Raw genomic sequence first — 72,089 nt, forward strand, 5'->3', positions numbered from 1 at the left:
GGGAGCAGTGTACCGGCTACCTACAGCAAGGGTACATTTACATTGGGGAGCGGGGGCAGGGGAAGTGGAGGTGGGGTTGATGCCGCGGAGGTTTTATTGGGGAACGATCTGGGGAGGCTCACTTCTGCTTTTGAGCCCCAGTCGCCCACCACAGGGGAGGTCAACCCTGTAGTCACCCGACAACAGGCCCGCATCCAGGACCACAACACACTGCCGGAGGTCCAGGTAAGCAACCCTACCCCCCCTCTAGAATGTGTCCCCTGGGCCCCCCCTAATGAATTTGTAGATGAAGTTGCAACAGACCCCACGCTTCAGGTGTATAGGGACAAGGTTGTCACGGGTCTCCCCGGGGCGGAGGGAGAGAGGTTTATCTGGGATAAACAACTTTTGTACAGGGAAACAAGCAAGCAGATTACGGGGTCAGACCCGATAGCGACGAGACAATTAGTGGTACCGCAGCGGTACCGGGCTGAATTACTCCGGATAGCGCATGATATTCCGCTATCCGGACATCTAGGGGTTAGTCGCACCAGGTACAGACTAACCCAGAGTTTCTTCTGGCCAGGGATTAGCCAAGAAGTACGCAGGTATTGCACGACCTGCGATACCTGCCAGAGGGTGGGAAAAAGGGGAGATCGCAGGAAAGCTAAACTTCACCCCTTACCCATAATAGAGGAACCTTTTAGCCGAATAGCGGTGGATCTGATAGGCCCCCTCAATAAAGCTAGCCCATCAGGAAAAAGGTATATTTTAACGGTAGTAGATTATGCCACCAGGTATCCAGAGGCAGTGGCTCTGACCAACATCCACGCTGAAACGGTCGCGGATGCCCTCATGCGGATATTCTCCCGGATGGGATTACCCAGGGAGATTATCTCGGATCAGGGTACCCAGTTTACCGCAGAATTCACCCAACACCTCTGGAGGATCTGTGGCATTAAGCCTATTATCAGTGCCCCTTACCACCCCCAGACGAACGGGCTCTGCGAACGATTCAATGGTACCTTGAAGCAGATGCTCCGAACCTTCGCAGAGACCCACAAGGACTGGGAACGATTCCTGCCGCACCTCCTATTCGCATACCGGGAGGTGCCGCAGGAATCCACAGGGTTCTCCCCGTTTGAATTATTGTTTGGGAGGAGGGTCCGAGGCCCATTAGATCTTATTAGAGAGCATTGGGAGGGAGACCGGAGCACAGATGGCACCCCCATCATACCATATGTGTTGGCCTTTCGGGACCGCCTAGAGGCGCTGACCAAGACGGTAAGGGAAAACCTTCAGGAGGCCCAGACCCGCCAGCGCACATGGTATGATCGGGGGGCCAGGGACCGTAGCTTTCAGGTCGGGCAGAAAGTACTAATTTTAAAACCCGTCCGACATGATAAGTTACAGGCCGCTTGGCAGGGCCCATATAAGGTGGTGGAGCAAAGATGTGACACCACCTATATTATCGGCCCCTGCACAGGGACTGGGGGGCGACGCATGCTCCATGTGAACATGCTGAATCCCTACCACGAGCGTACTGAGGAGGTAACCGCCATCTGTGCCCCTAACACGGAAGAGTTTGACAGCTTACCCCTCCCCGATTTGCTGGGGGATGGGCAGTTGTCCGGGGATTTAGGGGAGGTTGCGCTGGGAGATCGGCTGAGCCCACAGGAGCGGATCGAGGTACAGCAACTATTAGAAGAGAAACGCGACACGTTCTCTAATGTACCTGGATACACGCCTCTGGCAACTCACCGGGTCGAGACCCCAGGGCAACTACCCATGCGCCAGACGCCATACCGCATCCCAGAAGTGGTACGGGCAAACATGCGTAAGGAGATCGACGAAATGCTCCAACTGGGGGTGATTGAACCCTCAGACAGTCCTTGGGCATCTCCTGTAGTCCTCGTACCAAAGCGAGACGGTACGACCCGCTTCTGCGTGGACTATAGGAGATTGAACGAGAAGACTGTATCCGACGCCTATCCGATGCCCCGGATAGACGAGTTACTGGACAGAATGGCCAGGGGCCAATACCTCACCACTATTGACTTGTGTAAAGGGTATTGGCAAATCCCCCTGGCCCCAGACGCCATCCCGAAGTCGGCCTTTGTCACCCCATTTGGCTTGTACCAGTTTAAAGTCATGCCATTTGGGATGACCTTGAAGCCGGCCAAGTGTAGTATCGGAATGGCTGAGGTACAGTACCTGGGACATAGAGTAGGGTGCGGTAAACAAAAACCCGAACCCGCCAAAGTAGAGGCTGTAGCCCAGTGGCCCACCCCTAGGACTAAGACCCAGGTTTTAGCGTTTCTAGGGACAGCAGGGTATTACAGGAAGTTTGTTCCCAATTATAGCGCCCTGGCCAAACCCCTCACTGACCTGACCCGTAAGAACCTTCCCCGCCAAGTAAACTGGACCCCGGAGTGTGAGCAGGCATTCCAACAATTGAAAAATGCACTGATAAATGCCCCTGTCTTGGCAGCTCCCAATCCAACTAAACATTTTCTTGTTCACACAGACGCTTCTATGTTTGGATTGGGGGCAGTACTGAGTCAAGTCGGGGCCGATGGCGGCGAACATCCAGTGGCTTACATCAGTCGCAAACTGTTACCTCGAGAAGTAAGCTACGCCGCCATCGAAAAGGAGTGCCTGGCTGTGGTGTGGGCCCTAAAGAAACTGCAGCCCTATTTATATGGACAGCCCTTTTCCTTGCTCACGGATCACAACCCGTTAGTCTGGCTGAACCGGGTGGCTGGGGACAACGCCAGGCTGCTGCGCTGGAGTTTGGCGCTACAGCCTTTTGACTTTAATATCCAGTACCGGCCGGGTAAGCAGAATGGAAATGCTGACGGGTTGTCAAGACAAACTGACTTAGAGAAATGATCCGTGAGACCCCGGACATCCCCAAGCCGATCCGTGTTGGATCAGACTGTGTATGCCGGCTTGTGGGCAAGGGGGAGCAGTGTAGCGGATTGGTACCGGGCTGTCCCACAACATGTATGAGAATAATTGTATTTGGTCATACTGCTGGTTTAATGTGTGTGATTATGTATAGAAATCATGGTATCCGGTTATATTGACAGTTGAATGTATGTAAAGAACTGTATTCCTCTAGTTGTTCGGTAGAATCATTCAAATAAAACAAGGGAATGAAACTACCGAACAACCAGACCACCCTGTGTAAAGTGTGCCTTCAATTACCGTTTGCAACAATGTTGCAAACGGGTAATTACCTATTCGTGCAGTGTGGTCTTTGTCCTCTGGGTGGCCGCCATTCGGGATGCGAACACGTGGCGGCGGCCATCTTGGACTGCCGAACAGCGGTGTTTTGCCGTCGAGTGTCTGGAACCGAAATCGGACACTTGACTAGGCAACCACCGCTGAGACCTCCAGACTCCTAATACTTCGTGGGGAAACTACCGAACGGCCCGCCGTTCGGTAGAAAGAACCCCACGAACTAGGGGATTCATCCGAATCCCCGTCAGGCCACTTAACAGCAATATTTCACCCGTTTGTATTCGCCTGTTTGTGACCGACCGCAGGGCCAGAATGCATGGAACTGTTTTCGGATACTTTACCTCTGCGGTCGGTCCAAACTTCAAAGTCCCATAACTCCCGAACGCTTTATCCGAATGGGCTGATTTTAAAGTATGTTGGTCCTCCAGAATAGAGCTATCTGGGGATATTAGATTTGTGGATGTACCCCAAGTATTTAGGGTACATCCAAAACTCGGGGAAAACTATGTACATGATAAGGGGATTATGATGCTAGAGGAGGGGAGGAGATCTGTGGGAGGTTACTGCTTGTAGATTGGATAATGTCTTAAGTGATAGAACCTCCTCCCTTGCATGGGAGAGGGCTTTATAAGGAACTGTGAAATAAAGCTTGTCAGTTCTACTCCTGAAACTGTGTGTCGTCCAGTTATTGGGATTGCGATGGGGATATTGCTGTATTACTCTACCTGCTAGAAACCTTGCCTGCGGACTTATCATCACCTTGTTCCTGAGCCTCACTAGGATCTCTAGTGGAGAATAGCTGTGCAAGATCGGCTCTCCGCTACATTGGTTGGCAGCGCTGGGATCCAAACTCACAGAGGAACAAGCGTAAATGGAGTACGGATGGAGATTGATTTTTCTGCGCTAAAACGCTCCACGCTAAAGGACCTCCTAGAGGCAAGGGGTATACAAGCCAGCAATAAGAAGAAAGCGGTACTTGTTACAGAACTCATGGCAGAGTACAGAATGGAGGGCGATTCAGCTCCGGCACAGAGGGAGCCGGGAAGAACACCACAAGGATCGGAATTCCAGAGGCAGGTTCAGTTCAGGCTATCCCTTTATGGGGAAAACCCCCCAGCAGAAGTTATTACCAGGACAATGTCCGAAGTACAAGAATTCGTCCTAAGGACACAGGCGACAACCGTTCCAGACCAAAGCTCTGCAAGTAGTGTGCCACAGGAAGGTAAGCCTAAAATACCGTACCAGGCTTTTAAAACATATGTGGAGGCAGAGGAAGATATAGACGCTTTCCTGCAAGACTTTGAGAGACTGTGCGCACTGCAGGACTGGGTACCTATTTTGGCCGGAAGGTTAACCGGGAGGGCAGCAGAGGCATATCGGACTGTACCTAATGACGAAATAAGGAATTACAGTAAAGTAAAAGAAATTATACTCGCCAGGTATGCTATAACACCCGAGGCATACCGGCGGAGATACCGGGATCTAAAGAAAGCAGAGAAGGACTCGCACGCAGAGTGGGCATGCCGATTACAGGGGGCAGCACTCGGGTGGGTGCAAGCTAGCAAGGCACGTTCTATGGAGGATGTAATACAGATGTTGCTGATGGAGCAGTTCTATGAGGGAGTACCCAGTGAGGTCCAGGAATGGGTAAGGGACAGAAACCCTACTTCCCTCACCGAGGCTGCTAGAAAAGCGGATGACTACCTGGATGCACGCAGGCCACAAAAACCTGCAGCTCCAAAAGCAACCCTTAAAACATTCGGGGGAACCACCTACACCCCAGCTCCACCGAGACCACTACCACCACCACCACCACCCGCTGCACAGCCCCGGTTCCGACAACCCACCGCTGGCCCCTGTCATCACTGCCAGAAGTGGGGACATTATAAAAGGGAATGCCCACAGCTGCGGGACCGTTCCACCTGGATTCGTCCAGGCCCACCTCCACCCAGGGCGGCCGCAGCCCACCACTACCAGGACCTAGTTGCCACCCCGTATGGTTCCGCAGTCCCCATTACCACTGTGGAACAATGGGAGGTACTGCACGAGGCAGATCCTGTCCAGGCCAATGTGGACAATCTACGGCACCATCGACAGACCGTATATCTGAATGGTACAGCAGTCCGGGGGTTACGAGATTCGGGAGCCACCATCACTTTGGTACAAAGCCACCTGATTTCAGATCAGGCAAAACTGAACAAAACTGTTGCCGTCCGGGTAGCTGGGGGAGCAGTGTACCGGCTACCTACAGCAAGGGTACATTTACATTGGGGAGCGGGGGCAGGGGAAGTGGAGGTGGGGTTGATGCCGCGGAGGTTTTATTGGGGAACGATCTGGGGAGGCTCACTTCTGCTTTTGAGCCCCAGTCGCCCACCACAGGGGAGGTCAACCCTGTAGTCACCCGACAACAGGCCCGCATCCAGGACCACAACACACTGCCGGAGGTCCAGGTAAGCAACCCTACCCCCCCTCTAGAATGTGTCCCCTGGGCCCCCCCTAATGAATTTGTAGATGAAGTTGCAACAGACCCCACGCTTCAGGTGTATAGGGACAAGGTTGTCACGGGTCTCCCCGGGGCGGAGGGAGAGAGGTTTATCTGGGATAAACAACTTTTGTACAGGGAAACAAGCAAGCAGATTACGGGGTCAGACCCGATAGCGAGGAGACAATTAGTGGTACCGCAGCGGTACCGGGCTGAATTACTCCGGATAGCGCATGATATTCCGCTATCCGGACATCTAGGGGTTAGTCGCACCAGGTACAGACTAACCCAGAGTTTCTTCTGGCCAGGGATTAGCCAAGAAGTACGCAGGTATTGCACGACCTGCGATACCTGCCAGAGGGTGGGAAAAAGGGGAGATCGCAGGAAAGCTAAACTTCACCCCTTACCCATAATAGAGGAACCTTTTAGCCGAATAGCGGTGGATCTGATAGGCCCCCTCAATAAAGCTAGCCCATCAGGAAAAAGGTATATTTTAACGGTAGTAGATTATGCCACCAGGTATCCAGAGGCAGTGGCTCTGACCAACATCCACGCTGAAACGGTCGCGGATGCCCTCATGCGGATATTCTCCCGGATGGGATTACCCAGGGAGATTATCTCGGATCAGGGTACCCAGTTTACCGCAGAATTCACCCAACACCTCTGGAGGATCTGTGGCATTAAGCCTATTATCAGTGCCCCTTACCACCCCCAGACGAACGGGCTCTGCGAACGATTCAATGGTACCTTGAAGCAGATGCTCCGAACCTTCGCAGAGACCCACAAGGACTGGGAACGATTCCTGCCGCACCTCCTATTCGCATACCGGGAGGTGCCGCAGGAATCCACAGGGTTCTCCCCGTTTGAATTATTGTTTGGGAGGAGGGTCCGAGGCCCATTAGATCTTATTAGAGAGCATTGGGAGGGAGACCGGAGCACAGATGGCACCCCCATCATACCATATGTGTTGGCCTTTCGGGACCGCCTAGAGGCGCTGACCAAGACGGTAAGGGAAAACCTTCAGGAGGCCCAGACCCGCCAGCGCACATGGTATGATCGGGGGGCCATGGACCGTAGCTTTCAGGTCGGGCAGAAAGTACTAATTTTAAAACCCGTCCGACATGATAAGTTACAGGCCGCTTGGCAGGGCCCATATAAGGTGGTGGAGCAAAGATGTGACACCACCTATATTATCGGCCCCTGCACAGGGACTGGGGGGCGACGCATGCTCCATGTGAACATGCTGAAGCCCTACCACGAGCGTACTGAGGAGGTAACCGCCATCTGTGCCCCTAACACGGAAGAGTTTGACAGCTTACCCCTCCCCGATTTGCTGGGGGATGGGCAGTTGTCCGGGGATTTAGGGGAGGTTGCGCTGGGAGATCGGCTGAGCCCACAGGAGCGGATCGAGGTACAGCAACTATTAGAAGAGAAACGCGACACGTTCTCTAATGTACCTGGATACACGCCTCTGGCAACTCACCGGGTCGAGACCCCAGGGCAACTACCCATGCGCCAGACGCCATACCGCATCCCAGAAGTGGTACGGGCAAACATGCGTAAGGAGATCGACGAAATGCTCCAACTGGGGGTGATTGAACCCTCAGACAGTCCTTGGGCATCTCCTGTAGTCCTCGTACCAAAGCGAGACGGTACGACCCGCTTCTGCGTGGACTATAGGAGATTGAACGAGAAGACTGTATCCGACGCCTATCCGATGCCCCGGATAGACGAGTTACTGGACAGAATGGCCAGGGGCCAATACCTCACCACTATTGACTTGTGTAAAGGGTATTGGCAAATCCCCCTGGCCCCAGACGCCATCCCGAAGTCGGCCTTTGTCACCCCATTTGGCTTGTACCAGTTTAAAGTCATGCCATTTGGGATGACCTTGAAGCCGGCCAAGTGTAGTATCGGAATGGCTGAGGTACAGTACCTGGGACATAGAGTAGGGTGCGGTAAACAAAAACCCGAACCCGCCAAAGTAGAGGCTGTAGCCCAGTGGCCCACCCCTAGGACTAAGACCCAGGTTTTAGCGTTTCTAGGGACAGCAGGGTATTACAGGAAGTTTGTTCCCAATTATAGCGCCCTGGCCAAACCCCTCACTGACCTGACCCGTAAGAACCTTCCCCGCCAAGTAAACTGGACCCCGGAGTGTGAGCAGGCATTCCAACAATTGAAAAATGCACTGATAAATGCCCCTGTCTTGGCAGCTCCCAATCCAACTAAACGTTTTCTTGTTCACACAGACGCTTCTATGTTTGGATTGGGGGCAGTACTGAGTCAAGTCGGGGCCGATGGCGGCGAACATCCAGTGGCTTACATCAGTCGCAAACTGTTACCTCGAGAAGTAAGCTACGCCGCCATCGAAAAGGAGTGCCTGGCTGTGGTGTGGGCCCTAAAGAAACTGCAGCCCTATTTATATGGACAGCCCTTTTCCTTGCTCACGGATCACAACCCGTTAGTCTGGCTGAACCGGGTGGCTGGGGACAACGCCAGGCTGCTGCGCTGGAGTTTGGCGCTACAGCCTTTTGACTTTAATATCCAGTACCGGCCGGGTAAGCAGAATGGAAATGCTGACGGGTTGTCAAGACAAACTGACTTAGAGAAATGATCCGTGAGCCCCCGGACATCCCCAAGCCGATCCGTGTTGGATCAGACTGTGTATGCCGGCTTGTGGGCAAGGGGGAGCAGTGTAGCGGATTGGTACCGGGCTGTCCCACAACATGTATGAGAATAATTGTATTTGGTCATACTGCTGGTTTAATGTGTGTGATTATGTATAGAAATCATGGTATCCGGTTATATTGACAGTTGAATGTATGTAAAGAACTGTATTCCTCTAGTTGTTCGGTAGAATCATTCAAATAAAACAAGGGAATGAAACTACCGAACAACCAGACCACCCTGTGTAAAGTGTGCCTTCAATTACCGTTTGCAACAATGTTGCAAACGGGTAATTACCTATTCGTGCAGTGTGGTCTTTGTCCTCTGGGTGGCCGCCATTCGGGATGCGAACACGTGGCGGCGGCCATCTTGGACTGCCGAACAGCGGTGTTTTGCCGTCGAGTGTCTGGAACCGAAATCGGACACTTGACTAGGCAACCACCGCTGAGACCTCCAGACTCCTAATACTTCGTGGGGAAACTACCGAACGGCCCGCCGTTCGGTAGAAAGAACCCCACGAACTAGGGGTTCATCCGAATCCCCGTCAGGCCACTTAACAGCAATATTTCACCCGTTTGTATTCGCCTGTTTGTGACCGACCGCAGGGCCAGAATGCATGGAACTGTTTTCGGATACTTTACCTCTGCGGTCGGTCCAAACTTCAAAGTCCCATAACTCCCGAACGCTTTATCCGAATGGGCTGATTTTAAAGTATGTTGGTCCTCCAGAATAGAGCTATCTGGGGATATTAGATTTGTGGATGTACCCCAAGTATTTAGGGTACATCCAAAACTCGGGGAAAACTATGTACATGATAAGGGGATTATGATGCTAGAGGAGGGGAGGAGATCTGTGGGAGGTTACTGCTTGTAGATTGGATAATGTCTTAAGTGATAGAACCTCCTCCCTTGCATGGGAGAGGGCTTTATAAGGAACTGTGAAATAAAGCTTGTCAGTTCTACTCCTGAAACTGTGTGTCGTCCAGTTATTGGGATTGCGATGGGGATATTGCTGTATTACTTTACCTGCTAGAAACCTTGCCTGCGGACTTATCATCACCTTGTTCCTGAGCCTCACTAGGATCTCTAGTGGAGAATAGCTGTGCAAGATCGGCTCTCCGCTACAGTTCCTATCTTTCCATTATAGTCTCCTCCTCTCCAATATTTTATGTCTGCTTTAGTGGGCAGAGAAAGAGACTTTCTGGGCTCTGATTATGAAAGAGTTTAACTGTTGGGAAACATTATGTGTCTTTTAGTCCCTTCCTGATATTCCTCACATGTTTAGCCACCCTGACACCCTAACATTAAGGCACCTTATGGTTCTTCTAACATGTAGTAAGATGCATGTGCACGTAAGCACATAAATTACTCAATTTGAAAACATGTGAGATCATCTCTCATCTTAAAATCTCTATTTATAGATTGATTTACATCTGTTATACGTATCTTCTCGTCTGTTGTGCCTTTGCAAGACATAAGCCACATCCGTAAAATCCGGCACGTTGATTCAAAAAAATATTTAGGCACAGTCCTCTGAGCTAAGACGTTTTCAGCTGAACCCTGTATCTGAATATTGAGAGAAAAAAAAATGATTTCTTTAGAGCTAGGGTTGGATGTGGAGATAATGAAAGAATTGGGAGATCCTGTCCAGATAAAATAATAATAAATAATAGTAATGCAATAACAAAATGAAGGAACCATAATCGCTATATACATCAATATATAAAATATCTCTCACACTGAGTTAATTCTATGTTTCTATCTGTTTAATTCTGAGATCATTATTTATTGGTTTCCATCATTCCATGTTATCCCACATTAGACATTACTGAGAACACATATGACGTCAGTGAGAACACACAGTGAACGAGGGGGGGTGGGGGGGGAGGAGCCAGAGGACCGAGAAAACAAGCAAGAAAATCCCCGATTGAAAAAAGGAAGTGACGTCACGGAGAGCGATCCGCCCGGCGCCATGATGGATGAGGGCAATTGGCAGCTATTAGTACCATGATTTCAGTCAGGTTGGGCACATTGCGCTGTAGGAGAATTCCCAGTTGCAATTCCTAATGGTTGCCTACTGCTTATACTGCTTTCAGTGATTAGTTAGATCAATGTTCTCTTTCATCATGGCGCCGCCGCCGGTGACGTCACTTCTTCAATCGACTTTCAGTACTTTATGCTTCGCCCCCTCACAGCATGGGTCCGAGTGACGTATTCAGTGCGGGCCGTGCAGAGCTGGCTGAGTGAGCGGAGGGTGAGTCCGGGGTTCATTGTGTTTATTGGGTTATTCCTGGATCCAGAGCAATAATATCACTAATCAGTCAATTACACTAACATGGGGAGAGGGGGGAACATGGAGAGAGAGAGAGAGAGAGAGAGAGAAGGAGAGGGGGGGGCATGGAGAGAGAGAGAGAAGGAGAGGGGGGACATGGAGAGAGAGAGAAGGAGAGGGGGGACATAGAGAGAGAGGGGGGGACATGGAGAGAGAGGGGGGGGACACGGGGAGAGAGGGGGGACATGGGGAGAGAGAAAAAGAAGGAGAGGGGGGAACATGGAGAGAGAGAGAGAGAGAGAAGGAGAAGGAGAGGGGGGACATGGAGAGAGAAAGAAGGAGAGGGGGGAACATAGAGAGATGGAGAGAGAGAGAGAGGGGGGACATGGAGAGAGAGAGAGGGGGGACACGGAGAGAGAGAGAGAGGGGGGACACGGAGAGAGAGGGGGGACACGGAGAGAGAGGGGGGACACGGGGAGAGAGGGGGGACACGGGGAGAGAGGGGGGACACGGGGAGAGAGGGGGGACACGGGGAGAGAGGGGGGACACGGGGAGAGAGGGGGGACACGGGGAGAGAGGGGGGACACGGGGGGACACGGAGAGAGAGGGGGGACACGGAGAGAGAGGGGGGACACGGAGAGAGAGGGGGGACACGGAGAGAGAGGGGGGGACACGGAGAGAGAGAGGGGGGACACGGAGAGAGAGGGGGGGACACGGAGAGAGAGGGGGGGACACGGAGAGAGAGGGGGGACACGGAGAGAGAGGGGGGACACGGAGAGAGAAGGGGGGACACGGAGAGAGAAGGGGGGGACACGGAGAGAGAAGGGGGGACATGGAGAGAGAGAGGGGGGGACATGGAGAGAGAGAGGGGGGGACATGGAGAGAGAGAGGGGGGGACATAGAGAGAGAGGGGGGGACATGGAGAGAGAGGGGGACATGGAGAGAGAGGGGGACATGGAGAGAGAGGGGGACATGGAGAGAGAGAGGGGGGGGACATGGAGAGAGAGTGGGGGGGACATGGAGAGAGAGTGGGGGGGACATGGAGAGAGAGTGGGGGGGACATGGAGAGAGAGAGAGTGGGGGGAGAGAGAAAAAGGAGAGGGGGGAACATGGAGAGAGGGGGGAACATATGGAGGGATGGAGAGAGGGGGGACATATGGAGGGATGGAGAGAGGGGGGGACATATGGAGAGAGAGAGAGGGGGGAACATATGGAGAGAGAGAGGGGGGAACATATGGAGAGAGAGGGGGGAACATATGGAGAGAGAGAGAGAGAGAGAGGGGGGGGGAACATATGGAGAGAGAGAGGGGGGAACATATGGAGAGAGAGAGAGGGGGAACATATGGAGAGAGAGAGAGGGGGGAACATATGGAGAGAGAGAGGGGGGAACATATGGAGAGAGAGAGGGGGGACATATGGAGAGAGAGAGGGGGGACATATGGAGAGAGAGAGGGGGGACATATGGAGAGAGAGAGGGGGGACATATGGAGAGAGAGAGAGAGGGGGGACATATGGAGAGAGAGAGAGAGGCGGGACATATGGAGAGAGAGAGAGAGGGGGGACATATGGAGAGAGAGGGGACATATGGAGAGAGAGAGAGGGGGGAACATATGGAGAGAGAGAGGGGGGAACATATGGAGAGAGAGAGGGGGGAACATATGGAGAGAGAGAGGGGGGAACATATGGAGAGAGAGAGGGGGGAACATATGGAGAGAGAGAGGGGGGAACATATGGAGAGAGAGAGGGGGGAACATATGGAGAGAGAGAGGGGGGAACATATGGAGAGAGAGAGGGGGGAACATATGGAGAGAGAGAGGGGGGAACATATGGAGAGAGAGAGGGGGGAACATATGGAGAGAGAGAGGGGGGAACATATGGAGAGAGAGAGGGGGGAACATATGGAGAGAGAGAGGGGGGAACATATGGAGAGAGAGAGAGAGGGGGGAACATATGGAGAGAGAGAGAGAGGGGGGAACATATGGAGAGAGAGAGAGAGGGGGGAACATATGGAGAGAGAGAGAGAGGGGGGAACATATGGAGAGAGAGAGAGAGGGGGGAACATATGGAGAGAGAGAGAGGGGGGAACATATGGAGAGAGAGAGAGGGGGGAACATATGGAGAGAGAGAGAGGGGGGAACATATGGAGAGAGAGAGAGGGGGGAACATATGGAGAGAGAGAGAGGGGGGGAACATATGGAGAGAGAGAGAGGGGGGGAACATATGGAGAGAGAGAGAGGGGGGGAACATATGGAGAGAGAGAGAGGGGGGGAACATATGGAGAGAGAGAGAGGGGGGGAACATATGGAGAGAGAGAGAGGGGGGGAACATATGGAGAGAGATGGGGGGAACATATGGAGAGAGAGGGATGGGGGGGAACATGGAGAGAGAGAGATGGGGGGGAACATGGAGAGAGAGAGATGGGGGGGAACATGGAGAGAGAGAGATGGGGGGAACATGGAGAGAGAGAGATGGGGGGAACATGGAGAGAGAGAGATGGGGGGGAACATGGAGAGAGAGAGATGGGGGGGAACATGGAGAGAGAGAGATGGGGGGGAACATGGAGAGAGAGAGATGGGGGGGAACATGGAGAGAGAGAGATGGGGGGGAACATGGAGAGAGAGAGATGGGGGGGAACATGGAGAGAGAGAGATGGGGGGGAACATGGAGAGAGAGAGATGGGGGGGAACATGGAGAGAGAGAGATGGGGGGGAACATGGAGAGAGAGAGATGGGGGGGAACATGGAGAGAGAGAGATGGGGGGGAACATGGAGAGAGAGAGATGGGGGGGAACATGGAGAGAGAGAGATGGGGGGGAACATGGAGAGAGAGAGATGGGGGGGGGAACATGGAGAGAGAGAGATGGGGGGGAACATGGAGAGAGAGAGATGGGGGGGAACATGGAGAGGGAGAGATGGGGGGGAACATGGTGAGGGAGGAACCTGGAGGGGGAGAGAGAGAGAGAAGGAGAGGGGGGAACCTGGAGGGAGAAGGAGAGAGAGAGAGAAGGAGAGGGGGGAACCTGGAGGGAGAAGGAGAGGGGGCAATGTTTGGAGAGTGAGAGAAGGATAGGGGAAGCGTGGATGGAGATTGCAGGCTAGCAAGGAGGAATAGACAAGGAGAGGGGGCAACATGGAGAGAGAGAAGGAGAGGTGGCAACATGGAGAGAGAGGAGGAGGAGGAGGAGGAGGAGGATTGTATGGGGCAATGAGGGAAGAGTAGTAGAGGGGGCAACATGGAGAGTGAGAGGAGAGGGGAATCATGTATGGAGAAGGGCCAGCAAGGAGGGATAGAGAAGGAGAGGGGGCAGTATGGAGGAAAAGAGTGATGAATAGGGGGCAGCATGGAGTATGAGCAAACAGCTTGGAGCGAGAGTGTATATGGTATACGCACACAGTACAGTTCTAAATAGGTATTCTATATGTATATAGTATACGTGTGTTGCATTTATATGGAATTCATGTGCATCCTGTAGTGCTAGTTGTATTGTAGATTGAATAAAGTTTGTTGCTGTCCAAAAATCGCCAGTATTGAGTGAGAGGCTAAAATAGAATTTATAGGTCCAATTTTCTTTTTCCTGATAAAACAATTAGGGCAAGTGAAAGTTTTCTTCTTTTCTCAAGTTAATGTCCAGACAATGAATTTAGTTGTATTAATTCACTAATGATGTGTTTATTTAGGAACAATTTAAGTTTGAGGAAGTGGCCGTTTACTTCTCCGTAGAGGATCGGGACTGTTTCAATCCAGAAGAGAAGAATGGATCTAATGATGAATTACCAGACCCTCAGTTCTCTAGGTAAGGTCATCTATTTTATAGGAAATCTTCCTCATCAGCAGACATATTTATTTCTGGAACAAAAGATACATTTCCTCATATATGTTCCTAACCTCATATGTAATCTATGTTTATGGCTTGAGATACCTAAAATCTAATTGCTCATAGGCAACAAATTGTTTATGTCAGCGATTCAACGAGGACATGCCTGGAAATTAAAAATAATAAATGTATTTGTCCGGTATTAGCTAGCGACCCACAGGGTGCTGGTCAGCCGCTGTGCAGTGTGTTTCAACCAGCCCCCTAGCAAACCTAGAGGCAGTTTAAAGGCATTATGTTAAACTCTAGTTCTTTAATGGTAGTCTGGTTCAGACAAAATGTTTCTAGAAATAGTATGTTTAATCCAGCAAAAACTAGAAAAGAATGTGGTAACAAAACTTTGGAAAAAAGGAAGTCATATCAAAATCTAAACACTGTGAGGAAATTTATGGGGTGATAAATATATAAACTATGTTTATAAACGTTATCAAAAAATGTAATTAATAATTTTATTTTATCAAAAATTCCTATATTGGCACTGTTCCCATTGATTGATTTAAAGTGAAAAGTTACCCACTATTTTAAATCTTATAGACCCTGGAGTATGTTTATTAGAGAATTAGTATTTCACACATTAACCACAAATGATTATAAAAATATAATTTATTGTGACAAATAATTAATAATAATAATAATAATAATAATAATAATAATAATAATAATATGTAACATGCGGGACAATAATCAGTGAATATTTAGGTATTACATGAGTATACAATATGGCAGCAGTTATGACCCTGTTATGGTACTTTTTAGCAGTAAACCAAAATGTTTAAATGTCTATCTGTTCCTGTCCAAATTAATAAAATTGAATTGCGTATATACGCTGAAGTAATTAAGTCTGACACACAAGGTTCAGGTTAAAATAACTTCGAGAAAATTTATTGGCAAGTGATTAAAAAGCGGACGCGCAGGCCCTTTTAAGAGACATTTTACGTCATCATTGATTATTAGAATATCAGCAAATAAACATCATTAATTGGATTAATTGTTAAGTGTCGGGATTAGTGTCCACCTATCAATATTATTAATTGGCTCAAAAACTAAGTGGTTAGTCCCGTGTCCACCCACCAAGAGGTGGGATTGTTCTGGACACGGGTGGGGACAAGGGGGTCTTGAGCGTCATTTTACACGGTCGGTGATCTCAGGCCTCGTGGCCAGGTGCAAGGTCTCTTATGAATAGAACATTTCATTACTACTGTGTTCTCATGGCATTCAAATTATACTATGTTGCAAGTTTAAGGAAAAGTCAGCAATTCCTGTGTTAATCATGTCTTTATAGAAAATACAGTCTTTGTCTATTGTATTAGATGTGCTGGGAAATTCTGTCATGTAAGGTAGTTTTAAAATGAACAAGTTAGGTTAGGAGGACAAAATGGAGGATTGAAGAAGTCAGGTTAGGAGGACAAAATGGAGGATTGAAGAAGTCAGGTTAGGAGGACAAAATGGAGGATTGTCACAGTATAAAGTTAAAATGGAGTTAGTGCAATAATTCAATACAAGTACAATAAGGATTTTTTTAATAATCCCACATCAACACAATTAAAGGTAGCTCATTAGCAACATATGTTAATTTTATTCTAAAGAAGTTACTTACATAATTACAAATACTTCCTCTAGAATCCATCAACAGTTATATCCACATTAATGCAATTTACAACAAGATTTACTACAGAAATCTCTCAGCTTTGGATATCCTTTACACAGAACTTATCATGGTATCACAAAGCAGCAGCTTCCAGCCATAAAACGTTTGCTGTCAGCTTAACCCCTTAAGGACCAAACATCTGGAATAAAAGGGAATTATGACATGTCACACACGTCATGTGTCCTTAAGGGGTTAAAGGCAAACTGAGTTAACTCCCTCACCGCTGGTTACAATTCTCACATGAAAAACACCTTTAATATTGCAATTAACAAATACAATATTTCTCACACCAGAATCAGTTGAACTATTTTCTTCCATCCAGTAAGTCAAAAGAATAATACAACCAGGGGGGCGTGTCTTGGCCACCATCTTAGATGGCCACGTTTTAGAGAGGCTCCTGGACAAGGGGGGCAATTTCATTCACAAAGTGCTAATTTAACTGTGATGGATACATTTTACTTATAAATACTAATAGCTGATGACAGTCTTGACATGGAGAAGCAAAGGAAAAACGAAAAATCCGCACCTGCAATGAAGAAATCGGGAGCAGGAGCTGCTGGGGTGAGTAAGGGTGCCCAGGCTCACTCCCCTGCCTCCAAGCCTGGCTCGCGGCTTGTTTCGCCGCTTAAAATCTCGTTGGTGGCGCCGGGGAAATCCCTCCCCACCTCCCTCCCGGTCTCCCATGCTAAATCGTATGCTTGTGCGGTCGCGACCCGCTCGCGGCATCCAGAGAGCGGCGGGACCGCGGCCGCACTAGCCGACACCTCTGTGTGCGGCTCAGAGTGCTCCGAGCACTCAGCATGCTCGGAGCACAAAGCTGTGTCTCCCGCGAGCGGCAAGGACCAACCAGCAAGCCGCTCGCGGTCTCAGCATAGAGCAGCCCGGTCACTCACTTACAAAAGTGACCGGGCTGCAAGTAAAGGGGAGGGTAGTGTGAGGTCTCGCTCCCCATCGGGATCCTCGGCCTCCAGGTTGTCGGTCCCGGTGGGGGGGGGCTCTGCTATCCGACCCCAAACTTTTAAAGGCACAGTAAGGGCTATGGAAAGCCCAGAGGTCAATAATATGGAAATAGGAGCTGCAATGCTCCAAACAAGCACTTTCTCTGCACTACCACAGAGAAAGGATCATGATGCCACAACAAAGATGGCTGCCAGACCAGACATTGTATATTCCACCCCCAAGATGGCCACTGCCACCTCCAATATGGCTACCACCACATTTATGGCTGCGACTTACAATCCTAATATGCCACCTGAATTGGCGGATGATCTGCCACCATCAGCTGGCATGATAATACAACTCATTAAAGATTTGAGAGTCGATCTGAAAAACGACTTTAAGAAGGACTTTGACACTTTATATGGAGCCATGGAGGGCATTAATCAGCGGACGGAAATAATAGAGAATAGATTGCACTCTCAAGAGCAATCTCACCTGGACTTGGTTGAAACTGTAAAAGAGCTTCAGAAGCAAGTACACCAACAAGCGGAAAAGTTAGCGGACGCAGAGGATAGAAGTAGGCGTAATAACCTAAGGATCAGGGGGATCCCTGAAAATATAGACTCTCTGGAATTACAAAGTTATTTCCAGGCAATGGTGAAGTCAGCTCTACCAACTGCCAAAATTACGGATCTGCTATTGGACCGCATCCATAGATTGCCTAAACCCGGTAATGCGCCTGCGGCTGCACCCAAAGATGTGATAGTGAGATTTCACTATTACCACATTAAAGAGGAATTTCTGGGTGCAGTACGCACGTCAGGTCTCACGGGGGACTACAGCGGTATGAAGGTCTTCCAAGACTTCTCTGCCCAAACAATGAGGCGACGCAGAGAATTTCAACTTTTTACCGCGGATCTAAGACGAAGAGGGATAAGATATAGATGGGGATTCCCGGTCAAAGTCCTTTTCCGCATGGATGGCAGGAATTTTATCATCACGTCGCCTGAGGAAGGAATGGAACTCTTCCAATCCATGAATAGAAGTCAGGTATCGCCTCATAGTCTCTCGCCATCTACTCCTCTGCAGGCCAGCAAGAGAAGCAAATCGGACACTTCCTGAGTTTCCAGTTCATAGAGCTACAGTCTTCATTTTCCACGGTCGCAAATCGTTCGACACTTCAAGTTAAGATGTTCTTCCTATCTTCACTAAGGATTTTCTTTTTATATATACACGTTTATTTTCATGATTTTTTTTTTTTTGATTTTTTTTCTCTATTGATTTTTATGGCTTGGTTCTGAGAAAACTTTATCTCTGCAACAGGCTTTCGAGTCCTGCTCCAGTCTGGAGATTTAGCGGGATTACTTTGAATTTTGACTTGTTTCTCCTGGTTATGACTGCCCTTAGAATTTGCGCACCAATGATTATATGATATGCGACTTAACGGTTTCTATCAGAAACCGATTGGACCACTTAAATCTTTCCAAATTTTTACATTCAATATTATTTTATGGTCCCTTGGTTTTTTTTACACATCATTTCGTATTTAATTTTATTATTTTTTATTGTTCTGTGATTTTTTTTTATTTTTTTAAATTTTTTAAATTTTTTTATTTATTTTTTTTGTTTGTTTATTTATATTGCTCCCCTTGTATCCAGCAGCCTTCTCTCCCCCAACCTGGGCCTAATACCCTGAGATGGAGAAACTTTTTTTGCTCTCCCTCATGGCCCCTTTTCACTGTTTGTTTGTTTCCCCTGATAGGGGTATATACCCAAGTTTTTTGTACCCCGTTGATATTTTTATTTTTCTATTTTCTTTGATCATCCATCCTTTAAAATTTGGTAGAAATGTTTCCAGACCACGAATCACAGAAATGCCTCATACAAAAATGCATATTATGTGGCATCAGCGACTTGCACAAATTTGTTTATTTATTCCTGTACACACATGTACACATCTTGAGTTTGTTGTGACGTTATTGTTGGATGTTTCTTTATTGGAAGGCGGCTGTTCGGACTCTCACAAAGTTGAATATTCCTTTACTCTTTATCAAGCATTGCTGTTCCATAAATTATGGTTTTAAAATATATGTCATTTAATGTGAGAGGCCTGAACACCGCCCACAAAAGACGCTTACTATTCAAAGAAGCAAAATCCAACAAATCAGATGTCATCTGTGTACAGGAAACGCATTTTAAAAATGATAAAACACATAAGATTATGTCAAAGCTTTTCCCAGTCCAATATCATAGCACTTATAAATCCAAGTCTAGAGGTACATCGATTTTCTTCCACAGGAATGTAGCATGTTCAACGAACAAAGTAATGACGGATGATGACGGGAGGTATTTAATATGGATAGGTTCACTTAACACTATTGAATATACCATAGTGAACGTGTATTTTCCCAACACCGGTCAGTTGCAGTTCTTTAGGAAATTGATGGACTTAGTGGGTGAGAATGTGAGAGGCAGCTTGGTAATGTGTGGCGATACGAATTTTGTTATGGACGGTGAATTGGATAACGCTAGGGAAGACAATGATCAACAACATAGAGGAGACAGTGACAGATTAGCTAACAAATGTTCCAGATACATGATTGAATGTGGTTTATATGATTCCTGGAGACTGATGCATGAGAATGAAAGAGATTTTACGTATTATTCTGTATCTAAAAATATGTATTCCAGGCTGGACAGGTTTATGGTCCAGAGCGCTTTAATCCCGCACATCTTGAAATCTGATATCTTAGACATTAACTGGTCTGACCATGCTCCAATCATAATGCATATTGACGAAATTGTTTCCTCAGCCCCGAATAGATCATGGAAGTTAGGCGATTATTTATTAAACGATGTTGTAAACAGATCATTGGCGGAGAAAGCCTTGAGCGATTACTTTTTGGAAAATGCCTCACCAGAGGTTCCTGGCGAGGTGTCTTGGAATGCGCATAAGGCTGTATTAAGAGGTAATTTTATTTCTAGAGCGTCTCACCTGAAGAAACTTAATAGCAATAATTTAAGAACATTGGAAAAAGAATTGTACAATTTGAATCAGGCTAATAAATTTGGTCCCTCGTCTTCCCTATCAGCAATGATAGGAGAAATTAAGGCTAAAATTAACAAAATTAATTTAGATCGTACATCTCTTATGGTGAGACGTCTCAGGAAAACATTTTACTTAAAAGGCAACAGGGCCTCTACTCTTTTGGCATCCAAACTCCGGCATGTGAATGCACAATCAAAAATAGCGTATTTACTTGATGATCAGGGGCGAAAAGTGTTTCATCCTACTAAAATCAGTGACATGTTTGCAGAGTATTATAGTAAACTTTATAATTTAGAATGTGATTCGAACCTTACCCAGCCTTCTGCAACAACCATTGATAAATTTTTAGACAGAGTGACATTGCCTCGGCTGTCTCTAGGACACTTAGAAAGCTTAGAATGTGAAATATCAGCGAAAGAGATAGCTGAGGCGATTAAACTTATGCCATCCGGAAAAGCCCCTGGTCCCGATGGATTCACTATTTTATATTATAAAACTTTTCAAGAAATTTTAATTCCCCATATGACCAAATTATTCAATTCCTATAAGTCCGGGGGAACGATGCCAGAGGAGTCCTTGTGCGCACGAATAGTCACCTTGCCAAAACCGGGAAAAACTCCTGATAGATGCCACAATTTTAGACCCATTTCCCTAATCAATAATGACTCAAAGATTTATTCTAAAGTTCTCGCAAATAGATTAACCAACTTAATCCCATTGCTAATAAATAAGGATCAAGTGGGTTTTGTAAAGGATAGACAGGCGCCCGACGGGACTAGAAGATTCATAAACTTGATTCAGCACATCAATATGACCAAAACGCCTTCATTGCTTCTATCTCTAGACGCAGAGAAGGCGTTTGACAGGATACATTGGGGATATTTATGGAGAACGTTAGAAAGATTCAACATACCATCATCTTTTATCACAGCAATTAAGGCGCTATATTGTGCACCTTCCGCCCATGTCTCAGCTTCCGGTTTCACATCTAAAACGTTTTCTCTAACCAATGGAACGAGACAGGGGTGCCCTTTATCTCCAATTCTATTTGTTTTAGCAATAGAACCCCTGGCTGAACTAATTAGAACAACCCCACAAATTGCAGGAATTGTTGTTAAAGAATCCGCTCACAAAATTGGCCTGTTTGCAGATGACATAATTCTAGCTGTCAAACACCCAAAAGAATCTTTGAGCCACCTAAAAGACATTTTAACTCAATTTGGCGAGGTATCGTACTACAAATTAAATGAGTCTAAGTCTCAGGCCCTCCCATTTCATTTAAAAAATTCGGAAACCATTGCCCTTAAGAAATTATATTTATTTGATTGGAGAGCTGACTACATGGAATACCTTGGCATTAATTTATGCAAAAATTTGGTAAATATGCATAATCACAACTTGAGGAAAGCATGGTCGGACCTACAAAAGGAGATCGAGAGATGGAGCGGAATGGAACTTTCCTGGCTGGGGAGGGTCGCATCTGTTAAAATGACGATACTACCAAAAATTCTATATTTTTTTAGGACCATCCCTTTGTCCATCCCATTATCATTTTTTAATAAAGTTCATTCGACAATGATGAAGTTCATCTGGGGGAATAAGCCTGCTCGTGTGAAGCTCACTTCCTTGCAGCACCACAAATCGAATGGCGGTATCGGTGTTCCCGATGTCCGCAAATATTATTTCGCCACTAACGCTGCAGTGGCTGTGAGATTTAATAATCAGGTTGATAAACCCAGATGGATGGAAATAGAAGAATCAAAAATCTTACCGGTTAGATTATCAGAATTACCCTGGTTAAATTCTAAGACAAGACCTGGAATTACAAAATTATTTTTATCCACCAAGATTACACTTAAGGCCTGGGATATTGTTTTTAAAAATGATAATTCTCCCAGCTTATATAGAGCAATGCCTATTGAGTTATTGAAAGATTATATCCCATCCTTAAAAATAGAACTGTTGAAGGAATGCTCTATAACTAATCTTGACAATTTTTTTCACGGCAATGCTATTCTTTCTTTGGAAAAATTGAAACTTAAGTATGGATTAACGAATGTATGTGAGTTGGATTGTAAGGTAATCATTGACAAATTGAAAGAACTATATAAGGTACCTGAAACAGATAAAAACTATAAAACGCTTGAGATGTCTCCATTAGAGAGCTTTTTTATGCAGCCCCACTAGTAAAGGCATGATATCCTTATGCTACTCGTTTTATAACGCCAAGCCCCTAGTTAAATTAAAACACATGTTGTCATGGGAGACGGAGTTGGGTGCCCAGTACGATCTAGAAGAATGGTTCGGTTTTTTTAAAGCTTTAAAAGGTATTTCGTATTGCACCGACCACTTTGAAAATCATTATAAAATTTTATATCGTTGGTACCTGGCCCCGTCTAGATTGCACAACATGAATAATATGTATTCTGACCGGTGTTGGAGGGATTTTGGGGGTGTGGGCAATATGGCCCATATCTGGTGGTTCTGTCCTAAATTAACTAAATATTGGAAATTGATTCACGACCTAATTATTAAAGTGGACAGGACCATTAGCATTTTAACCTCGGAACTAGCCTTATTTAAAAAACTCCCGGAGTCCATTAATAGATCGGACAAAATAATCATAGGTCACATTTTGATCGCTGCTACATCCTGTTTACCTAGACATTGGAAGTCCCAAGATGTGCCATCTCTCAGGGAAGTTTTTAATTTGATTCTAGAAAACAAGGCACACGAATTATCCCATAGAGCTCATATGCGTGGTTTCCCAATATTAAAATATAATTGGGATAAGTGGGAAGAAAAAATCAAAGCAGCATATGGTCTTTGACATATTGTTATTCAAGTGCATTGATGTAAAAACATATTTTTTTTTAATTTATTTTTTTGCCATACACTGTTATGCCTATTTTAATACTGGATGGTTATTCTCTTCCATTTCCAAGTTCCCCTTCCCTTCCTACCCCCAAATACAATGTTTATATTCTTGTTGTTATACAAATATGTAAAACTTTAATAAAAATTATTTGAAAAGAATAATACAACCAACATTTTACATTGCTGTCAATTCATTTTCTTGATTAAAGATTAACTATCCCTAAATTCAGATAAGTCAATACATCTGGATAATAGCCAAACTTGGCAAATTACCAGTAAACATATTGTTCATTTATTCCACCTGCAGAAATGGAATGTGGAACCATATATTCCTCGGCTAATTATGATTCCAAAAGTTTGAAATCTGACCAGCCTTATGCAGTTATTTACTGCTTTTAGTAAAAAAAAAAAAAAATTTAATTAAATAAAACTAGAATATTTACCAGCTTTCTTGGTAGAAATTCTTTAGGCTTGGAGATATATTCCATATATTCCATGAAGGGTGGATGCAAGTATGAGAGAGAGAATTGTGGAAATTAGGTAAATAAGAAAATTACCAGAGTTCTGATTTATTAAAGAAATCCAGATTCAGTTGGAAAAGACAGAGTGTTAGAGTAAGTTTTCAAAGTCCAGAATTTACTTGGAAAAGATAGTTAGATGTGTCCAGCTTTTGGTTAATGATCAAAGACCTCTTGTCTCCAGCTTTCCTCGATTTCTAGTCCAGCTACCACTTTCTATAAGGGGTTAATTGATTTCCGTGATGTGTTTGACAGTTGTCTTATTTTTATGGCCCATTTGTCCAATATCTGTCAATCTTCAAGGAGGCTTCTCAGACATAGTGACTACTTTTTGGGCCATAAAGTATGATTTTTGACATATCTGGCCTCTCTTTCAACTTCTCTAATACAATGGAACCTTGTATCAATCCATTAAATTTAAAAATTTTAAATTAATTACCTTAGTATTATCTCTTTCATGTAATCCTGTGTGAAACTTTGTGTATTACTTGGTAATGTGACAGAATGTATTAAATACATGTATTTTACACACATTGAGCTAATATTGGTATAATAATAAAAAAAAAATGTAATTGTTTCATCCATGAACATTCAATATTATTAACATAGGTACTATTTATATACGATTAAACATAATTATAGTTAGTCTATATGGATATATGTATGTATCCAATATATGTGTCTGGGTTTTGGCTCTTTCTACCCCCCTTGTTGCAGACATGAGTTTTTGTAGAAGATACCTTATCTCTGTCCATTGTTTACGTTAGCCGCATTCCTTTGGTCACTGACTAGAGTGAAAGAAATGTGCCTGTCTATTTGTGTTCTTTTACAAAATGGGGTCACATCTGTTAAGTGGTGACTTACAATATACATTTTTTTTGTTTCTATCTTACCACAAAATGTCTGTCAGTAAAATAGCTGACAACACCTTATAGGTACAGGTTGTGAGCAATCTCTCCCACATGGGCACAAATAAAAAAAGTATGCAGCCCTTATTCTTAGGATGATACAGATGATTCAAAAGAGGCATACAATTTAATTTTAATTGGTATATTTATAGCTTACAAGCCTCTCATGATATTTGCTCAGCGGTCTTTCAGTCAGTCCAATAGTCCTTACCTTCTTTCTATACCTAAGCAGGTTCAAATTGGCAGAAAGAGGGAACAAGATGCTACCTCTAACTGAGAGTATTCATCTTTAGTATCATCGTTTTCTGAAGAGTGAAAATGGCAAAAATATAGAAGAACTTCTGAAAGTGTATATTCCAGCATCCCGAGTGGGTAAAAAAAAATAATAAAAAAAAATACTCTTTTTATAAGGGATGTGGCTGGGCTGCAGGATTCAATTGATAAGAAGACAGAAACTGTGCTATGTAAATCCTTTCTCACATCTGCATCCCTGGATGATTCTCTCCTTACTGCTCCTTCGGTGGCGAAAGCACAGAAAGTATAGATTGAAAATCTAAAAACCCTCTCAGGAGGAAGTTTAGAAGACCTACTTTTTAAGGACACCAAAATGGCAACACATTTTGTTTCTGATGCATCAGCCTAGGCATATTTATTTTTTATTTTTTTATTTTTTTTTTTTAACCAGAGCCATGGGTTTGGTCACTATGGCATGAAAGACAATCTGGTTGAAAGTGGTGGACGGAAGATTATTCCTAATACGATTCATAAGAATATCATTAACCCTCAAGTGCTAAATTTGGAGCTGAGTTGAAGCTCCAAAAAAGTTGTTATGGTTGCAAATATCTTCTAAAGATTACTCAGGCGCCACACCAACCCCTCTGCTATATTTGACTTTAATTTTACCGGACAAGAAACACCAGATTTAGGTGTTAGACTGCCTCATTGAACTCTATTAGTATCTACATGCAATGAAATACCTCCTTTTTTTTATAGTGATCTTAATACTATAGTATCAGTAATACATATTTGTGTTCCTAACACTGTAACATTCCTTTAAAAGATCAAGATAAAATGGCCACTAAATATTGAAAAGAAGATAAGAATATTGTTATCAAACAAACAGATAAGGGGGAGGAGGAGTTGTAACGGACGCTTCCTGAGGACTCCCAGCACTGCAGACAACACCACAACCACCGCAGACTCCACAACCGCCGTAGCTTAACTGAAGCCGCGCCGTCTTCCTTCCACCCTGAATGAACCTCCAGCATTCAGGACCGTGTGGGAAAGTCCTCTCCTCCAGGAGAGGGTATCAGGAACAAGAACTAAGTGATTAAAGCTCAAGGGAGTATGCAGAGCATAGCAATCCCCAGTGTGATATAGCACTTCCCTCCAATAACGAGACAAGGCTACGTATTGAGGGTCAAGAAGAACTCTGTTTTTAATGACAGGGACTCTGCTTTTATGCAGTGCTCCCCTGCAAGGGAGGCGCCCACAGGCAATTAGGCATTAACCAATCACATATCGGTTACATCCCACATATTCCCTCCCCTCTGCTTGTTAGATAATTGAGTTTCCTACTGTATCTACTCAATTATCTCCAAGCTAAAACTCATACATTTTTATACATTTATATAACTTCTAAAATATACATTTTCATAATCCATCCATTCAGGGGAACAACATATTAAAAAATGGCACGAATCAGACCAGGGGTTCAAAAGTTAGCAAAAGTATTTTTAAAACCCACTGCCAGCATGGCTTTCCGGCCCAAACCAGTTTCAGAGTCTTCTATCCTGGAGATAATTGAGAAGTAATCCAATTATCTCCAAGGACAGAGGCAAAACTCCATTAGCCACATGGCAGACAAAGGACAATAAAAGACATAAAAATGCATACTGTTACATTTATCACATAGAACATACACATTCTACCTATCCCCAGATAGCTTAGATCTGAGCGCACATTATTACCAGATGGCGCTCAGATCACATACATACAGTTCAATCGCCATGGAGCCAAAGTCTTTCATACAGTCTTTCGGTATATGAATGGGCTCCATGGCATAACTATCTGGGGTAACATTGTTCACATAATGAAAGTCCCGAATGAACTGGTGTTCGTTTCTTTGCAGGAGAAGGGAAGTTGGCGGCTCACCGGTGTTCGTGCCAAAGTCTTTCATACAGTCTTTCAGTATACGGCTGGGCTCCATGGCATAGCTATCTGGGGTAGCATGGCTTTAACAGTCTGCAGAAAGGCACAAATAAACCTTTCGGCAGGGAAAATAACAGGTTTGAACTGCAGGGCCATAGTCGCAGGGCAGGAGGCTAGCAATAAGTCCTCTCCAATGCCCAGTGGCAAATGGCAGTTTGTCACAGTAGTAATTATGGAAAAATACTTTTAGCTGAAAGAAAATAAAGGTCAGTTAAATGACCCTAATAACTGTGACGGACCGCCTGGCACCCCAACTGGGTACCTCCATCAATCGCTGCTTCCTAGTACCGTAAGCACTGGAACACTATAACCACCGTAAACCCCACAAACTGCCGTAGCTTGGTTGGGGTCTCGCCGTCTTCCACCCACTCTGGTCTCAAGACCAGGATCCAGCTTCCAGTAGGTAGACCTCTCTTAATCCAGAGAGCAGGAACAAGCTCTTATAAGAGCTTAGTGATCATACTCAGGGGAGTATAGTGATTATAGCAATCCCCAGAGTTCTCTAATCCCCCAAACATGAGCCAAGACTTCATGAAGGTGCAAGATGATCTGAGTTTTAATGGTTTAGGTTGGCTTTTATACAATTCTTGAGGCCAGAAGAACACCCCCTGGACCTGATGGGGCACAGGAACACAAAGGACACAAACCGATCAGAACAAACATACAGTCTGTGACACTCCCATTTACAGCACACAATCCTTCCCCTCTGCTTGGGAGATAATTGAGTAAAGTCCTGTAAGTAACTCAATTATCTCCAGGCAGAAAAAACACATTTTTACAAAGTTCAGAAAGTACCCCAAAACATATATAGTCACATCCCCCTGATAGCCCTGAGCTGGGTGAACAACATATCCAAAAATCACCCAGATCAGAGCAGGGGTTCAAGAAATTCCTGGAAGTCTCTTTTTGACCCACTGTTCACATGGTCCCATGTCCAAAACAGTTCCAGAGAATTAGGGCTACCGATCGGTCTCTCTGTCTGGAGTACAAAAGTACATACTTCACAGGAACAGAGTCTTTTAAAGTGCATTGGGCAAGGTATATTGCAGGGCCCATAGTCCTGAGGCAAGAGGCTGGCCAGCAGGCCCCTCCAAGAACCCTTGACGAGGTTCAGTTTGTCACAGGGCTATAATCACAGGGTAGGAGTGATGTAGAATTATTAAAAAATCTTATTGTATTTATATTGAATTGCTGCTCTAACTCTGTATTAACCTGATACTGTGACAAATCCTCCATTTTGTCCTCATAACCTGACTTCTTCATATGAAAACTACATTACATGACAGTATTTCTCAGCACATCTAATACAATAGACAAAGACTGTATTCTCCATAAGGATATGACTAACCCAGGAACAGTTGAATTTCCCCTAACTCGCAACATAATATAATTTAAAGGCCATGAGAACACAGTAGTAATGAAATGTTCTATTCATAAGAGACCTTGCACCTAACCACGAGATTTGACATCACCGACCGAGTAAAATGACGCTCAAGACCCCTTGTCCCCCACCCGTGTCCGGAAAAGTACCACCTCTTGGTGGGTGGACACGGAACTAACCACTTAGCTTTTGATCCAATTAATTATATTGATAGGTGGACACTAACCCAGACACTTAACAATTAATCCAATTAATGATGTTTATTCACTGATATCTTGATAATCAATGATGACGAAAATGTCTCTTAAAAGGGCCTGCGCGCCCGCTGATTCTGCACTTGCCAATAAATTTCCTCGAAGTTATTTTAACCTGAACTCCGTGTGTCAGACTGAATTACTTCAGCGTATATACGCAATTCAATTCTCTTTAATTTGGACAGGAACAGATAGACACTTAAACATTTTGGTTTACTGAAAAAGTACCATAACAACTTTGGCGCCCGAACAGGGACTCCGGGCTATGTCTGGCCGGTGAGCCGTCCTAAGGAAGACAAGGGTGGACGGAGGAATCCAGGGGGAAGGAAGGGAGACTGATCACCTCCAAGTACACGGTAGAGACTTCTGCAGAGCCACCGGTATGTTCCGGCCCCTTTGATTGACCCGTCCACGTGTCTGTGACTGCTTCCCGGGAGGACATCAAAGACAGGTAATATCTTGCCCGGAGTCTTATTACCCATTTGTTACCTGCATTTAGTCTATCTGTTGCCTGGGTGTGTCTAGTTTGGTTGCCCGGGCTGAATGTTTATTTGTTTCCCCTTTTTGGGATAAAGGGGGGGTGGACCAGTGGTAGTTTGCTTGAGGGTCCTGTGTTTGTCTGTTTTCCCCTTTTTGGGATAAAGGGGGGGGTGGACCCGGGGGATTTGCCTGGAGTCCTGTTGCCTGTTTTACTCCTTTTAGGAGCCACGTGTTTGTGGCTGTAGGGAAAAAGGGGGGTAGACCTGTGGATGTGTTCCTGGGGGTCTTCTTTGCCTGTTTACTTCTTTTAGGAGCCTCGTGGCTGTGGCTGTAAGGAAAAAGAAGTTTGTGGAATTGTGGGATCTGTGTAGAATCATAGTTTCCTGTGATCCAATTTTGTGTCACTTTGATAGCCTAGCTAGCTTCACTGTGCGCTTTCGGACCATCCAGCTCTAGTTGAGTTGGGGACGTCCTGACCCGGACCATCCAGCTCTAGTTGAGTTGGGGACGTCCTGACCCGGACCCTTCGGCTCTAGTTGAGTTGAAGGTCCACTGATTATTTTAACTGTGGTAGGAGACTTAGCCTGTGGCAGGGGACTCAGTTTCCTGGGGGGATTCAGGCAGGCATTGCTTGTTTTCCGCATCACGTGGTAGTGAGACTTATAGAGTGGGTTTTATAAGGGCACTACGGGAGTGAGGGTGGCGTGGCCACTTTAAGTGGACTGCTGTAACGAGGGAGGCTAGAAAGGATTTCGGACCGGTGTTAGCTGTTATCCTTGGCCGCTGGTAGTGAGACTTGAGGAAGTCATTCTCCGAGCGGGGACACTACGAGGTTGAGAAAGGTGACTTTGGAGTAAGCACATGTAGAAGGAAAGGGATTACTGTTGATTTCATTTGAACTGTGATGCATGCACTGTATTTCAACTGTACTGTTGTCTTGTTTGTTTAATGTGGAGTCATTTAAACTCCTGTATCTGTCTCTAAGGATTTTTCTTCCCTTACTCTTTACCTTTTCTACACTTCCTGTACTATTATACTATCCACTCCCATTCCTCTTAATAGAGAAGTGATTGGTCACACACTTCTCACCTCGCTCCAATCCGTGTCTACCACCCCGGGTAGGCGGATTCAGTGACTAGTCTACGTTTTGGGAAGACGCACTTGAGAAAGACCCACGATTCTCAGGTGGCAGTCGAGCATTGTAGACGTTCCGGTTCAATTTTCCTTATCTTTCCCTATATCTGGGACGCTGGTGTAGGGGAGAAGGGATTATGGGGCAGGATTTAAGTAAGCCCAGTAAGGGCTGGTTAGCATGTGATTTAGTTGATGACAGAGAGGGTGAGGAGATGGTTAAAGGTGTTGAAAAGATTGCAAAAGTTTGTAAAATAGCTGTGCCGACATGTGGTAGATTACAACCAGAAAGTTGGCGTAGATTGTTGATGGAAAAGAAAGGCAAGCTTGCAAATTATAATTTATTAAAAACAGCTGAAGCATGGTACAGAGTAGCAAAGGCTATTCAGCAAGAAGGTTGGGTTGAAGAAGAAATAATTCACAAGGGTGTGAAAATGTTTGTGTACCATAATAATTGTGTTGCTGGGGCTCTTCCTCAGCCAGCGCCCCAAAATGGCGCCCGGGGGATGTCTATCCCAAAGATCCAGTCAGTAATGGGAGATTGCCAGCTGATTAATCCTCCCAATCCCCATCCCGTCACCTCTCCCGTTTGCCCGGTCCTAAATTCTGATGGATCCTACTTTTCCCCTTCTCCCTCCCTAACATTCCCATCATCCTCATCCATCCCCAAGCCACCTTCTGAGTCTAATGCTAACATCTCATCTGCCATTCCTTCCTCACACTTTGTCTCCGTAGATAATCCTACCCTCCCATCTGCATCTGCCCAGTTCACTAACCCCTCCTCTCCTGCTACTGTCAATCTTGCTGATCCCACTCCGGCTCCTCCTCCTTCAGGCACCTTTACTGACTCTTCCCCACCCTCTCCCTCGCCCGCCCCGACCACAGCCCAGTTTCCCACCCCCTCTGCTAATCCCTCCCCAACCTCACTGCCCACTCCAGGTTCCGCCCCAACTCCCACCCAAATGGCCTGGCCATACCCCTTCCCATACCCCTATCCTCACTGGCCATACCCCTTTCCCCAAGTCACTCCCCAGGTTCCGGTCATGCCCAGTCCGGTTCAGTCTGCCCCGGATGTGCCCACATCCAACATGGCCGCCACGTCTTCCCTTAACCCCAATGCAACTTCCTTCCCCGCCTCCAATATGGCGGCCCCCAGCCATTCAGCACCCCTGATGCCGGTGCTTCCCGGTGATTACCGGTCCCAAGGTTATGACCCAATGGCAACTCCCGCCTCCGGGGCTCCCTCCTATCCCCCGGCCCTGTCTCCTCAGGTGCTCCCCTCACGCAGAAGGTCCCAGATAATAGAGCTAGATGAGGAAGAGGATGACAGGCTGTCCCAGGGTTCAATGGAGGCTGCGAGAGCCCACCGTTCTATTGAAGATCCCTTCGGCCATCAGGGTCGGGGAGAACAGGCCCCTCCTAAATATGTCGCTTTTAACCCCACACAAGCTAGTGCTTTAATGAAATCTCTCCCTGACCCAGAGAAACAGCCTATGCCTTTTTACCGAGGGATAGTTCAGATACAAAAGACTTATTCCGCCGCCTGGCGTGACCTACTGAGCATTTGTGCTATTAAAGCAGGGGATGCATATTGGCCCAGCATGGCCCGCCACCTCAGTACAGATCTGCTTACAAGTGATGTTGATTATCCCTCCGGAGTAACCTTTTGCAATCAATTGAGAGATTGGGCTAAGGATAAACTTGCAGATCAAGCTGCTGGCCTTACTGATGTTGTGCAAGACAAAGGAGAATCAGTGGAAAGGTTTCATGCAAGATTATATCAAATGTTTACAGATTTGGGATTTGATCTCACTGACAAAATTCATTCACAAATGCTATCAGGTGCGTTTGTCCAAGGTGTTAAAGATTCCATACGAAAGGGAATCATTGCTGCACGCCCTGAATACAAGGTTGTTCCCCTAGATACGTTACTCCTAGTTGCTAGAGGTTTGGAATCTGCCCAAACCCCCAGAAGACCCAATTCAGCTCCTCTCATGGTGGCCCGTGCCACCCCCATCACCCCTGGCACCAAGGGTGTCAAGTTAGAGGACGTATCATGTTTTAATTGTGGGGCTAAGGGACACTACAGAAGTGACTGTCCAGAACCCAAAAGGGAACCGGGGGAGCCCAAAAAGTTTCCTACAGGGGAGCCCAAAAAGTTTCCCAAGCCTGCCCCGGCCCCTAAGACCATGAAAACGGTTCCAATTGTTGAGGAACCAGATGATGATTAGGAAATTGGCAAACCTGTGTCATTAACCCCTGTCATGGCAGTGTTTACAGGGGATAAGGGGGGGGGGGCCACTTGCCACAGTGACTTTACCCATTGAAGGCCAACCTACCACATTTCTTATTGACACAGGCGCAGCCCGAAGTGTTCTCAGAGAACAAGACCTGCCAGACCCATCTTTCTTGTCAAGTATTGATGTCTCCTGTGTTGGAGTGGATGGCCAACCGAGACACAGTCCTCTAACAACCCCTCTGCGGGTTGGCACAAGCTTACTTGCTCGTTTTGTAGTTTCCTCCACATGCCCAATTAACCTGTTAGGCGCTGATGTCCTTTCACGCCTGCAGGCGTCTATAACCTTCACTCCAGATGGACAGGTAGAAATGTCTACACCTCTATCTGTTTCTGACACTTCAGCCCTGTGCTCCTTACCTCTGATGCTGCAATTAGATATACCCAATAAGCAAGCAGCAGAACCTAGGTCCAATTTCCCAGATGAGTTAAAAACTCAGGTGCCTGCTAAGTTATGGTCCTCAGGCCCAGAGGATATAGGTCATCTAAATGTCCCACCTGTGGTGGTTAAGCTTATCCCAGGAGCTAAGTTACCAAGGAAACCACAATATCCTCTAAAACCAGCACAGGCTGCAGCCATTTCTATTCACATCAAAGCGCTCCTGGAAAAGGGTGCTTTAGTGGAGTGTAAATCAGAATGTAATACTCCATTATTTCCTGTGAAGAAGAAGACTCTAAAAGGTGAGCCAGTAAAGTACAGGATGGTTCAGGATCTCCGTGCAGTCAATGAAGCCACTGTCCTGGACACCCCTCTTGTACCAAACCCCCATACCCTGCTCTCTGGCGTCCCACCTTCTGCAAAGTATTTCACAGTCATTGATCTAGCTAATGCCTTTTTCAGTGTTCCACTAGATCCATCCTGTCAATACCTGTTCGCTTTCACCCATGAAATGCAACAATATACATGGACTGTCATGCCCCAAGGGGCACAAAATTCTCCAAGTCAATTTGCCAAAGCCATGTGTACTATTCTTGACCCATGGCAAGCTGAACACCCAGAAGTTGTTTTACTCCAGTATGTGGATGATTTGTTGCTCTGTGGAGATGATATACCCACTACTGAAAAATGTTCAATCAGTCTGCTTTGCTATTTGGCAGAACAAGGATGTAAAGCTTCGCTTCTCAAGCTGCAATTCTGTCAACCCTCTGTGATTTTCCTTGGACATTGCCTATCTCAAGGTACCAGACATCTCACTCGGGACCGAGTCAGAACAATTCTGGACATTCAACCCCCAAGGACTTCAAAATCTCTTCATGCCTTCTTAGGCCTCATTTCCTACTGCAGAGCATGGATCCCAGAGGCCTCTCTGCTTATGCAACCTCTCTACGATGCACTCAAGTCAGATCCATTCGGCCTGACCAACGAAGCTCTGGACAATTTCAAATCTCTTAAACGTGCCATTGTCTCTGCTCCTGCCTTGGGCCTACCAGACTATACCAAGCCTTTCAAATTGTTTGTCTCTGAAAGACTAGGCCATGCTACAGGAGTTCTTACCCAAACTAATGACTTAAGAGGCCGGCAGAGGCCTATTGGATATTTCTCATGCCAACTGGACATTGTGGCTAGAGGGACCCCTTCCTGTCTTAGGGCAGTTTTTGCTGCAAGAGAACTCATTGAAAGAACTTCAGACCTGGTCCTTGGCCACCCGTTGGTTGTTTTGGCCCCTCATGACATCTCTGCCATTATCAACCAAGTCCAGCTCAAGCACGTGTCTCCCGCTAGACACCTACGTCTGCAATGTCATCTTCTTCTGCCTGACAACATTTCTATACAAAGGTGTCAAGTTCTTAACCCATCCACTCTTCTTCCACTCCCTGAGGGGGGTATCTACTATGGGTTTGTCACAGATGAAACCTACATTTACCTTCTCTGTGGATGTATCAAGAAAATGCATCCACATTTAACTTTTCACGAGGACAAGACACCTCTCTGTGAAGGTCCAGATTACGCCTTCTGTACCATGTGGTACAAGCCAGACATTACTCCTGAACCTTGTTATGAAGATGAGCTCTACCACTGGTTTGAAGTAAAGCTCACTGCCCAAGATTTCTATTGTGACTCGGAAGGCAACAGCATGGTCCTGATCCAACTGCCCCCAGAACTCAATTACCTATACCATCATTGGGATACTGCTATTCCACATATTCCTGTTACCAAGTTAAAGACAAGATCATGGAATGATCTTGGGCCCATGGCAAAGTTATGGGCCACCATGGATGAAGAACAGCTACAGGAAAATGGCATTGCCAAATACCCAGCAACTGACCTTCTTGAAGCATGGCCACGACATTTCCTGGAAAAAGAATTTAAAGACCTAGTTATAACAAATGACTATGACCCAGAAACTCCTCATGACTGTTTCGAACAGATGAAAATGGAAACAGTACACTTACCAACTGTGCATGAGAATCCATTACCGGATCCGGATTTTACTCTGTTTGTGGACGGTTCAAGGTATGCTGATGAAGAAGGAAAATACCATACAGGATATGCCGTAACCACAACAGGGGAAGTTCTCAAGTCATCACCTCTACCGCCAGCAATGTCTGCACAAGAAGCTGAATTGCAAGCCCTGACTTCAGCATGCAAGATTTCCAAGGGAAAGCGTGCCAACATCTATACAGATTCAAGATATGCTCTGGGTGTGGCACATGACTTCGGCCTCATTTGGAAGACAAGAGGATTTCTTACCACTGCCGGTACACCAGTCAAACACAGCTCTGCAATCAAGGAACTAATGGATGCCCTCCTACTCCCTGAAGAAGTGGCCGTTTTGAAAGTTAAGGCACATGGGAAATTGGATTCAGATGAAGCAAAGGGCAACCATTTGGCCGATCAGGCTGCTAAGCAAGCAGCCAGAGATTTGCAGGAAGTGGATGAAGAAGTGTCCGGTCAAGAAGAAGAAGTTCCTATCTTCACCTTACAAACTCTTCCTACTGACCTAAGAATTCTACGAGAACAACAAGCTATGATTACCCCTGAAGAAATCCAGAAATGGAAGAAGAAAGGAGCTGTCCAAAAGGACGGAATTTACTACAACAATTCTAAATTTTGCCTTCCAAGAAACTTATACCCAGCAGTTGTCCAATGGGCCCATGGGCCTGCACATCTGTCAAAAGACCTAATGGCCGCCCTCATTCAAAAATATTATGAAGCACCTGGAATCACAACCCTGATCAACAGCTTTTGCAGGGCCTGTGTCATTTGTGCAAAATGTAATCCAGGAAGACCAATCAAGGTGCCTGCAAAGCACCTAGCAAAACCCATGTACCCATTCCAGAGAATTCAAATTGATCATATCCAAATGCCCAAGAGTGGGTCTCATGAATATGCACTAGTAATGGTGGATATGTTCTCAGGCTGGCCAGAAGCCTACCCTGTAGCCAATATCACTGCAAAAACAACCGCAAGACGCCTACTTACAGACATTGTATGTAGATTTGGACTTCCAGAAGTCATTGAAAGTGATCAAGGCCCAGCCTTTACAGCAACAGTGACTAAAGAAATTTGGACTGCTCTGGGAGTGACCCTAGCCTTCCACACCCCTTACCACCCACAAAGTAGTGGTAAAGTAGAGAGCATGAATGGCACTCTAAAAGCCAGAATGTTAAAAATGTCACAAGAAACAAAAATGCCCTGGCCAGAAAGTCTGTCAATAGCTTTGTTCAGCGTTAGGCACACACCTAGAGGGAAACACTCGTTATCCCCATATGAAATTCTATTTGGGACAGCACCCAGGCTAGGTTGTTATTATCCACAGCAGTTACAGCTTCAATCAGATGTTTTAGTAGACTATGTAACTGAACTTGCAAGTGCCTTGAACAAAATACATGCCCAAGTTTTCTCTTCAATTCCAGATCCTGATCTGAACACAGGTACCCATAACCTGCTTCCCGGAGATTGGGTTCTGGTTAAGAAGTTCGTGCGGAAAAGCACCCTGGAACCAAGATTTGACGGGCCATTCCAAGTTCTCCTGATCACCGCAACTTCCGTCAAATTGGCCGGCAGGCCACATTGGATCCACGCTTCCCACTGCAAGAAGTCTCCTGCCCCAGAGGAAGCAGATACCGCACAACCATGTACCTCTGGTACATTGTCTCCTTAATTAGTTTAATTAAGGCCCAGCAAGTAGCCATCACTAAAGATGCTAGTGGGTACACCTTCTGGTATAATTCATCATGTACCCGTGTGGCTACCTATACCTTTGATTATTGTGACATCGTAGAATGCCCATTCACTACAACACAAATCCAGAATATCTATAGAGATATCCGTCATGTAAAAGATCCATATGTTTGTGTAGTTGACAAACAATGGGGGCATGATTGTGGCCATTGGGGGGCGGCGGGATGGAATGCCGGGCCTTCCTGGGGCTACAAGCCAAAAAGTGCCTTATCTAAAGTAGATGATCATGGTAGGTCCCTCCTTCAAAGAATGACTCTGAGAAAGCCTGGAGGAGGCACACCAATGAAATTAATTCTTAATGTTGAGCATCCAAGCCCAACAGATGCAGACCAGTATGTATTGGGAATGTACTGGAAAAAGGGTTCCTATACTAAATTAGGGCATTTCTACCTTAAAGATATGTGTAATTCCCCTGAGTGGCAAGGAGCTACTCATATGGTCACAAACCCATTAAAACCACACATCCAGTCCTTTAAGGACATGATGGCCATTGCTAACCCCACCTTTGAAGATACTATGGCCGCTGAAACAGGTTTTAATGATGTTAACCTATGGTTAGAATGGATGAAATATAATGCCAACAAACATAACCGAACCGCATGCTATGTGTGTGGTGGTGCCCGGCCTCATCTGGGCACTGTACCTTTAACCCTGCCAGTAAATGAAGAAAATTGCATTTTAAGTCTTTTTGCCTACCAATATAATTTCAACAGGTCTCAATGTCAAGCATGGACAGCGGAGTATCCTCTTATAGCCAAAAATGTAAGACCTCCTCATGGTGTTACCGTATATAAAGGTAATTACACTTGCTATGTCAAACATGATGGGATTGGTAAATTTGTGGGTAACTTTCCCGCAGGTTATTGTACTACATATAGAACTGTTCCTGTACGTTTGCTGCAGCAGCACACTAGGTCACTGGGAGATATTTACTGGTTGTGTGGGGATTTACAGTTAAGATCCAGAATGGACACAGAGTGGTGGGGGGAGTGTACATTGGCCAAGGCCATTATGCCTATACACATTATTTCTGACACACACACCAACACCCATGAGTCCAGCCACACTAAGGCCAAGCGTGAAGCCCCAGTAAAAGGGAGTTTTGACCCTCACATTTACATTGATGCCATTGGGGTGCCTAGGGGGGTACCCAATGAATTTAAAGCAAGAGATGAAGTTGCTGCAGGATTTGAATCAATTTTTACCATAGTTACTGCAAACAAGAACTTAAATTGGATAAACTACATTTATTACAATCAACAGCGTTTCGTTAATTACACCAGAGATGCCCTCCAGGGATTAGCCGAACAATTGCAGGCAACATCCCAAATGGCCTTCCAAAATAGAATAGCCCTGGATATGATCCTAGCCGAAAAAGGAGGAGTATGTAAAATTTTGCCCGACACCATGACATGTTGTACCTACATCCCAGAAAACACAGGTCCTAATGGTAAAGTTACATTAGCCATAGCAAAATTAAATGACCTCTCAGAAGAATTAAAAAGGAATTCCGGGATAAAAGATCCCTGGGACAGATGGTTTGGTTGGATGACGGGTTGGAAAAAGGCTTTAATGCATATTGGTATGGCAATACTAATTTCTCTTTTTATCTTTGCTCTTCTCTTTTGTTGTGTCTTCCCCTGCCTGAGGAAAGCTCTCACGAAGACTGTTGACCAAGCGGCACCCACTTTCACACTACTTGATGTTGATGACCAAGATTTCCAGGATCTCAACTCACCCTGTTTGCCGCTGCAATCCATCCCTTTTGATGATAAAGTGCAGGAATTCTAGGAAGGGACTAGATTAGGGACAGCATCTGTCGGTGAATGGTAAAGCCCCCATGTGGAGAAGTGGTGGGTTAGCTGCCATGGGATACCCTTGGGTGTGAAGCGTTCGAGAGCCATACTGACGGATGGTTAGCCTATTAGGGTCAGATCTAGGGACAGCCTTGCACTTTGCATTAACATCTAGCTAGCAGCCACGGGGTTTCTGTGCCTTTGGGTTAACACGTCTTCTGATACTAACATAATAAAGTTTTTATCTCTTAGAATCTAACATTTCATAGGGGGGACTGATGTAGAATTATTAAAAAATCTTATTGTATTTATATTGAATTGCTGCTCTAACTCTGTATTAACCTGATACTGTGACAAATCCTCCATTTTGTCCTCATAACCTGACTTCTTCATATGAAAACTACATTACATGACAGTATTTCTCAGCACATCTAATACAATAGACAAAGACTGTATTCTCCATAAGGATATGACTAACCCAGGAACAGTTGAATTTCCCCTAACTCGCAACATAATATAATTTAAAGGCCATGAGAACACAGTAGTAATGAAATGTTCTATTCATAAGAGACCTTGCACCTAACCACGAGATTTGACATCACCGACCGAGTAAAATGACGCTCAAGACCCCTTGTCCCCCACCCGTGTCCGGAAAAGTACCACCTCTTGGTGGGTGGACACGGAACTAACCACTTAGCTTTTGATCCAATTAATTATATTGATAGGTGGACACTAACCCAGACACTTAACAATTAATCCAATTAATGATGTTTATTCACTGATATCTTGATAATCAATGATGACGAAAATGTCTCTTAAAAGGGCCTGCGCGCCCGCTGATTCTGCACTTGCCAATAAATTTCCTCGAAGTTATTTTAACCTGAACTCCGTGTGTCAGACTGAATTACTTCAGCGTATATACGCAATTCAATTCTCTTTAATTTGGACAGGAACAGATAGACACTTAAACATTTTGGTTTACTGAAAAAGTACCATAACAGGAGTATAGAACGGAAGAAAGGGATCAGCGCTCTCTATCTATACAAGATACAACAGAAACAATAATAAATAAGTAAAAAGTGGCAGCACACACCACAGGGTAGGAGGCTGGCAAACAGGATCCTCCAAAAGCCAGTGACGAGATTACCTTCGTCACAATAACTGTCGTACATTAATTAACTAAACACTTACAATGGGGGGGAGGGGATATTGATCAACACTTTGTAGCACTTTTTAGCCTCAAGGAAAATAAATCAAAAGGCTCTGTTGAATGCTCCTTTCTAGAAATAAATGTATTTATTACAGCTAGATTTAAGCTTATTGTAATAATTTTTTTGCAATGCACATCGTGATCTCCTTTTTCCAGAACATTTTAATTCACTTCCCTCTTATCTAGTGTCAAGCAATAAAGTTTATTACATGTATTTTTTCTCCCCCGTATTATTTAGGTACCTATTTAAAAAAAAATATATATTTTTTATTTTTTATATATATATTTTGGTAATATCTGTGTTTGTATCTTGGGTTACCCCTGCTATAGGTATCCTAAGCACACCATCTATCCATAGTAGGATAGCATTTCTTTTTTAGAATGAATTTACGGAAAACATGTTTTTCTGCACACGGTAGGTGTCACAACAAAATATTTAGGAATGGTCAAATACACTGAAGGTAATTGTAAGGACCTAGGTGGCTTTACTAGCAGTACAGTTTAGTCAAATTCTGACAGAATGTGAAACATGCATATATTTAAGTATATGACCCTTGTGATAATTGGGGGGGGATCTGATTAACAGCCAAACTGTGTGCCAATTAAGTGTTATTGTGTTCTAAAACAGGGATTCAAGCCCCATTCTACCCTCCCAATAATGGAGTCCTCTGTGAAGCACATGGCCTTTCACCAGACAAAACCAGTTGGGTTGTTGATAAACTCCTCCTCCATTCCCTTCCAGTGCAACCCCCCTCCCACCAGGAGGTACTCTGGTTTTGTTACATCCTAAGGGATTGACTGAGGGAGGTGTGTCCAGCTGAAGGAAAGGCTATCATGATAAAGCCCTGTGCATAGCACATTCTCTCTTTCTCTTTGAATTCACCCTCTCCCCACTATACACACTCTCACTTACTCTCAGCTGATGTTTAATGGAGTGGTAACTGTATCATGTGTCTATGCCTGTTTTACTATGTTAGTTTAGTCTACTTTCCATTCAACCAATGACTAGTTTTGGTAGAAACATATACTAGCTTATTTCAAATGTATATTTATTGTTTATTTGTTTGATTAGCCTCCATTAATAAATATTATTGAATTGCGAAAGCAAGGAGTGTGTGACTTTACACTCAGTTTTTATTTATTATTTTTTAGTTATTAATGTTATTATTAATTCTAAGTTTACTTCAACTTGCGAGTAAACGTTTATTACAGCTAAATCAGGCATATGAGAGAAACTATTCACTACTTCTCCTTTCCTGACTGTAGGAATGGTATCATATTTAAAGTTTCCTTTTACTGTGCAGAGGGGGACTGTTATTCTAAGATATTAGCAAACATTACAAATGTGGAGTGAGTTTCTCTGAGAGATGTTTGTTCCTGTACAAGCCGGTAATCCCTGAACTATAAATGTGGTTAGTGAGGCTTTATGGACTAAATTTAAATTTGCAAAGCAATTGAAAGTTAAAGTGTGTGTGTGTATACAGAATTTTGATAGGGAAGTGGTTAAAGCAAGGGGTGTGTGTGATGTTTGATAGTTACATTTCTGTTATGCCGTGAAAATATTGTCAGTTTTTCAAAGTATGGTAATCAATAAATAATCTATAGTGACAGATTTCTTTAATATCCCTGTACATTTCTTTCAGGTGTTTCCACAAGCAGAAGTTCTCCTGAAGGACATGAAAAGAACAGGAATACATTAGGCATAAAGAAATCTTTTAATGAACGAGCCAAAGGTTCCAGCTCTCAAAAATCAAATAATGTCTTGGAATCTTATATGTCTACAAATGAGATACTAAACAGCAAACCAAAGAATTTATGTTCCGAATGTGGGAAATGTTTCAGCCAGCACTCAAATCTGGTTATACATCAGAGAACTCACACAGGGGAGAAACCTTTCTCATGTTCCGAATGTGGGAAATGTTATAGCAGGCACTTTATTCTTGTGAATCATCAAAGAACTCACACAGGAGAGAAACCTTTCTCATGTTTTGAATGTGGGAAATGCTTTAGCCAGTACATAAATCTTGTTAGTCATCAGAGAATTCACACAAGAGACAGAACTTTTTCATGTAGTGAATGTGGGAAATGTTCTGTTACTAAATCAGCTCTTATTGACCATCAGAGAATGCACACAGGAGAGAAACCTTTCTCGTGTTCTGAATGTGGGAAATGTTTTAGCAGGCATTCACATCTTCTTAGTCATCAGAGAACTCATGCAGGAGAGAGACCTTTTTCTTGTTCTGAATGTGGGAAATGTTTTAGCAGGAACTTTCATCTTGTGAATCATCAGAGAATTCACACAGGAGAGAAACCTTTCTCATGTTCTGAATGTGGGAAATGTTTCATCTCGCAATCAAATCTTGTTTGTCATCAGAGAACTCACACAGGAGAGAAACCCTACTCATGTTTTAAATGTGGGAAATGTTTTGGTAACCGTGGAACTCTTTTTAAACATCAGAAAACTCACACAAAACAGACATTTTCTGAATGTGGAAAAAGTTTAAATGTTATATAAGATTTTTTTAAGGCATCAATGGATTCCCATTGTAATTAAATGTGTTTTATTGTGAATGAGACATACTTTTTAACTGTAAATATAAAAATAAAAGAAAAAAGGAGCCAATTGTGACAATTGAGTAAAGACAGGGACTTGGAGATTTCCAAAACAAATTGGGGGGGGGGGGGGGGGGGTTAGCAATTGCAAATAAGTAGCAATTGCAAATAGAAAAACAGAACAGAAACAAAAATCATAAATCTCCAAAATCCTATCTAAGCGAGCAAATGCTAAAACTTTACTTTTATTATGCTTGGTAAAAAAAATAAAAATATATAAGATTAAGTGTGAAAAAAATAAAATAAATATTTACAAGATCTTTCCACTATTAAGGGCAATACAGTCCTAAAACACCAGTTGATGCCTTATGTAGTCGTGGCACTAGGACTGTATAATTAAGTACACTTCTGGATAGTGACGTAAAGGCAGTAGAGAGTAGAGGAAAGAAGAAAATAGAGATAGCCCTGATCTGCATAGATGGTCAGACTATTGTGCCTTCGAGGGCACCCCTTACCCAAAATCTACTCTCTCACTGTTAGCCGCCTTGCCCAGTCCACAAAATTATGATAAAAGAGACTTAAGCGCTTAGAAAGGTGACTAAGTGGTTAATCGGCTATGTTAATTCAATATTGCCGCAACTATCATGCGGTAGTATCTGCCAACTAATACATAATTGCCTCTCTGTGCCCAATTCTAAGTTTGTCAGAGGCAAAATGTAAGAAGTTAAACGGCTAGGTAAACTGAGTTGTTAATCAGCTGTGTAAACAGAATGTCGCCGCAGCTATCTGGCGGTAATCTCTTCCAACTAATACATAATAGCCTCTCAGTGCCCAATTCTAAATATGTCAGAGGCAAAATGTGACAAGTATAACGGCTAAGTGAACTTTAATTTGCCATGACAGTCCTGTAATAGTGACTGATATCTAACGAGAGATTACCTCTCAGTGCCCAAGCCTCATTATCTTAGAGGCAGTATATGGTTGACAGTGGAAAACTAGTATTAGCTAGGGTAGCTATGATGTCAATTTCAGTATGCGGTAGTATCATGCTTGACATTTATGGTATAATTTTAATGCTACCCAACCCCCTGACTAAATTTCCGGCCGTTTTTCGGACAATAGCGAATGCCCAAGTATCTACATTCTCCGGCCAATTCTATAGGAAGCCCGCAATCAATTCCAGACAATTGTTATGGAAAACAGTTTATGCGGACGTCCATTAATCACCCGTGGAAGTTGTCATGCACCTCCCCGAAAATTGCCTTGCTGTTCCAATGGGTATGTGTAACGGAACCGCTTGCACCCCGACCGAGTACCTTCTGTTGATGGATGCTCCTAGTGCTTCCCGAGGACTGCAAGCACTCCGCCAGCTTGGTTGGGGTCTCGCCGTCTCCACCCACTCTGGACCCAAGACTAGGGTGCAGCTTCCAGTAGGTCAACCTTTTTGAATTCCAGAGAGCAGGAACAGGAACAAGCTCTTAGCAGAGCTTAGTGATTATACCCTGGGGAGTTTAGTGATTATAGTAATCCCCAGAGTGTAGTTCTCCAATCCCCCAAACATGAGCCGAAACTTCATGAAGGTACAAGATGATCTGACTCCAATGAGTGTTTATTACTTCTTTTATACAAGTTTTCAGGCCAGCGGCACACCCCCTGGACCTGGTGGTAAACTGTGACAAAAGGGACATAAAACAATGGTGTAACGGATCACCGGGCACCCCGACTTGGTACCTCCGTTAATGGATGCTCCTAGTGCTTCCTGAGGACTCCAAGCACTCTGGCAGACACCACAATCACCGAATCCGAGAAACCTTTTAAATTCTCCCAAGCATATGAATGCTGTAGACCATTGAATAGGAACCATACGAATAGGCTTGTACTCCTAGCAGTCAACTGGAACAGCATGCAATCAATCCTTCCCCCAATAATGAGACGACACATCACTTTGAGGGTAAAACAGGAACTCTGGACTGGCTCATCCAGCCTGGCTTTTATTTCCAACTCACACAGACAGGCCACACCCAGGGGGAGGCATAAAAGAACCAATGACATAGATGTTACCTCCCACACATCCCCTCCCCTTAGTGTGACACATAATCCCATTATGCATACAGTGTAAAATATACTTTTACACAACTTTCATAACTTTAAAACCATACATCACATTCACATAGAAATACATATCCACAATCAATCCATTCAGGGGAACAACATATTAAAAAATGGCATGAATCCGACCAGGGGTTCAAAAGTTACTAAAAGTATCTTTTGTTCCTTTCTGGCTGGCAGAAAAACATCCCCACAATGCACCCTGGTTTCCTCCCTTCTGCCCTGGAGTTAATTGGAGAAGTAATCCAATTACCCAGGACTAAAGGCAGACTCCATTAACCACATGGTTGCAAAACGACATAAAACACTTTAAAATACATAAAGTCACATTTACACATAACACACAGACATTTCACCTATCCCCAGATAGCTGGGATCTGCACGCACAAAACTACCGAATAGCGCGCAGATCCTACTCACACAGTACAATTGCCATGGAGCTAAAGTCTTTCCCATAGTCTTTCATTATATGAATAGGCTCCATGGTATGGCTATCTGGGGTATCACATTCCCATAAAGTCTGGTCCATAGTCCAAAGGCAGGAGGCGGGCAATCAGCCCCCTCCAAGGACACGTGGCAAGGTCGGTTTCGCCACACTTCTCCCCTTTACCCCCCAGACTAACAGGGTACTTGACCTCCTGCCGGTCAGTGCCCTTGTTAGTCCAGCAGCCCACCCACAAGACAGAAACAGCAGAGCAGCCCACCCACAATAAACAGTTACTACACCTGGGTGAGGGAGAATCTTGTCCAGGTTCAGGTGCCTCACCACGGCTGTGTGTGGGACTGGTAGGCTGCCTTGGTAGGTTGCTGAGGGAGCAGAGACCAGCGGTACTCTGTCCTGTTGCCAGCACTACCACGGGAGTAGTCTGGTTGGAGCCTGGTTGCTGGAGACCGACTGTCTCCCCTTTAAATACACCGCTCTGCTGCTGGAGACCGACTGTCTCCCCTTGAGTTACACCGCTCTGCTGCTGGAGACCGACTGTCTCCCCTTGAGTTACACAACTCTGCTGCTGGAGACCGACTGTCTCCCCTTTAGTTACACAGCTCTGCTGCTGGAGACAGACTGTCTCCCCTTTGGCTAAACAGCCCTGTTGTGGGGGGGCAGGACCGACCGTCCCTACCCCCTGTGCTGGAAGTGCAGAGACCACGGTCCCATCTGCACAGGTGTGGGGCTTACAGTCTCCCCCTGGTACATTAAGCTGCCGCTGGGGAGAGGTGGTAACCAGCTCCTCTCCCATTAGAACACTCTGCCGCTGGGGAATGGAGACTGGGCTCTCTATTCCCTGTACATTAATGATCCGCCGCTGGGGAGAGGTGGTAACAATCTCCTCTCCCATGCATACTTCCCGTCTCTGCGGAGGGAGACCGACTGTCTCTCCTCCCAGCACAGAGTCCTGCTGTGGGGGAAAGGGGGCTGGGCTCTCTATTCCCTGCGGGATACTCTGCCGCTGGGGAATGGAGACCGGGCTCCCAATTCCCAACAAATCACACTGCCGCTGGGGAGGGAGGACGGCTCCTTCAGCTCCCTGTAACTTGGGCGCAGAGACCACGGTCCCATCTGCGCTGGTGTGGGGCTTACGGTCTCCCCTTGGTGGGTTAGGCTGCCGCTGGAGAGAGGGTGTAACAAGCTCCTCTCTCTGAACTGTAACCTGCCGCTGGGGATCTGGGCCGACTGCCCAGCATCCCTGTAGGGCCGGTAGAGAGACCGCAGTCCCATCTCCACCTGCCATCTGTGGGTCTTCCCAGGACCAATCCGTGAGGCCCCGCAACATTTGTGAGTAAGGGCCCGGTGGAGAGACCTTGGTCCCATCTCTACCTGCCTGTTGTGGTTCCTCACAGGACCAGTCTATGAGGACCCCCACTTCGGGTTCCTCCCGCCGCCTCAGGGAAAGACGGCTAACCTCCTCGGATGCAGCCTCTACTCGGCTGCTGTACCGCTCCTGCTGCTGAGCATACTTCCTCTCTTTTGCCAACCGGAATTCTCGGTCCAGCCTTGTGTTTCGCTCAGCCATGACCTGGTTTCAGATCACCCGGCGTGTCTCCATGGGTATATCATCCCCATACTCGGCCACTCGCTGCCTCACCTCGGCCAGCCAATCATCTCCAGAGCCAGAACCTTCCATACTTGTCTGCTCCCAGGGGCGCTGCACGACTGCTAGTGTTGCCCTCAATTTGTAAATCCAAACAGTGTCTCTGAGCTGCTTTACCTCGCACTAGGACGCCATCCCACCGCTTGCCACCAATGTAACGGATCACCGGGCACCCCGACTTGGTACCTCCGTTAATGGATGCTCCTAGTGCTTCCTGAGGACTCCAAGCACTCTGGCAGACACCACAATCACCGAATCCGAGAAACCTTTTAAATTCTCCCAAGCATATGAATGCTGTAGACCATTGAATAGGAACCATACGAATAGGCTTGTACTCCTAGCAGTCAACTGGAACAGCATGCAATCAATCCTTCCCCCAATAATGAGACGACACATCACTTTGAGGGTAAAACAGGAACTCTGGACTGGCTCATCCAGCCTGGCTTTTATTTCCAACTCACACATACAGGCCACACCCAGGGGGAGGCATAAAAGAACCAATGACATAGATGTTACCTCCCACACATCCCCTCCCCTTAGTGTGACACATAATCCCATTATGCATACAGTGTAAAATATACTTTTACACAACTTTCATAACTTTAAAACCATACATCACATTCACATAAAAATACATATCCACAATCAATCCATTCAGGGGAACAACATATTAAAAAATGGCATGAATCCGACCAGGGGTTCAAAAGTTACTAAAAGTATCTTTTGTTCCTTTCTGGCTGGCAGAAAAACATCCCCACAATGCACCCTGGTTTCCTCCCTTCTGCCCTGGAGTTAATTGGAGAAGTAATCCAATTACCCAGGACTAAAGGCAGACTCCATTAACCACATGGTTGCAAAACGACATAAAACACTTTAAAATACATAAAGTCACATTTACACATAACACACAGACATTTCACCTATCCCCAGATAGCTGGGATCTGCACGCACAAAACTACCGAATAGCGCGCAGATCCTACTCACACAGTACAATTGCCATGGAGCTAAAGTCTTTCCCATAGTCTTTCATTATATGAATAGGCTCCATGGTATGGCTATCTGGGGTATCACATTCCCATAAAGTCTGGTCCATAGTCCAAAGGCAGGAGGCGGGCAATCAGCCCCCTCCAAGGACACGTGGCAAGGTCGGTTTCGCCACAAATGGGAACACTAATTAACATAATAACACTCCCACATACACAATGAAATCCCTCCTCTCCATCCTGGAGATAATTGGCTTAAGGCACTGCAGTAAACTATTATCTCCAGATACAGAAAATATCAACATTTTACACTAACAGCAAAAATACGTAATTCTTATTATATTACACAGAACCCCCACATTTAACCTATTCCCAGATAGCTCGGATCTGATTGCCCAATATAGGTGAACAGCGCTCAGATCCCATGAACAAAGTAAATTTGCCGGTGCACGCAGGATTTCCTGCCCAAAACAGTTTTGCAGCAATTACTGCCTCAACGTGGCATGGCAGCTATCAGCCTGTGGCACTGCTGAGGTGTTATGGACGACCAGGATGCTTCAATAGCGGCCTTCAGCTCTTCTGCATTGTTCGGTCTCATATCTCTCATCTTTCTCTTGGCAATGACCCATAGATTCTCTATGGGGTTCAGGTCAGGCAAGTTTGCTGGCCAATCAAGCACAGTAATCCCACGGCCATTGAACCAGGCTTTGGTGCTTTTGGCAGTGTGGGCAGGTTCCTGCTGGAAAATGAAGTCAGCATCCCCATAAAGCTCATCTGCGGAAGGAAGCATGAAGTGCTCCAAAATCTCCTGGTAGACGGCTGCGTTGACCCTGGACTTAATGAAGCACAGTGGACCAACACCAACAGATGACATGGCTTCCCAAATCAACACAGACTGAGGAAACTTCACACTGGACTTCAAGCATCTTGCAGTGTGTGCCTCTCCATTCTTCCTCCAGACTTTGGGTCCTTGGTTTCCAAATGAGATGCAAAAGTTGCTCTCATCAGAAAAGAAGACTTTGGACCACTGAGCAACAGACCAGGTCTGTTATTTCTTAGCCCGGGTAAGACGCTTCTGCCGTTGTTTGTTCAGGAACGGCTTGACAAGAGGAATAAGACATCTGAAGCCCATGTCCAGGATCCGTCTGTGTGTGGTGGCTCTTGTCCACTCCTTGTGAAAGTCCCCAACACTTTTGAATGACCTTTTCCTGACAATCCTCTTCAGCCTGCAGTCATCCCTGCTGCTTGTGCATCTTTTTCTTCCATACTTTTCCCTTCCACATAACTTTCTATTAATGTGCTCTGATACAGCACTTTGGGAACATCCAACTTCCTTCGCAGTTACCTTTTTTCTGTCAGGTCAGCAGTCTTCCCCATTATTGTGATTCCTACTGAACCAGACTGAGAGAACATTTAAAGGCTCAGAAACCATTTGCAGGTGTTATGGCTTACTTAGCTGATTAGACTGGGACACTGTGAACCTAGAATATTGTACCTTTTCACAATATTCTAATTAACTGAGATTGTGGATTTGGGTTTTCATGAGCTGGAAGCCATAATCACCGCACTTATGACAAATCACGGCTTGAACTATCTTGCTTTGCATGTAATGCGTCTATCTCATATATTAGTTTCCCCTTTTACATTACATTACTGAAATAAATTAACTTTTGCACGATATTCTAATTTTTTGAGTATCACCTGTATGTTATGTCTCAGAGAAACTGGGCAAACTCCACACAACAGGCAGGAGATGTGTCCCCAGGGAATCCGGTAGCCACCGAACAAAAGCCCAAATTACCCAACAATGCCTTTAAGAATTTCAGTGGATCAGAGGAGGGCATTGATGACTTTTTACAGGACTTTGAGCGCCATTTGTCGGTAACTAGTCAAACTAACCATGTTGGATATGTCATCCAAAATTAATATGAGTGACTTAAACAGTAATAACATAACAGTAATAATAAATAAGCCTTAAGACATCAAAAAAAGTAATTAATAGCCAAATAAATGTACATATGTTGTAATATACAAAGCAAGGAGTGAGCTGGGCATGAAGCAGCAGTGGGGCCATCGGGGACATTCTATGTGGTCCGGGAATGTCGGGAGAGCAAAATAACAAGCCTTCCCGAGACCCCAGGTGAAAAAGCAAAATGGCTAAAAAGAGAACTTAAAACAATACAAATATAAAAGTGTAAAGGGTAAATGTTGAGAAATGAAAAGTGGGAAAAATAAGTAAAATCAAGTTTAAGCATTTAGAAAGGTGCCAAAAGGGATAGCAACAGGTGAGCAAGATACAGGAAGAGGAGAATACACTATATGTAGCATAAACCCCAAAAGTAAAATAATTTGATTAAAATGCAATAAAGTTTTTTTTTATTATCAGTTTTTATTAAGTTGTGAACAAGATAATGCTTAGGCTCGCAGGCCCATATCAATAACACAGTATAGGTACATAATGTAAGTACCGTATATATCAAAATAGGAACTATAGTCAGGTTAATTTTACATCAGATATAATTTTTCAATTATAACAGTGGTCCTTTTCATAAATTGCAATGCTGTTTTGTATTGATACCGTGTGTATCCAATTGAGCTCATCAGGTGCGAGATCAAAGTGGTTATACTAATTTTCATAGGTACATTTAGGTTGCATGCTTAATAACGTTAATCTTCTTCATCATTTGTCTATAAGTATGAGAGTGTGGTGTGATGCAATGTAGTGTGTTATGGGAAAATGCAATAAAGTTGACCACTGCAACCCATAATAAGCAGGAGTACTTTGACCTGTGCTAGTGAGGAGCAGCAAAGAAAGAGGAGGAGTCAACAGTGGGAGGGAGTTTTATTGTATGTTAAATTAGTGCTGGCGTGGAGCTTAAGTAAAGAGAGACTTTAGCAAAATATGAAGCATCCTGTCATGTCAATAAAATTCACTCCAGGAGAGTTAGAATTGCTAGGGGAAATAAATAATTCAGTAGTATCTTACCCATTTTCTTATTTACTATTTTCTCTGACCTCAGGAAGTTATCACACATACATACATAGTTACATAGCTAATAAGAGACATGCATCCATCAAGTTCAGCCTTTCTGATATTTGTTTTTGCTGTTGATCCAAAAGAAGGCGAAAAAAAATAAAAACAATCTGAATTGTTTCCAATTTTGCTAGGAAAACTAGGCAAAAAAAGCCCTTCTTGACCACAGAATAGCAGTCAGAAAGCTCCTTGGATGAAGCAGCTATTACCCCACTAATTTAAAATTATATCCCTGTATATTATGTCTTTGCAAGTATTTATTGAAATTCTTTTTATTTTTTTCAATTTTACAATTTTTGAGTCAAAAGCATTCCAGTGGTATACAGAAGGTAAAAGGGGGTATACAATGCTATCCCCATTGCAGTAGGGATCATAGGGTTAGTACAGTAAAGCCAATAATTACGAAACAATACGGACAGTGACATTGATAAAAGTTGTGGATTACCAATTGTATTTGCTACCATGGCTATTTACACATTTAGTACCTCCTGACACCTCCGGTGTATTACAGACCAGTCATTCTGGGCATCTAACATATTTGAGTGTACCTTTTGCATCTGAATCTCAGCAACTATGGCAACGCCCATAGTATACTAGTACAGCGGTAGAATATCGTCAACATGGGATTCCGTCCATGTGGCCTCAAGATAACTAACTGGCTAATGCTAATGGGCTCTGGTGTTTGTCTTCTATTTTGTGTCCACTCATTTTCTCTTTTACCATACTTGTGGTGAACCATGTTGGCAAAGGGGTTATTCCCCATTCTAAGTAGCCCTCTGTGTAATAATTGACTATTTTTTTAAAGGAAAATAAAGGAAGATAAAGATACAGAAAAATAAAAAGGGTTTAACTATTTACAAAGTGGGTTTACGCTGGTAGCACATGCGGATGCACTCTGCACTCAGAACAAATGCTTTAAAAATGCATGCAGAACGTTTGGTGCTACATATGTTTATCCATTTCATTCTAATAACATTTTTAATATATGGCTTTTGACCCAAGAAGAAATAGAAATCACACCTCAGCTTGACCCGTCAGCTGCTAACGCCCCCTCCCCTAATCTCCTCACTTTCCCCATGTCTTCACTCAGCTTTCGTACAGTACCTTTTTTCTTTTCTTGCCCTTTTCTTCCTACCCCTCCTCTTTTGTCTAAGCATCTCCAGTCTCCGCGTCTGCGGTTTTAGTTACGAATATCTCCCACTTATCATACGCTTTCTGAATGTGTTTTTTTAGGTCGAATATGTCTATGTGCCATTTAGGGATCGACCGATATTGATTTTTTAGAGCCGATACCGATAATCTGTGAACTTTCAGGCCGATAGCCGATAACTTACCGATATTCTGTACATTTATCATTTAAAAAACAAAACATTTCTAAACAAATCTGTTAACTGAGTGTTTCCGTCCTAATTGTTTTTTTCAGGTTGTCCCATGTGAGCAGGAGTAATGCAGTGTTATGTAGCATGTTTGGCATTTGGGATCACTTGGAACATATTATCCAAAACAATTATTTCATGCCCTTGGGACAGGTCCAATAAGACTCAATCTCGATCCACTGAGGGGGGCTAACCACGGCATGGGAGACTATTACTGTGGAGAGCAATGCAGCTTTGTAATATCCATTAATGTCAGGTAAACCCAAATGTAAAATAAACGTGGGTTTTGGGCGCTTGGAGATAATTGTATTACTGTAACCGTTGGATTCATTATCTCCAAGCTGGGCGGTAGCAAATTCAAATGATACATTGTATTCCCACTGGTTGATCCCTTGTGTTATCCCTGTATCCCATCAGGTCCAGAGGGGGCTTTCCCTGGACCTGAGATTTTGCATAAATATCGATCCCTGTGTGCCATTAAAATCAGTTCTTGTTTGACCTTCAAATCGCAGCCTCGACTCGTTTTGTGGGGAAAGAGTATCCTAGCTGTAAAATAGCTAGTGGGATTGTTCTACACTTACAGGATCCTTCTGGATATCGAGCTGAAGCGGCTTCTCTCTCTCTCCAAGCTGGAATCCAGACCATCCAAGCGGTCCAGCTTCCAGCTAGCCTGGGAGTAACCGGAACAAGTATACATGCTTCAAAATATATGGAGAGCTCCACTCTTCCCAGCTCAATCAAGCAGAGTGAAGCATCTCTGGGAATAAATGGCAGTAAGACTACAATCCAACTTGCCCGGTGACCAAGAGACCAGCGCAACCCTTATTGAACACATAGGAACCAGGAACAGAAGCGCATAAAGGGCGCCCAAGGAAAACAACCCTGCATTGCCCATCATGCACTAAAGCGTTAAACAAAATCTAATATATATAGTGCCCTGGGGGAGGAAGTATGTAGCTTCCTGTCCTCGAAAAATGTGCGCGTAACGGGCCTTGAATTCCCTTAAAGTATGCGTGAGAACCATTTCATTTAGCAATGTAAGAAACTACCGTTATGTCTAAAAGAGGCATACTCAACTAACATACATTAACAGAATTTTTTATTTTTTTTTGGTATCGCATTACCTGCCCTTCCCTCACATCCCAACTATCATACTAAAATATGGGATATGCGTCCTTAAATACTGCTTGATCTAACCCAGACTATTGCAGCCTGGGTCCCAAACACACCAGCATCTAGCTCCCAAGACTCTCAGCTGCAAGCCTTATGCAGAGCCTCTTTTGGATGGCTTCCCGCCCACCCCTCCCCACACCACCCCATCCAACCCCAAGTTTCTCATTACACACTAATTATGTCTCTCAAACACTCATCACCTGCTCAATTATCACACTCCTGGCCTTTTAACCCTTCACCCCTCTCTTGGAACTCTAATATATCATCTTATCTAATTCTGCATTATTGAAACTCCTACTCCCCTTCTATATAATATAAAATCTTTCATTCTTCTTTACTTTCACCCTCACTTCTCTCATTGGCAAAATATCTCTGTCATTCTGCCTACCTGTTCCTGCTGACACAATTTTCATTGCTCCCACCCTTCTTCCCTCCCCTTTTTATTCATCCCATGCAGTCAACTTGTACCTTTCCAGCTTATCTCCACCATCTTCTTCTAAATCCTCAAAATATAAACACTCTCACAAAACCTTTAAATCCTGCTCCCATCTTTTCTTCATTTTTATCCTTCTACTCCTAGCAGCTGGTGATATCTCTCCAAACCCCAGTCCCACACTTGCAAACCCATCATGTGCTAACTCCAACAATCACTCCAATCTCATACCCATCTCATGCTACTTTTCCTTTAAATCTTCCTTCCACACAGCCCTCTGGAATGCACGCTCGGTTTGCGGTATTACTAAATCCACAGCTGTGCATGATCTTTTCATCTCTTGTTCCCTACAATTACTAGCATTAACAGAAACATGTCTCTCTGACACTGCTTACCCCTGCCTCTTTATCCTTTGGTGGTCTTCGATTTTCCCACAACCTAAGAAACTCTGAAAATAAATGTGGTGGTGTAGGGTTTCTGCTCTCACCTCACTGCTCCTTCAAAACTCTACCCACACCCCCTTCCCTCTGTTTCTCATCATTTGAGATCATTCAATCCGCCTTTTCAAACCCATCTCTGCTAACATTGCTGTTATCTAGCGTCCACCCAGTTCCCCACTTCTCTTCCTTGACCACTTTGCTGCCTGGTTTCCTTACTTCCTCTCCTCTAACATTCCATCTGTAATTCTCGGAGACTTCAACATTCCCATTAACCCACCCTTAACCCCAGCAGCCTCAAAACTACTTTCTATTACCTCCTCCCTTGGGCTATCACAGTGGGCTAATTCCCCCACACATGTAGCAGGCAATACCCTAGACCTTATTTTCACTCACGAATGTACAGTCTCTAACATCCGCAACACTCCATTTCCTCTCTCAGATCATAATTTCCTATCATTTGCTCTCAATAGCCCCCTCCTCCATCAACCTCAGCCTAACCCCCTCAACTCAGAAGGAATCTGAGTTCTATAAACCTACAGCAGCTATCAGCTGATATTGATTCCCAACTATTATCCATTCCTGCTTACTCATGTCCCTCACTGGCCATCTCCTCATAACTCTACCCTCACCTCAGCCCTGGATGCTGCAGCCCCTCTCCAAATACGCACCTCGAGGAGAATACGCCCCCAACCGTAGCACACTAAATCAACACGCTACCTGCAAAGATGTTCCCGTTCTGCTGAACGCTGCTGGAGGAAGTCTCACACCGAGTCAGATAGGGTATATGTTAATACCCTAGTCTGCGCGGAGCCCTCCATGGGTGAAGATGGATTAATTTTTTGGTTTTTTATTTTATTTTTACGTTCGACGGGTATGATGGCTTTTTATTTGGCCTTTTTTGGGGGCTGAAAAATGAAGATTTTAGAAAAAAGAAGACGTTGAATAGTACGTTGAATTTTACTCTACAGGGTAGTAATTTTATTCCCCCCTCACTATTTTTTAGGGTGAGGGGGGTAGGTAGGGGCTTTTTTATTTGGGTGTGTGACTAGGGGCTTGGGGACCCCTAGTCACCTTTGATGGGGGAGGGGGGATTTTCATTTAGGGCCCCCACCCGCCGCTCTACACACACTACACACACTCTACAGACACTGCATACACTCTACGCACACTGCAAACACTGCACACACACTATGCACACACTGCACACACTATACACACACTGTACACACTATGCACACACTGCATACACTATGCACACACTATACACACACACTACACACTGCACACAATATACACACACTACACACACTGCATACACACTGCACACACTATACACACTGCACACACTATACACACTGCACACACTACATGCACTACACACACTGCATACATACTATACACACACACTATACACACACTGCATACACTATGCACACACTGCACACTCTATACACACACTGCACACACTATACACACACTGCACACACTATACACACACTAGTGTACAAACAACAAAGAAAATCGTGATTTGGCACTTAACAAGACTAAGCAACTACCCCCAGTGCCTAAAATCACTAAACGGCACTCAAAACACAGTGAAAGCGAACCTGGTCTTATATAAAAGATATATAGACAATATTTTTTTTATCTAGAAGGGAGAAGAAACCCAAGTTTTAGCCTTTTTAATTTTTTTAAATAGCAACCAATGGAATATTTTATTAACCCAAGAGATGAGTACCAGTAAAATCCACTTTTTAGATTTAGAGATTTATATAGAGGACAACCATATTAAAACAAGGACCTTTTTTAAAAAAGTGGACGTGAACAGCTATATCCACACAGAGAGCTGCCACTATCCACCATGGTTGGAGAACATTCCAAGAGGACAGTTCTTAAGACTGAAACGGAACTGTACCGACTTGGAGTCTTTCAACAATCAGGCAGCTACTCTGAAGACACAATTTTTACATCGTGGATATAAACTAGATAATCTAGATAAAGAAATAGAAAAGGTTAGAGATTTGGACAGGAGTTCCCTTCTTAAAGATAAACCTACTAAAGCTAAAGATAAAGAGGTATCAACTATACCACTTATTTTTTTTTCAAAATTCTTTATTTTCAATTTTTCAACTGTTACTGTGGGGTACAGAATGAAAAGAGGGGAGGGGTACAAGTACAATTCACATATTTGAGTGAGTAAGGATTTGGCTTGTCTGAGCCGGAGAGAAAGAGGCCGGGATAACCATGGCTCGTGAATAAGATGTCCTTTAACGATGGTCTCTTTAGCTGACGTTGTCTGATGGTCTTGAGGGTGTCATGGGGGTGAGCTGTCGCTCAGTGATTGTGTCTTTAGGTTAGTACCCTATGTGTCTGGGGGGGTAACAGTGGTGGGTAGGGTAGTTGGGAGATGGGGGGGTTGCGTGTCCGCTCGTGTATCTCTGTGGTCTCCATGAGACCGGCCTCTCGCGGTCTGGTGCGGGGTTGGTCGCTGTGGTTGGGCCATGAGCTATCAGAGTCAGTGATCTGTGGTGGCCGTTTCGGGACAAGAGCCCTTCCAGGGCGGTGGGGGCCTTGTGGTGAAAGTTATGGGGAGAGGGGCGTGGGGGTGTTGGCCCTTTGAAGGTTTCGGGTAGTGAGGGGTCGGTGTCTTGGGGGGGGCGTGGTACCCTCGTTTCCATTGGAGAATCTTCAGTTGTGTGAGGCAGGGGTTGAAGTGTCAGTTTAGGTTGGGAATAACATTGGTGGGTCGATTGTCAGTGGTCTGGCGAAGTTGCATGGGGGGTCGGTGGGGGGTGAGGGGGTTAGGGGAGGTCGAAGAAGTTGTATCTTGGAGGGGTCGTAGTGGAGTAGGACGGCTGATGTCTGTAGGAGTTGGGAAAGTTTAGGGGTGGGTCAGCCTATATATGATCCAGGGGTCCCATATTTTGTTGTGGTGGTGGGTTGTGTCGTGAAGTAGGGCCGAGAGATTGTCCATTTCCCTGGCTTCCTCTATTTTCTTAATAGCTGTGTCCATGGTGGGAATGTTTTTGTTGCCCCATTGTTCGGCAATTGTACGCCGCGCGGCCAAGGCGATTTTAGCGAGTAGTTTGTTTTGTGCCCTAAATAGGGGGGGATGGGGTTTGGATAGTAACCAGACCCACGGATCAAGAGGGATCTCAGTATGAAGGAGAGCTGATGCTAGGTCTGCGATTTTCGTCCAGAGTTGTGCGATGTGTGGGCAGTGCCACCAGGCATGAATGTAGGTGCCCTGTGACCCACAGCCCTTCCAGCAATCGTCCGTGGTCGAGCATTTCATTTGCTTCATCCGTAGGGGCGTCAGGTACCATCGGAGGAGCGTTTTGTAGGCCTGTTCTCTATGGTTAACGCATATGGTTAGGGATGCAGTTGCTTCCCATATTGCCGACCAGTCTGACGGGTCATTGGGGGGGCCGATGTCCCTTTCCCACGCTTTGGTGTATGCGAGTGCTTCTGACGGGGAGGAGGAGTTTAGTTGGAGGTAGATGAAGGAGATTTGGCCTTTGCGTATCGGGGTGTGTAAGCAGTCTCTTTCGAATTGGGTCAGGGTAGTGGTGGCCGTGGCGGAGTGAAGGGGGTGTTGTAGGAAGCTGCGGATCTGGAGGTATCTAAAGTGGTCAAAGGTGTTCAGTGGTGTGTGCCTGGGCAGATCTGGGAATTGGAGCAGCTGGTTGGATCGAAAGAAGTGGTAGAAGCGGTAGAGTTTGTTGTCTTCGAAATGTGCGAAGTCTCTGGGATTCATGCCGGGAGGGAATTGTTTGTTCCGGAGGATTGGGGTTAGGGGTGAGGGGGAGTTGACAAGTCGGGTATGTGGTACGGTCTTGTCCCATATCTGGAAAGAGGTGTTAAGGGCTGGGGGCGTTTGTGGAGTGGCGGGTCTGGAATGTTTGGGAACCCAGAGGAGCAGTGAGGGGTGGTCCCCACCCAACAGATCGTGTTCGAGGTCCACCCATAATTTAAGTCCTGGGGGGGCGTGTAGGTGTTGTATTTGTGTCAAGTGGGCCGCCTGGAAATAGTGTAGGAAGTTGGGGAGCCCCAGTCCGCCTGTTTTCGTGGTTTTGTACATCGTGGATCTTTTTATTCTGGGTTTTTTGTTAGACCAAATGAAATTGTCGATTTTCGTCTGAAGTGCTTTGAAGTCCTTTTGGGAGATATAGACGGGTAGGGTCTGAAATAGGTACAGGAATCTGGGGAGTAGATTCATTTTAACGGAGGCTATCCTCCCCAACCATGAGATAGGCATGGTGTTCCAGGTCTGGAGGTCCGTATAGGCTTGTTGGATTAAGGGGGGGTAGTTTAAATCGTATGTGGAGTCGGGGTTAGCCGGTAGGAGTATGCCGAGGTACCGAATGCTGGTGTCGTGATACCTAAAAGGGTGTGAGCGTCGTAGGTCATTCAGGTCATGTTCTGGGATTCCGATTGGGAGAGATTCCGTTTTGTCTAGGTTTAATTTGTACCCCGAGACTGCAGCGTACTCGTCCAGTAGTGCCAGCAGGGGAGGTATGGATTGTAGAGGGTTTGTGAGTGTGAGGAGGATATCGTCGGCATAGGCCGATATTTTGTACTCCTTTTGTCTCACAATGAGACCGGTGATTAATGGGGAATCACGAATTTTTTGCAGGAGGGGTTCAAGGGAGAGGGCGAAGAGGAGCGGGGAGAGAGGGCAGCCCTGCCTGGTACCATTTTTAATCGTAATTGATGTCGGGATGGAGTTGGGTATAAGGAGGGTGGCCCTTGGGTTGTTATAGAGAGAAGACAGGGCCTCTATCAGGGGTTCGGGGAATCCAAATTTCCTGAGGGTGGTAAATAGGAAAGGCCAAAGGAGGCGATCAAATGCCTTTTCGGCATCCATGGACAATAGAAGGGTCGGGATCTTCCGGTGTGTTGCTACCCAAATGAGATCTAAAGTGCGTCTGGTATTATCATTGGCCTGTCTCGAGGGGATAAATCCCACCTGGTCGGGGTGGATTAATTTGGGTAGGGAGTGTTGGATGCGGTTCGCCAGAAGTTTCGTGAAGATTTTGATGTCTACGTTGAGGAGGGATATCGGTCTATAGTGGCCTGGGTCGGTGAGTGTCTTGTTTGGTTTCGGGATGAGGCTGATGTTTGACCGCAGCATATCGTCAGGTAGGGCCTCACCTTGGAGTAGCGAATTGTAGAGCGAGGCGAGGTGTGGAAGGAGGGCAGCCGAAAATGATTTGTAGTATTGGCCCGTGAAGCCATCCGGACCTGGGCATTTATGAGGTTTGATTGATTTAATTATGAGGGCAATTTCTTCCGTTGTGGTGGGTGAAGTGAGGTATTGTTTGGTTTCATCTGGCAGTGCAGGGAGGGGGATGCCTCGGAGGTACGAATCGATGGCTTGGGGGTCAAGCGAGTGGGATTGATCGTGCCTAGGGTGTGTTTTATGGTCATAGAGTTCAGTGAAGTACTTGGCAAAGGTGGCGGCAATTCGGTCTGGGGTAGTGTGTGTGGTGCCGCCGGGGGAGTTGATCTTATCGATATTTTTGGCTTGCACTTTGTGGCGTAGTTTGCGGGCTAAGAGCGAGTCCGCTTTATTGGACTTATCATAATAGAGTTGTTTAGTCCACAAGAGCGCCTTTTGGGAGTCCTTGGCCATGAAGGATTTGATAGCCTGTTGGTGGATCTTTATTTGGGCCAGCTTGTCTGAGGAGGGGTCTAGTTTGTGTAGGGCCGAGGCGGTTCTCAAGGAGGATATGTGGTGTTCCAGTTCTCTGAGCTTCTTTTTTTTGAGCCTGGTGGCCTGTTCAATCAGTGTGCCCCTAACCACTGCCTTGTGTGCTGCCCACAGGGAGCTGGTTGAGGTGACCGAGTGTGAGTTTTCGGTAAAGTAGTTTTCTATGGTTGCGCGTGTGTCCCTCGTGATGTCAGGGTTTTGCAGTAGAGTGGGGTTTAGTCTCCAATTCCAGGGCCTGGACGCTATGGGAATGTCCATTTCAAGGGAGATTTCTGCATGGTCGGACCATGCAATGGTGCCTATTGTTGAGTTTGTGACCTGGGGTAGCAGGGAGGGGGAGATTAGGAACATGTCAATTCTAGAGTATGAGGTGTGGGGATGCGAGTAAAATGAGAAGTCTAGGGTGTTGGGGTGTTGTAGTCTCCATACGTCCTGGAGGTTTGTGTGGAGTGCGAAGTTTGAGAGCAATTTGTCCAGTCTCGTTGGGTGGGGGGTGGACCTTTTCGTGTGGAGCGTGGGGCGTTTGCGGTCAAATTCAGGGGCCATAGTCGCATTAAAGTCCCCACCTACAACCAGGTGGTGGGAGCTAAATAGTTTTAAGTGTGCCCTGAGGGTCGACCAGAAGGACGGGTCAGGGGTATTGGGAGCGTAAATGGAAGTGATTGCGTATTTTTGGGTCCCCAGATGTCCCACTATTGTGAGGTATCTGCCTTGGGGGTCCGGGATAGAGCGCGTGAAGTGAATCGGACAGGATTTGTGGATCAGGATGGCCACTCCGTTGTTTTTCCCGTGATGGGAATTAGCTAGGTGGCATGTGGTGTAGTGTTTGTTGCGTAAAGGAAAGGGTCTAGAGTCAACGTAATGTGTTTCTTGGAGGAGGATTAGTTCCGCTCGCGAGCGGGTTGCCCATCTCAAAAGTTGGTGTCTTTTAGCTGGGTTGTTGAGGCCTTTGCAGTTAAGTGATACACACGAGAGTGTCCTAGGCATTTCAGGTGTTATAGGTGTGGTGGGGGTACGGTGGGACGGGGTGGTCCCCGAGAGAAGTGGTAGCTTAGTTGCGAGGGAGGGCTGTGAGGCAAGGCAAGGGTGGGGGTGTAACGTCTTGGGCTGGAGGGTAAGGGTGTGGGGAATCGGGTCTGTAGAGTCCCTGCTCTTATAGAGTACTAGCCAGGTGGTGTTGTTTGGGGGGGAGTTGGTGTTGCCTGAGGGGTGAGGGGTCGTATGTGCTTCGTGCCCTGTCGTGGGCGTTTGTGTAAGTCTGGGGGGAGAGGAGGAAGGTTTTCACATTCCCTCTGTCCTCCCCCCCAGCACGCAGTGGTATGGTACACTCACGGTTGTAGGTTTCTCAAGATAGCTGTCCTAGGTAGTGCCGGGAGTGGTTTCTCTGTGGAGTCACAAGTGGGAGATAGGAGTCAGTTGGCGTCCGGGATGGGTGTCTCGATGTGGGGTTGATGGTCTGTGAGGTGCGTCATTGAAGTGGGGTCAGTCCCATGTCGAGTCCATTGTTTTCAGCTTCTGGGGGTGAAGTGCTATTCCGGACTGGAACAAACATAAAAATAAAAGCATTTGAAGGCATAACTGAACAGTAAGTAACAACATTGAACAAGTAGGGATTATAGGTTGCATTTACCCGCAGTTGTGTGCATAGACAATAGATATCAAGGTGTAGGGGCGCCAAGTCAGGAGTTACGGCTCCCAGCATTAGTGACTTCTTGTTTGCCCAGTACCTATGTTTGGGCTTAGTCAGTAGGACATGGAGTGTTAGAGCAGGTTAGGAGGGTTATGAGAGCAGACCCCTCTCTAGGGTTGGTTTAAAGTATAATTTCTAAGGTCCTAAGGTGTATCTTAGTGTCTGCCCCCCCCTTCCCAAGAGCTGTTCCCTATTCTGGGGCCTGTCCCGAATGTCTCAAGGTCATCTCCCTGTATCCAGGTAAGACATGAGTTAGGTAGGGATCCGTCAGGAGTGAGGGTGTCCATAGGGAGCTGCCGTGTACCCCAGTGGTCTCACTCCCCCAGATAGAGGCATACCTGGGGATGTAGATTTCACCCTTCGTTTCCCTTATCCGTATAACGTATATGCTCCCCTGTGTAACCTCCTGTTATTGGTTTCTATGGTATTATAAATGTTCTTTTTTTTTTTTTTTTTAAAGTATTGTTGTTTTTTTTTTTTTTTTTTTTTTTTTTTTTTGTTGTTTTTTTTAATGTCTTTTTTTTTTTTTTTTTTTATTTACTTATTTATTTATTGATTGATTCTCCCCCTTCATTGTCTCCCCCCCACCCTATTTCTTGTTTATTTTTTATAATTTTTATTGTTCTTTTTTTTTTTTTTTCCCCCCCTTTTATTATTTATTATTATTTATTTATTTATTTTTTGTTAGATTTTTGTATTATATGTAAATATTGTTTCCCTTCTATTTTATAGTGCTATGATAGAGGTATGTTGCTAATGGGGGGGTTAGGGTCCGGTCTTGTTACCCAGCCGTCTATCGTTGTCTTGGGCCTTGAGAGCTGTGGGGGGTGATCCTCCTATCTTGGCTAGTGGCAGTACGCTCCGGTCCCTTAATAGGCCTACTTTGGGTGCGTGGAGAGACTATGGGGCAAGAAGTGACAGGGGGTCGGGTCGGGGTACCTGTCGGGGGAGTAATCCAATGGTCCTGACAGGAAAGCGTAAGTATGCCCCCCAGGTGGCTAAGGGATTGTGCCATAATTTCAGGGATCTCGACCCACATACATAACCCCGTGGACCCCCCACCCCAAGTCCCTCCGGTCCCACCCCAAGGTCCCCTGGTATACTTGCTATATCGTGGCATAGTCCGGTGGTAGAGTCCCTTTTCTTGGGCTTGGCAGGTGAGTCATATGGGCCCGGGATGGTGTCTTTGGTTTAGTTGTGGTGGAGAGTTCGGGGGAGCGCTTCCCAGGCCTGACCAGAAGATCAATGATCGGGGCAGGTGGAAGTTTGAGGTCTCGTTCAGCAGAGGGGGAGTTCATCGGGTAGCAGGGCGTCTGGTGTGTCATGCAGGGTTGTGGTGAGTATCATCTTGGTGCAGGTAATGCTGGGGTCAGGGAAGTGTTGCGGTTACCAATCTTGCGAAGCGTTGCCGGTCTCCGGTTCTCGTGGCTGTGGTCTTTTCTTTTTAGGGGGACGTGGAGAGCGGGGCCTGGTGTCTTGGCGGGCGTCGGTCTCTTGTCGGAAGGCGGAGGTGTTTTGCAACAGTTGGACTCCCAGCGAGTCCGCAAAGGGCCCCATCTCTGCTGGATGCAGGAGTATGTGGGTTTGTTCGTCCTTTCTGACAATCAACTTGAAGGGATGGCCCCACATGTATTTCAGCCCTTGTTGGTGGAGGGCCATAGTGAGGGGTTTGAGGTCTCTCCGCTTCTTCAACGTTAGCGGTGAGAGGTCCTGAAAAAAGGTGAGCATGGTGTCTTTGTATTTGGGCTGTTCGTGTCTTGCCGCCTGGATCAATTTTTCCTTTGCCGTGAAATGGTGGAGGCGGGTGATGACGTCCCTCGGGATAGTTTGGTTAAGGTTGGGCGGTTTCAAGGCCCGGTGAGCCCTGTCTATTTCCAGGTCGATGGGTGTGAGGTCCGGGGCCATCCTTTGAAATATGGCTTTAAGCGTGGGTAGTAGTTGCTCGTGGGAGACCGCCTCGGGTAGGCCGCGGATGCGGATATTATTTCTCCGCGACCTATTATTAAGGTCCTCCATGCCGTCCTCTAGGGCTGAAATTTTGCCATGGAAATATGCGATGTCTTGGGCATGTTCCTGTGTGGAAGACGCTAGTTTAGATATGCGGGTCTCCGCCTGGTCTGTCCTGGAAGCTAGGGTAGTCACTTCAGCTTTGAGGCCCTCAAGCTGTTTGGTGATTTCCGCGGCCACGTGGGTTTTGATGTCGGCGGTGGCCTCGCGGAGCATGCCACGGAGTACCCCGATGGTAAGTGGGGCTGTTGTGTCCGATGAGGGGACGGTATCCTCGGGTTCAGAGTCATCCTCTTCTGTTAGTTGGGAGTTAGTAGGCCTCTGTGAGGTGGTCGGCGTACGGAAGAGTGTTGCTACCGACGGGGTTTGATCCCGTTTTTTCTTCCCACCGCCCATGGTGTCGGAGGTTGGGTAGGATAAGTGGCACCTTTCAATGTTGTTTGTAGATGGTTGTGACTAACAGGGGTGGCGATGTTAGTGGATTAGCGTGCTGTGGGGAGAGAGAGCTCGGGAATCAGGCGTCCATCTTCCTCTGAGGTCAGGCTCCGCCCCCTATACCACTTATTTTTAATTACAGTAAGGACCAAAAACAATTAAAACGAATCCTGAGTAAAAATTGGCACATTCTCCAACAGGATTTAGAAATCCAACCATTCATAGAAAATAGAACAAAGGTTGTATTTAGGGGGGCTAAAAGTTTAAAAAATATACTTACTTCTAGCTATTTAGATGTCCCTAATACTAATTTTCTAGAATCGTTTAAAGATTGTAAAAAGGGATTTTTTCACTGTGGCGAATGTATGGGTTGCAAAAATTATAAATACCAAAACCGGAAAGTTGAGAATTTTAAACCAAGGGCAGGGAACCCTGTATATAAGATAGACTAATTTATTACATGCCATTCGAAAAGTGTTGTTTATTTGCTCACGTGTCCTTGCGGGCTCCAATACGTTGGGAAAACATCCAGGTGCCTTAAGACAAGGATACGTGAGCATATCTATAATATCAGGAGGGGCTTTTTAAAACATAACGTATCACTGCACTTTTTAAAACACCATGGAGGAGGGGGCGGGGCCTGACAGCCAAGATGGCCGGACGTGTCCTCTGAGGGCTCCTGCACCAGAGGGCACACAATCATCCAATCTGCCCAATCTACCGAAGCCCACTACACAAGCTATCTGGATATTGATCCGGGACCCCACGCGGAGCAGAATGGTACCACTCCAGTACTGAACCGCCACGGGAAAGCCCGAACCGGCGATGCGGCCTAACACAGAGCGGGGACTAGAGCATGGAGGAGGCGGCCGATCCCCCGGCTCGGGGCCTGCTCACAAGCGAGTGAAAAGCGATGCCCTGCTACCCCCCCCTTCGGACCGGCGGGGGTTATCCCGGTCCAATCTGGGGACGAAAACCCCTGAGAAACGGCAAACCCAAGCGACGACCAAACGGGACCTACGAGGCCCAACCAAGATGGCGGCGACAAAGCAGCCTGGGAAGAAGCGCACACTACACAAGCCCCCAGGAAATATTACAGAGTTCTGCGGCAGACTCATGGCTTACTTCTGCACGCAGTTTCACACCCGGGGACAGGCCTTTAGGCGGGCGAGGAGTGAGGCAGCAGCTTGGATCCGCCCGACGACCAGACGACGCACGAGCTGGTTTCCTCCTCGGGCCTCCAGAGGGGCACCGGGGGGGAAACACCGACACCTCATGAAGCAGGAACCGGAGTCAAGTCCCTTGGACACCGGCACTCGCTCACACCTAAGCCAGGGAGAGAGCCGCAAACAAAGCCAGCCAGAAGACCTCCGGGTGGCGCCGGAATCCTTGAGCCAGCGGCAGACCTTCCCAAGTAACCGAACACACACCGTCTGCAACAGAGGACACCGAACAGCAGAAGGATCCGGTACTACAGAGCAAAACGGGCGAAGAGCTCTACAGCGACCTGCCGGGGGGAGACCCTCACGAGGACAGGGGCTAACCGTACACACGCTGGAATGGCGATTCCCAGCCCTGGGAGTGGGCTGAAGAGACACTTGCCGACCAGCACAAGCCCAAACACCAAGAGACTTACTCACTTGTCAATGCATGTGCTACTGTCGGTAATGTTATCAGGGAGAGCCCCAGCGGTGTACCCCCAAGCAGATCCCAGCCATATGTTTTTAGGTCTTATGTTTTTCAGCCTGATTACCCTTCAGCTGTAGTATATAGTTTGTTTTTTCCTTTTTTTTTCTTCACTCATAGCGACCCTGCAGCAAATCTTCAATGAGCTAAACATGTTTCCTACCATTGTCACCCTGCTTAGAATACTACCTATCTGCCTAGCATGTAACCTAACATAAATAGCTGGTTTCCACCGTGTCTTGCTTACCTTCTAGGTATCATCTCTCCAGTAAACTAGACACGTTTATATAACGGTACTAAGGGATCAATGCATGTTACTTAGCCTGAATCTACTCAACACAGTGTGCAGATTACTTAGCAAATCAAAGAACCGAGCATGCATGCCTGACACTAGAAATGCCTACCCAATCTGTTATAATTTTGTACCATTCAGGCACACATTGTATGCTAACGGCAGCTTATGACACTCATGTACATAAAGGGCATAGCATACCCACTTATCTCACTACACATAGGCTGTCTACCACTGCAGCATATACATATTACGCCTATCCTACACATACCTAGTGCCGGCGGTCAGGGCCGGCCTTAGGGGTGTGCGAGCTGTGCGGTCGCACAGGGCGCCATGGAGCAGGGGGCGCCCTGTGGCCGACACAGCTCGCACATGGCCGGCTGACAGGGGAGCTTAAGCAGGGTCTATTAAAAAAAAAAAATCGCGGCAGAGGGGGCGGGGCTTACCGAGCGGTGGGGGCGGAGCTTATCGCGAGGCGGAGGCGGGGCTAATACCTCCCAAAGCCCCTGCTGCACAGGAAGAGGGAAGGAGTCCCTGCTTCTCCATCAGCCAACTGCATCCACTGGAAAGAGGTAAGTGTGTGTGTGTGTGACTGTCTGTCTGTGTGTGTGACTGTCTGTCTATGTGTGTGTGTGTGTGTGACTGCCTGTGTGTAACTGTCTGACTGCGTGTTTGTGTCTGTCTGTGTGTGACTTTCTCTGTGTGTGTGTGACTGTCTGTCTGTGTGTGTGACTGTCTGTCTGTGTGTGTGACTGCCTGCCTGTGTATAACTGCCTCTGTGTGTGACTCTAATTGTGTGTGTGTGTCGCTGTAGCTGTGCCATTGTTGTGTACCTGTGCCTGTATGTATGACTGCCTTTAACAGAGTGTGTGTGGGTGTGTGTACATGCCTGTAACAGAGTTTAAATTTCCCCTAGCCCTTCCTGTCAAGGCCGCACTTTGACTGACAGACTCTCACTCACTGACAGACGCACACTCACTGACAGACACACACTCTCATATACACTGACAAACAATGACATACACACACTATTACTTGGACACACACTGACAGACACACCCACTCACTGAAAGATGCACGCCCCCACTGACCGACACACACATTCACTCACAGACACAAACACACATAAACACTTACAGACAAACACATATTCACTTACAGACACACACACTTACACACTTACAGACATACAGACACACACACACACATTCACTCACAGACACACACACACACACACATTCACTTAGGCATACACACTCACAGACACACACACACAGACATTTCCACTAACACTCACAAACTAATATTTTTTTAATTTTATTTTAAATCCACCCAGCCTCCCTGGGAGAGCTAGAGTGGATTTCTTACCTGCAGTCCAGTGTGGCTGCTGGGCAGGCAGGCAGGGGGCGCACAGGCTCAGTAGGCAGCGCTTAGTGTTGCCGGGAGCCAGACTGAGGTCATATTCCGGCTCCCGGCTTCATTAAGCGGCGCGGAAGGGAGCTGAGCAGGAAGAGCTCAGGTGAGTATGCTCCTTCGCTGCCCACTGCCAGCCTCAGGGGGGCTCAAAAGTGGCCAGCCGGCCAGCTCTTGAGCCCTCCAGGACGCGAGGCAAGCAAGGGATCTGCCTGGGCATTTGGTGGCAGCTTTTTTGCCGCCCCCTGCAAAGTACCTGTGGCGAAACCAACCTCGCCACTGGGCCCTGGAGAAGCCTGTTTGCTAGCCTCCTACCTACTGACTATGGCCCCTGGGTTATTTGGGGCATATTGTACTGTATATTGCTGCTACTGGCCCTTTTAACAGCATCTATGGACATATTGGGACTTTTGGGACTACTGTCCCTTTAAGATTGTGAAGCATATTCAAGTGTACTGCCTGTAATATTATATATGTATTTATAGATGTGTTAAGTTTATCCTGGGTGATTTGTATGCAGCATTCTGATTGTTCGGTAGAATCACTCCATTCAGTATATTGAGTGAAACTACCGAACAACCAGACCACCCAGGAATGAGTGTGCCTCCAATTACCGTTTGCAACAATGTTGCAAACAGGTAATTGGCAATCAGTGCAGTGTGGTCTTTGTCCTCTGGGTGGCCGCCATTCGGGAAACAAACACATGGCGGCGGCCATCTTAAACTACCGAACAGCGGTGTTTTGCCGTCGAGTGTCTGGAACTAAAATCGGACACTTGACTAGGCAAACACCGCTGAGACCTCCATACTTCCAGAAATTCGTATGGAAACTACCGAATGACCCGCCGTTCGGTAGAAAGAACCCCACAAACAAGGGAATTCATTCAAACCCTCTCCAGGCTCTATAACACAGGCAATTCGCCTGTTTTCATTCCCTTGTTTGTGACCGACCGCAGGGCCAAAATGCATGGAACTGTTTTCGGATACTTTACCCATGCGGTCGGTCAAATCTTTGGAACCCCATATCTCACGAACCATTCATCCGAATTACTTGAATTTTGGATATGTTGTCCCCCTGAATAAGGGCTATCCAGCGATGCTGGATTTAAAGGTGTACCCCCGGGTTTTGGGGTACATCCAGAACTTGGCTGAAAAAGTGTACCGGATAATTGAGTTTAATGTTATCTGAGGGGAGGGGATGTGTGGGCTGAACCATGTATGTGATTGGTTAGTTTATGCCTCCCCCTGGGTGTGGCCTGTATGTGGATTAGTGTAATAAAAGCCAGGCTGGATGAGCCAGTCCAGAGTTCCTGTTTTACCCTCAAAGTGATGTGTCGTCTCATTATTGGGGGGAAGGATTTATGGCATGCTGTTCCAGTTGACTGCTAGGAGTACAAGCCTATTCGTATGGTTCCTATTCAATGGTCTACAGCATTCCTATGCTTGAGAAGGTTCATATGCTGCATCGGTTCGGTGATTGTGGTGTCTGCCAGAGTGCTTGGAGTCCTCAGGAAGCACTAGGAGCATCCATTAACGGAGGTACCAAGTCGGGGTGCCAGGTGATCCGTTACAGTACCACCCAAGGCAGATGCCTTGTTTGCCTCGCAATACACACGTCCCAGGTGCCTGTGTGTGTTACTATATTCAGGCAACTTGGTGGAGGGGTGGGGCGCCGTGAAGACTTTTCGCACAGGGCACCTAATTGCCTAAGGCCGGCCCTGCCGGCGGTAACCTCCCCAGCTATCCAACTCAGCTACGCTACAAAGAAATGCTTACACTACACCAGAATAACGTAGATCGGTTTGCCATGTTAACGTCAGTAAAGCAAAGTTTTTCATTGTTTAACCTGTTTTGTGCCAGCAATTACTTTTATTTATGTGACTTATAGATCTTTATATGTCTGACATTAGCAGCAACAAAATGTCACCTCCAGCGAGCTATTCTACCTTAGTTAAAACCATATTGATCAAAGCTTGTTTTGTTATAATCATCATTTTTCTTTTCTTATATATTTAAAAATGTATGCATACCTACCATGCCACATTATTGTTCTAATATGACTAAGTAACAAGAGCCTGCTGACGCTGTTGTGGCGATACAGGCACTGCTGTACCTATTTGCATACCAAAAATAAAGAATTAAAAAAAAAAATACCATGGAGGTGACCCCTCAGGACTCCAATTTTTTGCCATACAGAAAGTGGAAGCCCATTGGAGAGGAGGAGGTTTAGAATCAACGTTGAGCCGCTGTGAGATGAAGTGGATCTTCAATCTGGACACTTTGTCTCCAGGCGGACTCATCGTCGATTTTGAGATGTCAGCACTTATCTAAATTTATTATGTATTCCATTAATATATTTTTATTATATTTTTATTAGATATTTTTAATTATTATTAATATTTATTTCTGATTTTATTAATAATCTTTGTCTCCCATTTCCCTTTTTCTACAATTTATTAGGTTCCTTTTATTTAGAACTATTCTACACAAATTATTATTCCAAATTATTATTCCCCATTATAAGTGTATTTCACTTTAAGGGGTTTGTCCTCCTTATATTAAAAACATGAGTTTTGAACATATCTTTTGAAATGATATACAATATGTTTCATTGAAGCATAGCTTAATATTTCTGTATAAATATGTTTTTTAATTTACTATTGCATTTATATATTATTAGTTGTTCTTACTATATGTATAGTTCCCAATATCTTGAATTTCAAAGTGGGAATTATAATGTAGTGATATAGTTTATGTATATCTTTAATTTTCTGTATATAGTGGTTCCCCTTTCTCTTTCCCACTTCCAATATGGCGAAAACGCCAGTTCCTATGACTCATATGAAGTAGAATAAGGCTATTACTGAAACCGGAAATTACATCACTAAAGATGACGTCCGGATCATGTGACCGGACCAAAAATCACGTGACGCGGATGCTCGGCGAACCCGGAAGTGAGGGGAAATGCTGGCGAAAATGGCGCCAATTTCAAAGATCAGAACACTACTTAAGAGAAAGAGGAGCAGCATGAATTACACACTTTGACAAAGACCTGGAGGTCGAAACGCGTTAGTGTTGGACTTTTTCATAATTCATGTTATTTTAGCTTATTTTATCCTTGTATTTTATCCAGTAAAGCTTTGATTTACATCTACTCATTGGATATCCTGGATTATTTAAAGGCTGGAAAGAAGTTATCCTGGTGGGGAGTCTGAAAGCCTGAATAAGCTTATTATTCATCTGCCTGTGTAGTCAGAGCCAGCTCCATGTGGCTCTGCATACTGTGAGTGACCCATTACCCTCCATTTATTTAAGTTCCTTTTAAAACAATATTATACTATGTATTTGTTTTTATTATAGGACATTCAGGAGGTGTTGTCATCCATCTAATTAAGTATACCATATCTGTGTATATATTTTCTTTGCACCCCCCTTATACTGTTTTCTTTCACTCTGCACACACTGCATACACACTGCACACACTGCACTAACTATACACACACTGCATACACCCTATACACACACTGCATACACCCTATACACACTGCATACACACTATATACACACTATATACACACTGCATACACACTATACACACTGCACACACTATACACAGTGCATACACACTATACACACACTGTACACACTATGCGCACACACTGCATACACTATACACACACTGCACTAACTATACACACACTGCACACACTATACACACACTATACACACACTGTATACACTGCATACACCCTATACACACACTATACACACACTATACACACACTGTACACACTATACACACACTGTACACAATATACACACACTTCACACACTATACACACACTATACACACACTGCACACACTATACACACTACATGCACTACACACACTGCAAACACACTATACACACACACTCTACACACACTGCATACACTATGCACACACTGCACACTCTATACACACACTGCACACACTATACACACACTATACACACACTGCACACACACTGCACACACTACACACTATACACACTATACACACACTGCATACACTGCACACACACTGCATACACTTTACACACTATACACACACTGCATACACCCTATACACACACTGCATACACCCTATACACACACTGCATGCACACTATACACACACTGCATGCACACTATACACACACTATACACACACTGCATACGCACTATACACACACTGCACACACCATACACACACTATACACACAATATACACACACACTGTACACACTGTACACACTCTACACACAATGCATACACACTGCACACACTATACACACACTGCATACACCCTATACACACAGTGCATAAACACACTGCATACACACTATACACACTGCACACACTATACACACACTGCATACACACTATACACACAATATACATACACTGTACCCACTATACACACACTGCATACACACTGCACTAACTATACACACACTGCATACACACACTGCATACACACACTGTATACACACACTGCATACACACACTGTATACACACACTGTATACACACACTGCATACACACACTGCATACACACTATACACACACTGCATACACACTATACACACACTGCATACACACTATACACACACTGCATACACACTATACACACACTGCACACACTATACACACACTGCATACACTATGCACAATCTACACACACTGCATACACACTTCACACACACTATACACAAACTGTACACACTATACACAAACTGTACACACTATACACAAACTGTACACACTATACACACACTGTACACACTATACACACACTGTACACACTATACACACACTGCACACACTGCACATACACTTTTCACACACTGCATACACTATACACACACTGCACTAACTATACACACACTGCATACACCCTATACACACACTGCATACACCCTATACACACACTGCATACACCCTATACACACACTGCATACACCCTATACACACTGCATACACACTATATACACACTGCACACACTATACACAGTGCATACACACTATACACACACTGCATACACTATGCACACACTGCATACACTATACACACACTGCATACACTATACACACACTGCACACACTATACACACACTGTATAGACTGCATACACCCTATACACACTGTACACACTATACACACTGTACACACACTGTACACAATATACACACACTTCACACACTATACACACACTGCACACACTATACACACTACATGCACT

General features: G+C 45.6%; 1 protein-coding gene across 1 annotated transcript; it reads left to right on the forward strand.

The window, feature by feature from the left end:
- The first annotated feature begins 14,327 nt into the window (after window positions 1–14,327).
- Window positions 14,328–42,041, forward strand: LOC134568411 (gastrula zinc finger protein XlCGF17.1-like). Its single transcript, XM_063426991.1, has 2 exons — window positions 14,328–14,438; window positions 41,044–42,041. Exons 1-2 carry the CDS (start codon window positions 14,399–14,401, stop codon window positions 41,913–41,915), a joined length of 912 nt encoding a protein of 303 aa, XP_063283061.1. The 5' UTR covers window positions 14,328–14,398; the 3' UTR covers window positions 41,916–42,041.
- Window positions 42,042–72,089: the final 30,048 nt, after the last annotated feature.

Source organism: Pelobates fuscus, chromosome 7 (assembly GCF_036172605.1).
Source record: "Pelobates fuscus isolate aPelFus1 chromosome 7, aPelFus1.pri, whole genome shotgun sequence".
NCBI lineage: Eukaryota > Metazoa > Chordata > Amphibia > Anura > Pelobatidae > Pelobates > Pelobates fuscus.

Excerpts from the sequence above, each read along its gene's own strand:
- LOC134568411 (XM_063426991.1), top strand. The coding sequence starts at position 14,399 with ATGGATCTAATGATGAATTACCAGACCCTCAGTTCTCTAG. Across the intron at positions 14,439-41,043 it reads CCAGACCCTCAGTTCTCTAG|GTGTTTCCACAAGCAGAAGT; the intron begins GTAAGGTCATCT and ends CATTTCTTTCAG.